Source organism: Streptopelia decaocto (genome assembly GCF_964273445.1).
Source record: "Streptopelia decaocto genome assembly, chromosome: Z".
Taxonomy (NCBI): domain Eukaryota; kingdom Metazoa; phylum Chordata; class Aves; order Columbiformes; family Columbidae; genus Streptopelia; species Streptopelia decaocto.
The window spans coordinates 71458029-71524961 of NC_138657.1; the positions used below are offsets into that span (position 1 = coordinate 71458029).

General features: G+C 54.0%; 6 protein-coding genes across 7 annotated transcripts in view; 2 read left to right on the plus strand and 4 right to left on the minus strand.

The window, feature by feature from the left end:
* Positions 1-11458: 11458 nt before the first annotated feature.
* On the minus strand, positions 11459-12505 carry LOC309451661 (avidin-like). The gene is made up of 3 exons (XM_082075583.1): positions 12255-12505; positions 11711-11831; positions 11459-11640 (listed from the first exon to the last, which is right to left on the minus strand). The coding sequence occupies exons 1-3, from the start codon at positions 12421-12423 to the stop codon at positions 11607-11609; spliced, it is 324 nt and encodes a 107-aa protein (XP_081931709.1). The 5' UTR covers positions 12424-12505; the 3' UTR covers positions 11459-11606.
* An 864-nt stretch (positions 12506-13369) lies between these two features.
* On the minus strand, positions 13370-14881 carry LOC309451658 (avidin-like). The gene is made up of 4 exons (XM_082075580.1): positions 14722-14881; positions 14381-14591; positions 13800-13920; positions 13370-13520 (listed from the first exon to the last, which is right to left on the minus strand). Exons 1-4 carry the CDS (start codon positions 14791-14793, stop codon positions 13475-13477), a joined length of 450 nt encoding a protein of 149 aa, XP_081931706.1. The 5' UTR covers positions 14794-14881; the 3' UTR covers positions 13370-13474.
* A 3140-nt stretch (positions 14882-18021) lies between these two features.
* On the minus strand, positions 18022-36420 carry GBA2 (glucosylceramidase beta 2). Of its 2 annotated transcripts, none has more exons than XM_082074320.1 (17): positions 36214-36420; positions 32174-32265; positions 31838-31953; positions 31524-31742; positions 29846-30085; positions 29170-29272; positions 27692-27845; positions 27285-27410; positions 26997-27181; positions 26545-26649; positions 25745-25852; positions 24604-24755; positions 24353-24459; positions 24064-24206; positions 23647-23762; positions 19833-20024; positions 18022-18937 (listed from the first exon to the last, which is right to left on the minus strand). In XM_082074320.1, the coding sequence occupies exons 1-17, from the start codon at positions 36396-36398 to the stop codon at positions 18716-18718; spliced, it is 2565 nt and encodes an 854-aa protein (XP_081930446.1). In that variant the 5' UTR covers positions 36399-36420; the 3' UTR covers positions 18022-18715. The 2 variants fall into 2 exon arrangements, with proteins under 2 accessions (XP_081930446.1, XP_081930447.1); XM_082074321.1 differs by lacking the exon at positions 36214-36420 and adding an exon at positions 35756-36096.
* Positions 36421-36913: 493 nt separating this feature from the next.
* RGP1 (RGP1 homolog, RAB6A GEF complex partner 1) lies at positions 36914-48572 on the plus strand. Its single transcript, XM_082074981.1, has 9 exons — positions 36914-37032; positions 37526-37666; positions 40601-40737; positions 41105-41188; positions 45182-45331; positions 45411-45557; positions 46768-46895; positions 47134-47311; positions 47499-48572. Exons 2-9 carry the CDS (start codon positions 37551-37553, stop codon positions 47720-47722), a joined length of 1164 nt encoding a protein of 387 aa, XP_081931107.1. The 5' UTR covers positions 36914-37032; positions 37526-37550; the 3' UTR covers positions 47723-48572.
* A 156-nt stretch (positions 48573-48728) lies between these two features.
* Positions 48729-51471, minus strand: MSMP (microseminoprotein, prostate associated). Its single transcript, XM_082074581.1, has 3 exons — positions 51271-51471; positions 50336-50444; positions 48729-49929 (listed from the first exon to the last, which is right to left on the minus strand). The coding sequence occupies exons 1-3, from the start codon at positions 51389-51391 to the stop codon at positions 49743-49745; spliced, it is 417 nt and encodes a 138-aa protein (XP_081930707.1). The 5' UTR covers positions 51392-51471; the 3' UTR covers positions 48729-49742.
* A 9667-nt stretch (positions 51472-61138) lies between these two features.
* NPR2 (natriuretic peptide receptor 2) overlaps positions 61139-66933 on the plus strand; it is an 11811-nt gene continuing 6016 nt past the window's right edge. Inside the window, exons 1-2 of the mRNA XM_082074828.1 lie at positions 61139-61906; positions 66887-66933. The exon at positions 66887-66933 is cut by the window's right edge and continues 153 nt beyond it. Of these exons, the coding sequence (XP_081930954.1) occupies positions 61159-61906; positions 66887-66933 (795 nt within the window). The 5' untranslated portion in view covers positions 61139-61158. The remainder of the gene's footprint in view (positions 61907-66886) is intronic.

Consider the following 66933-nt stretch of genomic DNA (forward strand, 5'->3'; position numbering starts at 1 on the left):
GATGACTCATATGACTGGAGTGTTGCTATGTGTGGCTACAAGCTCTTCAGAAAAGATAGGCAGGGTAGGAGAGGTGGAGGGGTGGCTTTATATGTTAGAGAGTCACTCGGCTCTGTTAAACTTGAGGTCAGCAGTGACAAGGTTGAGTGCCTGTGGACCAGAATCAGAGGGAAGTCCAACAAGGCTGACATCCTCGTGGGTGTCTGTTATAGACCGCCCAACCAGGACGATGAAGGAGATGAATTATTCTACAAGCAGCTGGCAGATGTCTCAAAATAGACGGCCCTTGTTCTTGTGGGTGACTTTAACCTGCCGGATATCTGCTGGGAGCTCAATACTGCACAGAAGCGGCAGTCTAGGAAGTTCCTAGAGTGTATAGAGGACAATTTCCTTTATCAGCTGGTAAATGAGCCTACCAGGGGCAAGACCCCGCTAGACCTACTGTTTACAAACAGAGAAGGGCTGGTGGGAGATGTAGTGGTTGGAGGCCGCCTAGGGCATAGCGACCATGAAATAATAGAATTTTCAATACTCAGAGATGCAGGGAGAACCATCAACAAAACCTCTACGCTGGACTTCCGTAGGGCAGACTTTGCCTATTCAGAAGTCTAGTTCAGAGCATACCCTGGGAAACAATGCTTAAAAACAAGGGGGCCCAGGAGGGTTGGACATGCTTCAAGAGGGAGGTTTTGAGTGCACAGGAACAGGATATACCAGTGTGCCGAAAGGCTAGCCGGCGGGGAAGACAACCGGCTTGGCTGAACAGGGAGATTCTGAATGAAATCAGAAATAAAAAGAGACTTTACCGACTGTGGAAAAAAGGGCTGGCTACTTAACGAAAAATTTATGGAAATAGCTAGATCATGCAGGAAAAAAATCAGGGAAACAAAAGTGCAATTTGAAGTTAATTTGGCCAGTTCTGTCAGGGATAATAAAAAGTCCTTCTTCAAATATGTTAATAACAAAAGGAGGGGCAAGGAAAACCTCCATTCTCTGTTGGACTTTGAGGGAAATACAGTTAACAAAGATGAGGAGAAAGCTGAGGTACTTAATACCTACTTTGCCTCAGTTTTTACCAGTAAGACAGGTGGCCCTCAGGACAACTCATCTCTGGAGGTGGTTGACAGAGATAGGAAGCCAAATAGGCCCCTTGTATTCCAGGAGGAAATAGTTGGTGATTTACTGAGCCATCTGGATCCTCACAAGTCTATGGGACCAGATGGGATCCATCCTAGGGTGATGAGGGAGCTAGCAGAAGAACTTGCCAAGCCGCTCTCCATCATTTTCCAACAGTCCTGGCTCACTGGGGCTCACTGGCCAATGTTACCCCAGTCCACAAAAAGGGCTGCAAAGCTGACCCTGGCAACTACAGGCCTGTCAGCCTGACCTCGGTGCCTGGCAGGGTTATGGAGCAGATCATCCTGAATGGAATCACACAGCACCTTCAGGATGGACAAGGGATCAGACCCAGCCAACATGGGTTTAGGAGGGGCAGGTCCTGTCTGACCAACCTGATCTCCTTTTATGATCAGGTGACTCACCTGGTGGATGAGGGGAAAGCCGTGGATGTGGTCTATCTGGACTTCAGCAATGCCTTTGACACTGTCTCCCATAATATACTCCTGCAAAAGCTGGTAGCCCATGGCTTGGACAAGTGCACTCTACGCTGGGTTAAGAACTGGCTGGAGGGCTGGGCCCAGAGAGTGCTGGTGAATGGGGCCGCATCCAGCTGGCGGCCAGTCACTAGTGGTGTTCCCCAGGGGTCAGTGTTGGGTCCAGTCCTGTTTAACATCTTTATTGACGATTTAGATGAGGGGATTGAGACCATCATCAGCAAATTTGCTGATGACACCAAGTTGGGAGGGAGTGTCGACCTGCTGGAAGGCAGAAGGGCTCTGCAGAGGGATCTGGACAGACTGGAAAAATGGGCTGATTCCAATGGGATGAAGTTCAACAAGGCCAAGTGCCGGGTGCTGCACTTTGGTCACAACAACCCCCTGCAGCGCTACAGGCTGGGCGCAGAGTGGCTGGAGAGCAGTCAGACAGAAAGGGACCTGGGGGTACTAATTGACAGGAAGCTCGACATGAGCCATCAGTGTGCCCTGGTGGCCAAGAAGGCCAACGGTATCCTGTCCTGTATCAAAAATAGCGTGGTCAGCAGGACAAGGGAAGTGATCCTTCCCCTGTACTCTGAATTGGTGAGTCCACACCTGGAGTATTATGTTCAGTTCTGGGCCCCTCAGTTCAGGAAAGACATTAAAGTGCTGGAGCAGGTCCAGAGAAGAGCAACACGACTGGTGAAGGGACTTGAACATAAGACCTATGGGGAGAGGCTGAGGAAGCTGGGCTTGTTTAGTCTGGAGAAGAGGAGGCTTAGAGGTGACCTTATCACTCTCTATAACTACCTGAAGGGAAGTTATAGCCAGGTGGGGACTGGTCTCTTCTCCCAGGCAGTTAGCAATAGGACAAGGGGGCATGGGCTTAAACTCTGCCAGGGGAAATTTAGGCTGGATATTAGAAAGAAATTCTTTACAGAGAGAGTGGTCAGGCATTGGAATGGCCTGCCCAGGGAGGTGGTGGACTCGCCGTTCCTGGAGGTTTTTAAACTGAGATTGCACATGGCATTAGTGCCATGATCTAGTAAACGGACTAGCATTGGACCAAGGGTTGGACTCAATGATCTCTGAGGTCTTTTCCAATCCAGTCGATTCTGTGTGATTCTGTGTGTGATTCTATGTGTGTATTGGGACCAATATAGTTTAATGTCTTCCTCAGTGGCATAGACAGTGGGATCAAGTTCAGTCCCAGCAAGTTTGTGGATGACACCGTAATGAGTGAAATGGTTACAAGCCTGAGGGAGGAGAAGCCATCCAGAGTGACCTGGGCAAGTTTGTAAAGTGCGATGTGAACTTCATGAGGTACAGCAAGACCAAGTGGAAGGTCCTGCACCTGAATCAGAGCAAACCCCCATATCGATACATGCTGGGGGATGAAGACATTGAGAGCAGCCCTGCTGAGAAGGACTTGGTGGTAATGGAGGATGAAAGATTGGACAGGAACCAGCAATGTGCACTCGCTGCCCAGAAGACCAATCGTATCTTGGGCTGCATGAAAAGGAGCATGGCCCGAAGGCGCAGAGAGGTAATTCTGCCCCTCTACTCCGCTCTGGTGAGACCCCACCTGGAATCCTGCGTCCAGTTCCAGAGCCCTCAGTACGGGACAGACATGGACCTGTTGGAGTGGGTCTGTAAATGACCACAAAAATGATCAGAGGGATAGAACAGCTCTGCTGTGAGGACAGACTGAGAGAGATGGGGTTGTTCAGCCTGGAGAAAATAAGGCTCCAGGGAGACCTTATTGCAGCTTTTCAATTTTTAAAGGAGGCTTATGAGAAGGATGGGGACAGACTTTTTAGAAGGGCCTGTTACGACAGGATAAGGGTAAATGGATTTAAACTAAAGGAGGGGAGATCAAACCAGAGATGGGAAAGAAATTGTTTATGGTGAGGGTGGTGAAATGCTGGCACAGGTTGCCCAGAGAAGTGGTAGACGCCCCATGGCTGGAAGTTTCAAGGCCAGGCTGGACAGGGTTTTGAGCAACCTGATGTAGTTGAAGTTGCCCATGCACATTGCAGGAAACTTGGACTAGGTGACCTTTTAAGGTCGCTTCCAACTCAAAATGTTCTATGATTCTATGTCATTACATAGTCTGATTTTGCAGTCGGTCCAAACTGACATACAGGGAGTACAAGACTCGGATTGTGGGAGGTATAATTACCTGTGGTTATCTTTATTTGAGGTTCCTCTTCAGGGGGCACCCAGCTTGAGCTGTTCTGCACTGTACCTTGTAAATAAAATATTTATTTAAGAAGAATTTCTGGAATCCATACCTGAGTGTTTGCCATGGGAAACCTGGGGAAGAGAAACTTCCTGAATAATGACTAAATATATTACAAAACCTCCTTGTGTAAATGTTCAACAACATTTAACAGACTAACACATATCTCTTTCTTATATATATATGTGCATATTTGTTAGCAAAAAAATGAAACATTTCCCTCAAATTACAACTGCAATACTGCATTATCTGTTTATAGGTACAGAAGCAAAAGGTGACCACACCACCACCCTGTGGAGAGATGGATCGACTTGTGTCACGGGGTGGAGTGTGCTGGTACAAAGCCCCTCAGGGCCACATGTCACAGATGAGTGATTTAGGGTTCTGCTTGGCACAGAGCAACGTTTCGATCACTTAAAGAAAATTGAAACATAACGGAGTTTGATGTCGAGGTTCACTCTATTGCTTACTGCATAGAGGAAATATGCCAAGCAGAATCTGGTGAGAGTTCTTTCACAGTGATTTCTATGGGAACAGGCAATGCAAAAAGGGTAGAGGGAGGCCCTCCCATTGAATCACAAAGTTCAGAATGGACCCCCTGGCTTTCTAAACTCCTTCTCAGAGAGGAGTCTAGGTGCAGCTGGATCCAGATTTAGCCCCAGACTTGATCAACAGTTCATATCTAACAGAAATAGAGGGTAAGGGAAAACACATAAGAAATTATATGTCTTTTCGGCCAAAGGATTACAAGCGCACCCCAATTCTTTATATCGCTTGGCTACGATTACAAAGTTTCATCATTCTGCATCTCAACCTGCTTAACTCCCCTCTAGGGGCCTGGTCTCACTTCACTTCAAAGTCTGGATCCTAGGTCTCTTGAAGCAAGCCCTGGGGCTCATCCAGTGATCTGTGAGTGGTAAAAGATAATCACCATACAGCTACACTTCTCTAGCAGAGAGAGCACAAAGTAGGCTTACCCCAGCTGTCATATTTATAGAATAAAGTGGTTGTCTCGTAGTCAAATCACATGCAGTGGGAAAGGCGCACAGGAGACTCCTTACACCCACAACTTATCGGTGTTCAGTGTGCTGTTCTGCTTTCTTGTGGGTTTCCTAAAAGGAGTCTTTGGCTGTGCTGCAGCTCAGGCCTTTGTGTCCTTTGGAGTCTGTACCAAACTGCAGCTGGTTTGGCTGCGGGGGGAGGCATCCACCACACCAGCTGGTGATCTCAAGACACAGCAAAATTGTGTTCTCACCTTCATTACAAGTGTTCTTACTTTGATCACATGGGCAGTGGGGAGAAATGAACTGGCCTTCCTCACCTGATGCTCACTACACAGGCCAGCGTTTTGTTCCTGACCAGGGGACAGGTGTCTTGAGCAAAGGCTCTAAGTGCCAGAGCATTGAACCTTATGGGACACCCTATCAAGATTTTAGTGGCTATTGTTATACTATGTTTGCTGTTCAACTTTTATTTCTATATTGAAGTTTGGAGAATGGCTGTTAAGGGAATAGACTACCTTAGCTTCTTGAATTACATGATATACTGCTTCTTACAGAACTTGTTTAGAAATTGACCATATAAATTTGCATAGCATAATGTAAGCTTGCTTATTATAAGTTCTGTAAGCTATGAACTTCTGAACTCCCTGCCTCATTATGCAAAAAAGGCCTCAGAAGATAAGGGGAGTACCATCCCTGGAGGTAGGTAAAGGAACAGAACAACATCTAAAAAGATGTGAAACAGTAGGAAATTTTGGTTATTGCTTAGAACTTATTTTTCTCCTGCTGCAGGGGCAAAACAACAGCTGAAACTCAGGACTTTGATTGACAGCCCTCCTGATGAAAACCAAGAGATCCTGCCAAGCACCTCTGTCATGGGAAACCTGATTAAGAGATTTGATTATGTGGGGAAATCAAACACTCTGGTTAAGAGATGGTGTGGATAGATGTGCATCATTGTTTTTTAATATTTGTATGGGATATCATCCATCCCAGGTTGATGTTACAGTGTTATTGAAAGAGTTGTTTCATCTGAATGAAAAAGGTAAGATAATCGAAATGCATGTGAAATTAACCCTACAGGCAGGGGAAAATTTGACTGCCTGGCCTCAGGTGTCCTAGTTAGGATTATAATAATCAAATAGAGAGAGATAATTGCTAAAATCTGATAAACACAATTAGAGCTTGTGAGGAGATACAAGTAAATTGAACTAAAGTACAGGAACGTATACAAAGGGCAGAGGAACATCTCAGTGACTGCCGGGGAAGCTTGTGACAGGCTTTGTTGATGTACGGGTGACATACGGGTGAATGACTCTCCAGAATTCTAATAATTCATTGGTAGCAACAGCATTTGTGGACCAAGCCACCTTTGCCATCCACAACCATTCTAAAGATCACCTCCCAGGGTGACAAAGAGAAAATCTGAAAACTATTGCATTACCTGGAGGTACTACACCTGTACAATATGTAGATGATTTGTTACCTGCCAGTCAGACAGGTGAAGACTCTTTGATGTGAAGGTTCCTGTTTGTCTGTGTACTGCTTTAGCAGAAAAAGGTCACCATGCATCTCTTCAGCTATGTCAGCAGGAAGCAAAAGTTTTAGGATTTATATAAAGAGTAGGACAAAGATTAGTAGACCCAGAATGAGTTCAGTCTATTGTAGAAATACCTCCACCGGTAACAAGGAAACAACTGCAAGAATTTTTAGGCACAGCAAGCTACTGCAGACCCTGGATACTAGAAGAGGTAAGTAAGCCATCAACAGAAGCTACTGAGGCAGAGGAATTGGAGCCTATACTGTGAGTCCAGAGAGAGAAAAGGCTTTCCAAGCTATAAAAGGAGTTTTACCTTCTGCTCTGGCATTAAGATTGCTGCATCACTCAAAACCGTCTGAGCTATTTGTGCATGAGAACAAAGGAGTAGCAAAGGAGTCCTTACTCAAAAGCTCGGTCCACACCGCCACCCTGTGGCTTGTTACTCAACTGAACGGGATCCATAGCAGCAGAAAAAAATTGCTGTATTAAGGTAATAGCAGCAACAGCGATTATCGTAAGAAGGAGAAGACCATTAGTTCTGGGTCAATTGTGGGATAATTACTGAGAGGGCAAATTATTGAAACTAAATATCAAGGATACACTTTTTGAGAATAAAGCTGTTTCCACATCTTCAGCATATAAGGCAGATGTGCAGAGGGGAAGAAATCTGCTCTGTATAATTTCACCCCCCACACACCTGGCCTGCATTCTTAATTGACGATGCCTGAGGAAGCTCAATTAAAGATATGGGGGGGCAGAGTTATATGAAGATATCGTGGTCGGGCCCTTGTTGTTCCAAGTCGCAAGTACAGTATGCAGATGGTATAGCTGCTCTCAGTTTTGAAGATAAGGTGTAGCTGCTGACAATTAAAAAGGATAAATTTTCATTTCTGTCCAAAATGCTAGTTACTGAGCCAGAAGTTTGTCTGATGGATGAATTTTCCTCATTATAATCTCATTATAATACCAAAATATAACTCCATCTCAAAGAATACCCATCTCCAGCCTACCTTCAAGCATGCCTAGTAAGGTTTTTACCTTAAAAATCAAAGCAAGGATTTCTAAACCAATCAATAACAAAAGTATGTATGAGCAGAGTCACTCAAGCCCCAACTAAACATTGAAAATAGTATAAAATGCCCTAACAATAAAGGAAGGGCAGGGGGGAAGACACCATCACTGAGAAATCAAGGGAACAGCATACTAGGACTTCTGGGACCAGTTAACAGGCTGAGCATATCTTCCCCGCCCTCAGGAGGACGCTCTTGGGTAAGATTTGTGCACTTAGTTATATCAAGTTAGGATGTCAAGCTCATATTTTGTAATCATACTAATAGTGCTTTATAGTCACCTTAGAATTTATATATATATATGGTACCAATAGTTATTTCTTCCAACTAACATCTTATTTGAACTAAAGTGTGGTTTTGTAGACATTGTATTTATCAACAGCATCTAAAAGAACTTGCACGTGTTGCTTTAATAAACTTCAGTATTTGTGGATCTAGTCGTGTGAATTTCTCATTGAATGTGCCCAGACCTATAGTATAATGTGCCCAGACCTATAGTATATATTATAATATTGTTGCATCTGTGCAGCGCATTTATTATGCTATTCATGCACCTGTGCAGTGCAAAGATTCAATAATCATGACTGGCCTTCACTACTTGTGAATCTAATCGTGCAAATTCAACATTAATGTGCCCAGACCTATAGTATATGCTATACTATTTGTGCATCTGTGTGCCAGACTGGCTGGTGAGGACATTAGACTTATAGTGCCTACTTGAGGTAATTTGCATCACTCAGAGTTTCAACCTAACCACTTTGCACAGGGCTTAAATTCTGTTAAATTACTTAACATAACAATTACCCAACAACCGTGTATGTCCCTTATGAAGTAGAACTAATTCTTAAACAACATGCTACACAAGCATTTTCCCCACAAAGATCACATCATTCTGAATTAACATTTTTAAATGCAGATTATATTACTTTAAAAAGATGTCATGTTTTGAAACCAGCAACTTCACTGCCTGTTTCTTCTGATGGTGAGCCGCATTGTGATTGTACTAAGGCACTGTTTTACTCAAGCCACCTGGGAAATCAACCTCTAGAGGCCTCAGATCTATTTTTTTTCACTGCTGGATCTTCATACTACGTAAATAGAAAAAGACCCATGGGGTATGTAGTGGTGAGAAGCTTAGAGGTACTTGAAGCAGAACCTCTACAACTGTCAGCGAGTGCCCAAAGGGCTGCATTACCTGCACTAGCAGAGCAGCCAGTTGGGTATGTAATCAGCAAGTAACTATTTATACTGATTCTCAATATGCCTTTGGCATGACTCATGCAACAGGTATGCTGTGGAAAGAGTGAGGCCTCCATATGTCACTGGAAAAAATGTTTCTAGTGAGACTGAAATCCGAGTGCTATTGGAAACCATACTGACCAGAAAACTTCTTCCATTTAATGGTGAGGCTGAAGGTGCACTGCCTGCCTTCATTCAAGTGCTGTGAGATGTCAAGGGTGAAGGGCTTTATGGGTTTCTGGATGCTCGACACAGCAATGTGGTACTCACCAGAGATGTTGCCCTGGCTGTTGACCACAGACATGCGCATCCTGGAGCCCAGCTTGTTCTCCCACCAGCTGGTCAGGTCACACTGCTGGCAAATGAGCAGATGTGTCCCTGGGGGCTGTCTGCATACAGTCCCTATCCCTGCCCCATGGGGATAAGAACAGCAGCAGGGCTAGGGATGTAGACAGGGCTGACTGGAGCTGCCCACTGACATGGCCCAGCCTGAGGGTCCCTGGCCTGTGACCCAGTGTCCCCTGGCTGAGAGCTGTGCCTGGGCTTCACCCTGGCCCTGCAAGAGTCCCTGTACCCAAACAGCATCTGGTTACTTCAGGGGACAGATGGAAGGACAAGGAGTCACCAGGGCAGGGTGATGCATGTGTGTGGGGATGGCTGGGGACCTGCAACAGCTCTAGTGATTTGACAGATGAAGGAAGCAAACCTGCCCCAGCAGCAACAAGAAAACCCAAAGGCATTGCAGGCTGGAGTGTGCAGCCCTGGTCACATGTACCAGGCAAGAGTAAAAGGCCAGTGAACATTGGGGCAGGATCAGGCCAGGGTGGGCTGTTGCTGTGGGGGAACATGACAGCTGCTAAGGATCAAGGATGAGGCCATTGGGAACTGAAACCAGGATGGGAGATGTCTAGGGCAGCTGATGAGTGTGGTTTGGGGCAGAAGTGGCAAAGACAACATCATTGTTGGCTTCCTGTAAACTACTGGTTTACTTTCTGTTTCTGTCCCCCTGTTTAGCAAGCAGGACACTTACATCACCTCCTGTCCCATCAGATACCATTTCAGGAGAAATGGTTTGCAGCTGTGGGCTTGATGAAAGGACAGAAACAAAGCCTTACTCCCCGGGGGTCCTGCAGGGTTGTGGGTGGTAACACATCCCCCCGTGGGGTCCTCCCACCAGGGCTCCCAGCTTTATCTTCCTACTCCCACAGGGATGCTGAGGCTTTAACCTCACAGACCATTTGGAGAAGCATTTTGGGCATCTGCTCATGCTGCTGGTGACAGCCACAGCAGGCGTTTGTGGAGGCTGAGTATGAGAATGACCACAGTGTGGTCAGAGCAGTGTTAAGGATGCCAGTGTACAACGGGGCTGAACTGAGGAGCTGTGTGTGGAAGGCAGGGATGAGGATGAGGGAGAGGATGAGGGTGCAGGAGTGAGGATGAGGGTGAAGGAGTGAGGATGAGCGTACAGGGGAGAGGATACAGGCATATCCTGCACAGACTGTGGTCTGTGCACTCTCCAGAAGCTGGGGAGTGAAATGAGCCCCAAAACCCAACAGGAAAAGTGGGAGAGGAGTAGAAGCTGAGGAAGGCTGAGGAAGGGTGGGCACACCGTGAAAGGAAGAGGGTGGTGGACAGGCTGTCACACTTTCTCATGTCACTTTGTGCTCACTGCCCCAAAGTTCCTGGTGCATTCCAGTGTCTTTCCCCAACAGTCCTGCCACCCCCAGGCAGCAACCTCCTTCAAGCCCTTCACACCTCTCCCTGCCTGCACAGCTTCTCCTCAGTGTGCACAGGAGCAGCTGAGTTAGGAGCTGCACATTATGGATTGGGAAATTCCTGAGTTAGAAACTTCGTGAGTTACTGAAGTGATGTTAGTGACTTCACATGGTAGATGGGTCTGCACAAAGGGCACTGGGCCCTTTTTTGACGTTTAGTTTCTTTCCTAATGAGCTGATAAGATAGAGGTTAATGTAAAGGCAATGTTGTCCTGTGAATTTGAGTGCCTGGAATGAACTTTATCCTGTTCCACCCTCCAACTGATGGGGTGAGTGCCAGTTAGTGGGAAACATATGCGTATGTACATAAATACAGAATGGATTCTTGCAGTATCTGGCCTTAGCCACCCAGTGTGCCCAGTAGCTGCCAGTGGACCCCAGGCCCCTCTTCTGGTCCTTCTAGTATCCAGCCTGGACTTTGGAGCACAACAACACTCCAAGCTCCCAACTTGTGACCATGGTCCCCTCTGTGAGATCTGCCACCCAGCTTTCCCCCATTTGTGCACCCAGGACTGAGCCCCCCGCCCAGAACAGTAGCTGGAAATCGAGTTAATGTGAAGACAAGGCAGACTGGGATGCAAAGATGCCAGATGAGGCCAAGTGAGTGTTCTGACTGCATGCAGCCTTTATCCTGATCCCCAGCCATGGGGCAACATACTGCTCCACAGCAGGGGTGCTGCCCAGGGACACCCACCACAGGATCCCTGCAGGTGCATGGGCAAGAAGGCACCTGTTGAGGCCTGAAGCCATGGTCAGAAAATTGAATTACCCAGCTGCTGTCCTCCCCTTGTCTTCCAGACCCTTCCTCCCAACCCCCAAAACACCACCCCACCCACCCCCAGCCACCACCTGCCCCTCACCTCTCCCTGCCATAGAGTGGCTTCTTACACCCCAGGGACACATGGTGTACAGCTCTCTGCCAGGCAGAAAATGTTTATTTGGCTGTATCTGCAGGGAATGCAAGCTTTGGGAAGGGGGTCCCCAACAACAGGATACTGGGAAGCACTGCGAGGAAGCCAGGCAGCACAAGGGTGTGTTTCCCAGCCATGATGCTGGGAGCAGCAAGGAGGCCAGCCGGGGACTCAGACAACACAGAGCCTCAGGTGGGACAGCAGGGTGCAGGGGGATCCTGTCCCTGTCCCCATCACTTGACACGGGTGAAGATAGAGGTGCCGACCCTGCAAGGAAAGCCCTATCAGTAGGAGGGAAGGCAGGGCTGTTGGATTGGAGGGCAGGTTCAGAGCTCACCTGGTGGCTTTCCAGATGTCCCTGCGGGATGGGACTTCTTCTCGCAGGAGCCACGTGGTCTCCAGTGTCTCCTTCCCACGGCGGTCCACAAAGCATTGGCCCACAAAGGCTGTGATGGAGTCTGGTAGGGTGCAAGGGGGCAGAGGGGCTCATAGGCAGTACCTCCAGACAGGGGAACCTGAGCCAGTTGATCCTGGCAGACTGACAGACAGACACCCCCTCCACATGCCCTGGGCAGACAGATGGATCTCCCTGCCACATTGCCCAGATTAGTTACTTCCATATCACCTGGAGACACAGATGGGCACTGCCCCTGCCATGTCCCTTAGACAGACAGATAGACACCCCTGCCAACTGTCGCAGACACAGACATCCCCTGCCACATCTCATGGGAGGAGTGAGTGTGTGTGGCTGGTCTGTGGCTGCAGCCAGGGTTTCTCTGGGTGCCTCAGGGGCTACAGGGAACAGCTGGAGGGAAAACCATTCCCAGCATGAGTAGGGAATTGCTGACTGACCCAGGATGCCATGCTGGATACTGCTGTACCTGCAAACTGCCAATGCACAGTGAAGCCGAAGGTGGGCTGTCCCTTGTCACCAGGGTGCTGCTGGGCTCCTTGCAGGGGCGACACCAGGATCTGCTTGTTGGTGGCTGCCACGGCAGTGTGGTAGGAGCCCGAGAAGGTCCCAGCTTCATCCAGGGCTGAGAGTGTCATGTTGGAGCCCAGCTCATTCCTCCACAGGCCCTGCAGGTCACACTGGAGACCGGGGGTTGTGCCAGTGCCACGGGCAGCGCCAAGCCAGGACCCCCACTGCAGCTTGTGGGGGTGGTGGGACATGTGTCCCACGTGTCTGGGAGCTGGCATGGTCCCTCTGCCCAGAAACTGGTATCAGTGGCATGGGAACTTGCTCTAACGTCACCTCTCCCTCCCACGGCAGGGCAGAGCAGGGCAGAGCTAGGGGTGAGAGGTGACCCCCATACATGAGGTAGGTGACTAACACTATCCCTGGGGACAGCACAGCCAGAGCTGGAAGCCCCCATGGTCACACACACCGCACCCTGGAGTGGCACAGCATGGCACAGTAAGGTACAGAGCAGCAGGAGCAGGCAGCCCTTCAGCTGTTCCTGCTGCATCCGAGGGATGGCATGGCACAGCATGGCACAGCAGGATCGGGCAGCCCCGGGTCGGGCGCTGCCCCCCGGCTGCCCTTACCTTCCTGACAGCAGCAGTATGGTGGTTGAGCAGGGCCAGGACGAGCAGGAGGCAGCAAAAGATACTCTTCATGGCGGCGGAAGGAGCAGTGGAGGCCGTGTGCAGTGCCTGAGCTCTGCATGCGCTGCTGCCCCGCGTCTGCTCAACCTCTTTTGTAGTGGAGGGGGCTGTAGCCAGGCAGCGACCGCCCATGCCGGGCTTCCTGCCAAGGGCCAGCCCGGTGGGACACAGGCCACTGGGCAGCACGCCAGACTGAGCAGGGCAAGGCAGGGGTCCTGAGACAGCACGGTGAGGTGGTGGGGGCTGTGATGGAGGAGCTTGGGTCATGGGGATGTCACAGCAGGGGGCACACACTGGGCCTTGGGGACAGTGACAGGATGGGCCATGGGATGCTGTGAGGGGACAGGGGAATGTGGGCACTGAGCCATGACATGACAGGAGCCAGGTGGATATTTGCAGAAAAGCTTTATTATTAGAAGCAGGTGGGGAAGCAGCAGATAGGGTCCACAATCCCAGCATTGCCACCAGCCTGGAAACCCCTGCACTGCCACCCTCACTCCCTCTGTGAGTGCAGGCGGGTGAAGATGTTGATGCCAACCCTGTGGGGACACAGAGGGAGGAGATATAAGCGTGGGAATTGCATCCTTGCACAGGGGAAATGCACTCTCCTGGTCCTGAAAACCCACCCAGCCCCGTCCCACCCCCCAGCAGTGTTTGCACGATGATAGGACCCCCAGTGGGGCCACGCACAGGCACCCTATTCTCAGTCACCCCCACACTGGCAGCAGCTCTGCTGAGTGTTCAGCACCGCAGGGTGGGAGAGACCCAACCCTGGGTATGTGCAGGGAACCCACATGCGGCAAGGACAGGAGGCTTACATGGTAGCTTTCCAGTCATCCTTGATGTTGTTCACACGTGATCTCAGGAGCCACATGGTCTTCAAAACCTCCTTCCCTGTCTCATCCACAAAGCACTGGCCCGTGAAGACGGTGACAGAATCTGTGGGAACGGGACAGGAGATGGATGTGAGCACAGCCAGGGCTGCAGGTCAGCACCAAGCTGTGACTCAGAGCAGGGTACAGCAGATCCGGGCTGTCCCTGCCCTCTGGAGACAGCAGTGATGGAGAAAGCAGGCAGGAGGGGTCAGAGGGCTGGGGGTCTCACATGGAGATGCGCAGACAGCAGAGAGCTTCAACCCCCAGTGCATCCTGTGTGCCCTGGGACTGGGAGGTGACACCAGCCACAGAGCTCCGGGGTCAAAGATGGAGAAGCATCAGGGATACCACAGGGTATGGGAGAGCACTGGGGATACTGCAGGGGAAGGCAGGGGATGATCACTGCAGGGGAGGGCAGAAAGCGTCAAGGACACCACAGGGAGGACAGGGCACCACTGGGAACAGAACTGGGAGGGCAGGGCAGCTCTGTGGACACAACAGGGAGGCTGGGAAAGGAGACGCACCTGAAAAGCTCCAGTTGACTGTGAAGCCAAAGGTGGGCTGGCTATTCTGGTTTGTGCGGTGCTGGGACCCTTGCAGTGGTGACACCTGGATCTTGTTTGTGGTGGCTGTCACAGCTGTGTGGTAGGAGCCATCGAAGTTACCTTGTCCATTCACAGGCCCGATGGTCATGTTGGAGCCCAGGTCATTCATCCAGCGCCCGGTCAGCACACACTGGAGCAGAGGGGATTCAGTGTTGGTGCCACAGCACAGTCTGGCCACAGTCAGGGCAGCAGGACTGGGGACCCCTGGAAGCCACAGCCCCCTGCCCACCCTGCTCCGTACATCCCAGCCCTGACATTACCTTTTTTGCAGTGAAGCCGTGAGCCACCAGGGCCAGGCTGAGCACCAGGAGGAAGGGAGTCGTTTGCACCATCTCTGCAGCAGGCAGACAGCTGTCGTACGCGGGGATGTGCTCCTTGTAGGGCTCTGCTGATGTGCCTGCTCCCTCGGCTTTTTATTGCTGCCAGGGCTGCGGGTGGCACCTCCAGCTAGGGCATTGTGCAACCTGGGTGTTTCCAAATTGGCAGTTCCCAAATGTATAAAAGGGTGGTTACTGACAGATTTTCCCAGAAGTTCCCGCTGAAACTGTACCTCCTTACTCACATTTCCCTGGCACCTCACTGGGAGGCCCTGGCTCCCGCAGGTCAGTGACTGCCAGGACTGATGCTCAGCCAGGGAAAATCCCTCTCAGGGGCTGTTGTCCTTTCTGCCGCGTGTTTGCCACCCCACTGCAGTGTCCGGGGTGCATAGGGGTCGCAAAGAGCCTTAACTCCAAGGCACCCCAGGCCTGGCCACAGCACATGGCCTCAACCTGTTCCTCCTCACATGGTATTCTCCTGCAAACCCACCCAGAACTGGGGTTCTTTCGTGTCTTTGCTGGATCCCACCCTGGTACTGAAGCAGCCACAGATAAAGCTACAAAGGACCCGGCCTCCTCTCCCCTGAGGCTGGAATGAAGGTTTGTTGATGTTTTTACAAGCTGGCTTTTGTCAGGAGGAATTTTTTTTTTTAAATTAAAAACAAACATTCCCTGAATATCTTGGATGTCACATTTTAATGCTGACAAAAATTCTATTTACACAGGGAGTCTTAAATACCTTTAAGTATGTATTTATATAATTCTGCTTACATTCTATTTGTTGCTCTGCAGGAAGGCTGAAGCAGCTCAGTTTGTACCAAAGTTTCTCCTCATTCCTCAAGGATTTTCAAAGCAGTCTCCTGAAATATGTGTGTTTTAATTCCCTCAGTCATCACAGCAAGAGCTGATGGAGCCCTATTCACCAGAAAATGTTCCTTTTCTTTAAATGGAGACAAGACAACCCTCTGCAATATCTCAGAAACACTTCCAAATTTTTGCTTCCCCTTTAATCTCACATTTGAGCTTCAGTTTCTCTCTAATAGCAAAATTCATCGCTGCTCGGGCTGGGGAGCTGCATTTCTGCTGCCCATATCTCAACACCCCCCCATCCTTTCTGCAGGAGCCCCACAGCCATCTTGCATTCCTGCCCACAGGAGCTCCCTGGCCAGAGCTGCTTGCGGGAAATTCCTGCCCCAGTGTTTGCTTCCCTCTGCTTCAGAAAATAACTGGATGACAGGGTACATTTCCCCACACAGCTGGCTGCTGTTTTCTTTAGCTGGGTTTTTTTTCTGACAGGTGCTGCCTGGAGTGTGGCTGTGGTTCATGGTAATGGGCACAGTCGGTCTGGGAAGGTTGCAGGGAGCAGGAGGGGAAGCCATCACCCCCTCACCATCATCCCCTCGCCATCACCACCTTGTCATCATCCCCTGTCCATCACCTTGGTTCATGGAGCTCCTGCAGTGGCCCAGTGGGCACAGGAATGGGCAAAACAAAGTCCTCAGGCTGTCACCACTGCTGATGGTCACCCAGAGCTCATTTAACACCATAGGTTTACTCTTGCATCACATAAACAATATCAGTACCATCTGTTCATAACCTTTCATAACCTTTCATAATCCTGTATTTACAACCTCTAGCCCAGCAGTGCATCTTGCAGGTCGAGCGATCATCTCTGTGCTCAAGGAGGTGGATTTGTTCACCAGTCTTAGCTGAGCCAAAAACAAAACAAGCCAAGAGCTGGGGTATCTCCCAGGGTTTGCACCTTCCAAAGGGCAGCCAGCGAAGCGGCTCAGGCCTGGCAATCATTACCACAGCTAAATGCTGCAGTGCCAGCCTGAGCCCTGGTGCAGCAGGAAATGCGCAGGGGGAGCGGGCAGGCAGGGAAGCTGCCCAAAGCAAAAAGTGCTGAAGAAGTTAAAAGTCATCAGGGCTGTGGTTTAAACCCATGTGTTCCAGGGGTCAAGAAAGGGTTAATGAATAATAAGAAAAAGGGTTACTGAGTGATTAAACCTGCTGCTCAAGCTGAGATTGAGTCAGCCTTGAAAAAACAGCACTACAGGCAAATGTTAAGGAAAATCATGTGTGTAACTAAGGGTTGTCCTCCCAGCCAGCAGCCATACACAAGTAGAAATTGCTGAAAGCAGCTACAAGTCTTAATGAGATGATAAAGTCAAAAGAGGAGGGAAGTGCAGAAATAGCCCTTGATACAGACTGAGCAGCCCAACCTTCAAAAGAAAGTCTGCCAGCAGGCTGTTACCGGGGGTTAAGGAGCGATGCTTACAGGTCACAGCACTAAAACCCAGCCCGAATAGAAGCTGTGCTGGCTTCGGCACGTGCTTTTTTTCCTTGCCAGCTGGATTGGGATGTCACCCTCCCTGGTGGCTGCCAACACAAGACAAATGTAGCTGGGCAGCCCAGGAGAGCTGCACTGGTGCCCCAGCATGCCAGTTCCCCTCCACCCTTGCCATGGTGACCCTAATGGATAGTGTCCCCGTTCCTCTCCATCACCTGTGGGCTCTGCCATGGGAGACACCACCAGCTGGTCCAGGGAGGCCGCATCCGGGACAACCTGCCTTTCCCGGATAATATTATTATTCCTCTACCCAGGCATATGAGGAACACTCCCCCAGGGAGTGAAGAAAAGGCCATTTATCACCTGTGGGCAGCACCCAGCCACCGCAGAGATGCCCTGTCTGCACCAGCTCCCAGAGCAGGCAAGAGCTGGTGTGGGTGACAGTCACGGTGGGGAGGACAGGCTGCTTGGGGGAGGGCTTTAGAGGAAAGAAGCTCTAAAGTGGACAGAAAGAGCTTGTAGTCAAATGTGGGGGCAAGACCATCTCCCACCTTCCCAAAGCCAGACAGATGCAGCCTTCAAAGGCTGCGTAGAGAAAGGTGCTGAGAAGGAAAAGGAAGTGAAGCACTCACTCCTGGGTAGAAGGTGACAATTAAGGGCTAACCCTGGGGCACTGCTGCTCCCCACAGAGACATTTTCAGGAGGCATGCTCAGTTCCTTATCTTCCTCTGCCTCACAGACAGGAGAGCAGAGAGCAAGGGGCAGGTCTTGCAAGCCGTTACATCTTGGGAGTGGCACATGTCGCTCCCCACAAGAGTGAGACTGCAATTAGGGCTTGCCCCTCCCTGCATTCTCAGCCCTCCATCCCACTCCAGGAAGACATGCAGGAACAGCAGTGGCTCCCCAGTCTGGCTTGCCCCCAGGGCAGAGAAATACAAACAAGGAGGTGAGACAGCTGGACAAATTTATTATAAACTTAAAATGATTCATCCCCTAAAACATGCTCCGCTGGAACGAGACCAGGACCGGCTGCTTGGGCTCAGATTGTCACAGGCTGGGGAGACAGTGCTCCCTGGGGATTGTATCTGCCATAGGCTCTCCTGGGGCTGGTGCCTTGGGGCAGAGCCAGTCTATTTGCAGTGTCAGGGAAAGGAGAGACAACTACAGCATCCACGTGTCTGGGTGCGCCGGTTCAATGTCCTCACACACTCAGACTTTTTTTTTTGTTCATTTTTTCTTTTTCTGCCCTGCAGGTTAGCTCCCACCTTATCCAGTCCACTGACTGCAGGAGAGAGGGCTCCTGTGCTCCTGGGCAAGGTACCAGCTCTGGTGGAGAATGGCTGAGGGTCCTGCAAACTGTCAGAGCCCTGAGCGATGGGGAAGGGGAGGCAACAGCTTCAGCAGTGCCTCCTTATCCCACCCCTCTCCTCTTCAAAGAGACATGACCCCGCACCTCTAATATCCCCTGTCATGCTCAGCATGGGTGGCCAGAAGCCCCCTGAGGTGCAGGACATGTAGTGGAGGTAGGGAAGGAAAACAGCAATATAAGTATTATCAAAGAAGGGGAGGGAAGAGTCCCTGCCCACCAGCTGAGGCCCCCCACAACCCCTAGGTGCAGCTGCTCCCTGCTCAGTGGCACCAGGCTCATGGGTGGATGGGGACCTGGGAGGGCTGTGCAGGTGCCCAGGTGGCTCTGCGCTCCAGGGCCAACTGCATGCTCCAGATGCTGAGGGGTCGCATGTAAGCCAGGGAGCGGTAGACTTTCTTCTCCCGATAGGCCTCTGGTGTCTGGAAAGCCATGCCCAGCTGTTCCCAAACTGTTCTGTAGCAGCCCTCAGCTGTGCGAAAGCCTTCCTCCACCAGCCCCTGCAGCAGAGAGAAGATGACCATTAGCCCATTGACCATGCAAGCACAAGGAGATAGAACCATATAATTATTTTGGTTGGAAGAGACACTTAAGATCATCGCGTCCAACCATTAACCTAATGCTGGGACTAAATCATGTCCTTAAGAAACTCAGCTACATGTCTTTTAAACACCTCCAGGGAGGGTGACTCAACCATTTCCCCGGACATCCTGTTTCCATGCTTGACAACCCTTTTTGTGAAGAAATTTTTCCTAGTGTCCAATGTAAACCTCCCCTGGTGCAACTTGAGGCTACTCCCTCTCATACTATCACTTGCTATTTGGGAAAAGAGACCAAGACCCTCCATGCTACAACCTCCATTCAGGTAACTGTAGACAGTGATAAGGTCTCCCCTCAGCCTCCTTTTCTCCAGGCTGAACAGACCCAGTTCCCTCAGCCGCTCCTCAGACCTGTGCTCCAGACCCTTCACCAGCTTCATTCCCTTCTCTGAACTCTCTCCAGCACCTCAATGTCTTTCTTGTATTGAGGGACCCAACACTGAAACCAGGATTCGAGGTGCGGCCCCATCAGTGCTGAGTACAGGGCGACGATCACTGCCCTGGTCCTGCTGGTCACACCAGTTCTGATACAAGCCAGGATGCTGTTGGGCTTTTTGGCCACCTGGGCACACTGCTGGCTCGTGTTCATCCAGCTGTCAATCAACACACCCAGGTCCTTTTTCCCCAGGCAGCTTTCCAGCCACTCTTCCCCAGCCTGTAGTGCTGCCTGAGGTTGTTGTGACTCAAGTGCAGGACCTGGCACTTGGCCTTGTTGAACCTCATACAATTGGCCTCAGTTAGTCCAGGTCCCTCTGTAGAGATGGCACATGCTGAGGGGTGCAGCATCACCACTCACCTCCTGGATCATGGTGGCAGCCAAGGCATAGACAACGCCAACCCACACCTCATTGGACTGCACGCTGGAGGTGTCAGGCACCCCATTGGGTCTCATGCCATTCACTGCTCCCATTGTGCCACCAGCAAAGCCCATGACATTCTTCTCAAAGACGGTCTTGAGTGCACTGACAACATGACTCTTGGGGAAAACCTGCATGGAGAAAGAGGGTTTGGGGCTCAGCATTTATGCAGACCCCTCACGCTGGGTCCCCAGGGAACAGGGTTAAGTTTTCCATTAGACAGAGGTCAGTGTTGCTGACTCGGTAAATAGCCATCTCAGGAAAGTAACAGGAGGAAGTGCAAGAGCCCCTTTCCCCGAAAAGACCAAAAGAAAAAAAAAAGGCAGTTGCTCAACAGAAGAGATGCTGAACTTCCTCCTAGGGAGGCTGATAGCTCATCCAACTAGTGTGTCAGAGCCTTTCACCTTTAGCCACTGGCCAAACTTCCTTCATCTCTTGTGAGTTTGTTTTGGAAGCCTGGCCAACCACAACATCCTCATCTTGGTGTATGTTCATCACTCCTCATTTCTCAGGCTAACAACTATTTGAGGCTCAGACTTTCTCCTGGTAAAACCACTGTGCTGTTCTCTCAGCCCATCTGCACCAAGGGGCATTGCAATGCCTGCCATAGGTGGGACACTGGCAAGAAGTAGCCAAAGGACAGTCCGAAATCAGCGAGGCTGGAGGTATCATCCTGCCAAAGAGGAAGATTATGGCAAAGCTGGTCTGATGACATCAGAGTGCATCTTGCAGCTGGCAAAGTCAATGTTGTGGATACCAGTAGGTTTGTTTGGGTAAATGCTGGGAATTTTTGAAAGAAAAAAAAATATTCAGCTTCAGCTCAGGAGAAAAAACAACAAGAGGGCTTAGTTTTGAGTGATTTCAAAAGCACTTTATAATCCTTCCAATTTTGTAATCGGATGCTGACGCAAGAGTTTGTGGCCTGGACCAAGGAGAGTTTAAGGTGAGAGAAGGGGCAGCATGGGGGTGAAGAGGTCGGACTGAGATGCACAAGACGCCTGATGGTTTTGTGTGTCTGGTAAGAGAGATTTGAAACTTTTACCCCAAGTGAAAGTGAAAGACTCATAGGTCAATAGTGCTCACTGAGTAAACAGCCATTTCAGATTCTCAGGAGGAAGTAAAAACCTTTCCCCTCTGATAAGGAGGAAAGAAAGTTGTTCTGCAAACTAAGCCCAAGAGCTCAAAACAGTTACAAGAACAGACTGAAGTATCATGCTGAGTAAACCCTTACGGTAAAAAGAAAAGAAAAAGTAATTCCACAAGCCAAGAAAAAAACAAACAAAAAAAAAATCCCAACCAACCCCACCTGAGCACGGAAACACCTGCCAGACAAACAGAGAGCAGTAGAGCAGCAGCGCAGTGAGCACTGCATTCAGATTAAAGCCTCTCTGCACAGCTGGAAGTAATTAAAGATCCACACTGCCTTAGTTAGCGGTAACAGAACTAGCAAGTGTCAGCACAGCAGGAGTCACGGCCACAGTGAGAAAAGCACAGCTCCAGACTCGCTGATGTTGTAAGGGGAGGGAGGGCTGGCTCCTCAACATCCCACACCCACCTAACGGCCATAACAAGAACTTTGCAGCGTGACCAAGATCAGGAGCCCTGTCACAGAGCAACGATGACACCTACTTGCAGGAAAGGGAAGAGCCAGGCAGCTCCGAGCTCCACAATGCAGCCCAGGGACCTGCCAGACCTTTCCTGCCAGCCTGGTGCCACCAGAGCCACGGGAAGCAGGAGATGTGATGACACCAGACTGGAGCTCACCAAGGCAGCATGGGCAGCCTGACCAGACAGCATTGGTCGGTTCAAAGGAAAGTCAGCAGATCGCTTTTATCTACACTGAAGCCAAGCATCCCGCACAGTCATTTTCCCAGTGTGGTTCTGGAGATCAGCCCCAGGTGCTGTTAGGGAGCAGGGGTCAGAAGAGGGGTGGTATGAAGCAGTCACCTCTGGCAGAAGATTTTGGGGCACAGTTTCTTCAGGACTGGCGTTACAGCTTTTCCTACTTTGTATTTCATTACTGATCTATGCACACAGCAGGAATCTGCTAATGAGGTTACAAACAGGAATTATGTCTGCCAGGCAAGGCATCAAAATACATGGAAAAAAACCCTTGATGGCTACAGTAACAGAAGAGAGAAGTTCATAAGCCCCATCTCCAGTGAGCTCAAACCCCTCCAGCCAGCAGAGTGCCACCTTCAGCAACAAAAGTCTGAGGCTATGGAAAGGCAGGACTGAACCAGGTTTAACATTTCCCCTCAAAAGGGATGTTTGGGAACTACTCCATGTTGTCTGTGCCAGATTCTGCCTGGAGACCCAGACACAGCCCTGGACCCCCAGCTCTAGGGACTCACACTGGGATAAATGCAGGAGGGCACAACCAAGCACTCCTTTCTTGTTAAATCATAGAATCATGGAATAGTTTGGGTTGTAAGGGACCTTCAAAGCTCATCCAGCCCAACCCCCTGCCATGAGCAGGGACATCTTCCACTACATCAGGTTGCTCAGAGCCCCGTCCAGCCTGATCTTGAACACTTCCAAGGATAGGGCATTGACCACCTCTCTGGGCAACCTGGGCCAGTGTTTCACCACTCTCATTATAAAAAAAATTCTTCCTCATGTCCAGCCTGAACATCCACTCCTTTAGTTTAAAACCATCACCCCTTGTCCTGTCTCAACAGTCCCTGCTAAAACGTCTCTCTCCATCTTTCTTATAGGCCCCTTTTAAGTGCTGAAGGGCCACAATAAGGTCTCCCTGGAGCCTTTTCTTCTCCAGAGTAAAGGGCATTGGGTAATGACATCCCACAACCTTCTGTTCCTCCAACCATATTCCATGTAGGACTCAGAACAATCTATATTATTGAAAATGCCTGCCAGGTTCAGACCTAAATGTCAACCAGATTGAACAGTGTCTTTATGAATTTTGATGGGATAAGGCACATGCATCTACACTACCTCTGTAGTTTGGTCTCAGAATGTAGAAAATTAGATATTTAGGCATTAAAGCATTCTAGTGGAAAATTATTTTAGCTATTAGCTATCCCACAGGTGCTCCCAGGACAGGTCACCTGAAGCTCCCCTCCGGTATCAACAGACAGTGAAATGGTACATCACCCTCACACAGCCAATCGTTCCTTCTTTCAGTCACCCAAAGTGTTTTTCTGCCCATCACCACCACAGAGAACTTGGTCTGACAACTGTCTGTGGGTCATAAATAATCCATACAATGCTCTCCACTACTCAGTTCTGTCCCAAGTATTGCATCCCCAGCAGCTGCTCTTACCGTCCCATCAGACATGAAGAGTCTTCAGCCAGTTGTCTTGCAGCTGAAGAGCAACAGACTTCAAGACCCCAAATAAGCCTTAGCTCCCCTGGATATTTATATAGGCATTTAAACTGGGCAGCAAATTACATGTAGAAAAAGTTCCATACACTTTTTTTCTCCTGTTTTTCAACCAATGGCACCTTGCTGAGAGTAAACCCCCGTAGGACCTTCCTTCAAGTGTGCCAGAGCTGACCATGGTTACACACCCCTGATGCATGGCCTCTTCATGAGCAGATTTTGGTTTAAGGGGGGTTGTACCAATGCGCATCCAGCAACATCAACTCAAGCATGCACCACTGCAGGGGAGCGGGCTGGAGCCCCTGCACCAGCCCCTAAAGCTCAACCCACACCATGTGCCAGCCCCGCTGCTCTCCTGCAGGCACAGGTCCCATCTCACCCACCCTGCAGCAGGCTGCTCCTTCTCTTACCTCAAACTCCCCCTGATCCAGATCACAGGCCCCAAGAAACCACTGCCCAGCACACTGGTCTGACATGATGCTGCTGGAGGTGTTGCTCCCACTACTGTCATAGTTGTAGTATTTACCTGGAAAAAAAAAGCAGGAAACGGTTTTAAATCCATAGTTTAGGACCCTGACTCATGTATGCTGCCTCTACACCCCATCCCGTGAGGCAGACACATGGTAGCTTTTTCCAGAAGGCTCTCCTCTCTTTGCTTTTCCAAACCACCATACCTTTTCTGTTCCCTCCCTGGTACTTGCTCCTTCCCCTCTGCTTGGAGGGATGGCATGTCCCCTCTTTCCCCCATCCCCTGTAATGCTCCGTGATCCCAGGAACAGCTGTCCCCCTCCCAGGGGACACACGGTTCCCCACCAGTGAGTACCCACCATTCCAGAGCAGCCTCTCAAATGCCTCCTTGCCCTTCCTCAGGATATCCGTGTATTTCCGCTGGACTTCTGCATCCCCAAGCACTTCTGCCATCTTGCACATCATGCAGACGGCTGCCAGCCACAGCCCACCACAGTACGCGCTGCCAGAGCAGGAGAGCAGTGTCAGAAACATGGGACACTCTCTGGGTTGCATGGAGCTCCCAGAAGATGTGGCCACCCCCAGCTCTGAGCTACCTTCCCACCCCGTGGTCCCCATATCCAACCCCCACCTGCCTCTCCTGCTCACCTTGCTCCATTTACCACCCATGCGTCATATGTCTGGTCTGCAAAGCCACCATTTTCGATAAGCCCATCATTATCCATATCAAATTTCAGCTCCGATTCCATCACAGCCTGTGGGAGGGGCAGGAGATGGTCACGCAGCCCCAGCTGCCCCTCACGCTCTGCTCAGAAGCATCCATCCTCTTGGGATGTCACACAGCTCCCAAGGGAGGTGAGAAGCAGGGAATGCCCCATGGTCTGATCTCCTCCCAGTACCTTGCAGACTGGCCACATGTCCCGCAAGTACAGGGAGTCGTGTGTCAGGTAGTAGTCACGGTACACCTGCAGTACAAACTTCAGGTTGAGGTCCTTCCAGTTGGCCGTGTCGTGCATCAGGTAGGCATTGACACGCTGCCACGGCTCGTCAGCTAAGCAAGGAGGGAGCACATGCAGCAGGGCAGCAAGGAACAAACATCCCTTCTACTACCCAGGAGCAAGGTCCCAATGGTCCTGTGATCAGACAGCACTTTGCACGTTGCAATAACACGTTGCACCCTGTGCCACCTCCCACTACTGCTTGGCTTCCCTCCATCTCCCTTGTACAAGGTCCATGTAGTGTGGTCTTCATTACCATTCCAAACCCTGGCCAAGCTTTTCACTCCCAGAAAACAGTGTATTCCATGCACCATACTCCTTCCCCACAGCTTGGGAATTAATTTCTCTGAGAATCATAGAATCATTTTGGTTGGAAGAGACCCTCAAGATCATCAAGTCCAACTGTTAACCTAACACTGGCACTAAACCATGGCCCCAGGAGCCTCATCTATACATCTTTTAAACACCCCCACAGATGGTGACTCAAACACTTCCCTGGGCAGCCTGTTCCAGTGCTCCACAACACTTTCTGTGAAAAAAATTTCTAATATCTAATCTGAACCTCCCTCGATGCAACTTGAGGACATTTTCCTTCATCCTATCACTTGTTACTGGGAGAAGAGACCAACACCCTTCATGCTACACCCTCCTTTCAGGTAGTTGTAGACAGCAGTAACATCTCCCCTCAGCCTCCTTTTCTCCAGGCTGAACAGACCCAGTTTCCTCAGCTGCTCCTCATCAGACTTGTGCTCCAGACCCCTCACCAGCTCCATTCCCTTCTCTGAACTCTCTCCAGCACCTCAATGTCTTTCTTGTAGTGAGGGGCCCAAAACTGAACATAGGATTTGAGGTGCAGTTTCACCAGTGCTGAGTACAGGGGGATGATCACTGCCCTGGTCCTGCTGGCCACACTGGTTCTGATACAAGCCAGGATGCTGTTGGGCTTTTTGGCCACCTGGGCACACTGCTGGGTCATGTTCAGAAAGTTGTGTGAGCCATGCACAACCTTCTACCTCACAGCAAGCCTACCCAGACCGCTCACCTGGGTCCCCAATGTCATGTGGCACCACGTTCTTTGTCTTCACCGGGGCTGTCTGACCATCCATTAAGTACTGCCGGGGCTGGACATCCTCATTCACCACTGTGACAGCTGGAGATGACACAGCACAAGGGACATGAGAAAGGCAGCAGGCACTGCAGCAGCAAGCTCTAGGCAAAGGCAGGGCCACCAGCACACCAGGCTAGGCTGTCCTTTGGGGTTCCTGCTGAAAGATCACAGCCCTCTGCAAAGGACTGAGGGGACACCAGGCTGCTCCTAGTCTCCTCTGAGCAAGGCACATGCAACTGCCACCACCCCCTTAAGCAAGGTGGTGGCAGCACCCAGGGCTGGACGGGAACCCCAGTAGGCTCAGCCCTCCCACAGCCCAGCAAAGAGCTGTGTTCTACCAGTGGTTGGGCCACCACCAAGCAGCCTCCAAGCCCACCCAAAGCATCGGGGTCTGCAAACAGCTCCATGGTTCTCCTTCACAAGGTGCATGGAGAGAGCTGGTAAGACCAGGAACTCCCTCAGGGCAGGCAGAGTCAGCTGTGCACCCCCAGTGCAGCAAGAAGTTACCCAGTGCTGGGCAGAGGGATGTTGAAAGGCAGCAGCGTTAGAGGTTTGCAAGTTCTGGGCCCAGCAGAGAAGCTGGAGGGGAACACTGGCTCTGTGGCACAGATTTCTATGGCAGATGCTGTCCCAAATTCTCCTCAGGCATCATTCTCCTCAGGCATCATTCTCCTCAGGCATCATTCTCCTCAGGCATCATCAGGCACCATGCCAGGTTCTCCTGGGTCACTTACCAATGTCATACTGCAGGCTGATCTGCAGCTTGGGCCACAGCATGATGAGAGCAAAGGAGGCATAGAAGTGGACATCATAGGTGTTATACATCCGGTACTCCTGGCCTGGAAGGACCGGGGAGATGGTGAGGGATGTGAGACCCATTACAGGGAAGGGAAAGGAGGGGCAGGTCCTCCCTCCCACAGGGCCCAGGAGGGTGGGATCTTTTCCAGCATGGGTAGGGGATCCCATTAGAAGTGCATTTTATTCTCTACATAGAACATGCAGGGGTCTGGAGAAGACCTCATGCCATATCCTACAGGGCTAGTCCTGCAAGGGGTTTTGCTGGGAACAGCACTGCTCGCTACCCATCAGAGTGTGAAAAGCATCCCCATGGCAGGTTAAAAACCACTTGGTGAAAGCAACGGGGAGGGGCTGAGTTGGAACCATCCATCACATCCCTACAAGTTACCTTCCAAATAAGCAAACCTTCCATACTCCTGCAGGACAGGGAGGAGGTTGGAGAGGCCAGACCCCGCTGGCCCCGGCAGGTCCTCAGTGCAGCAGTCTGGGGGCAACTCCATCCAGATGGTGCCCCCATCCGTCAGGAAGTACAGCTCATTGAAGAGGGCCGACTTGTACCAGGAAGGCAGCTGGCTGTGGGCAAGAGGGAGACTCAACCACAGTAGCCAAGGTGGAGATGCTCCTGCTCTGGACCAGCCCCAGGAGGTGACCAGGAAGGTGTTCCCATCTACCCTACCTGTTCTCCAGGATGGGCTTCTGCCACGCTTCAATCTTCCTCTCCCACTCCTCGTAGTGGGTCAGGGCGTGATGCGACAGGGCAGGAGCAGCATCGCCTCCACTGCCAAAAAAACGGGTGTACCGCCTGCCGAGAGGGGGTTTGGTGAGTACACTGTGGGCTCGGGCTGGGAAGCCCACCTAGTCACCGGAGAGGGGCTGGACGATAGTGACCACACAATAACATGTATGACAGTGCAGGGGTGTTGAAGAGCATGGCTGGGGAGAAGGTCCCCTCCCGTGAGCTGGCAGGGCCACAGCCGCAGGGAACAGGTGGCACAAGGCTCCCTAGGTGGCAATCAAGTCTGGGGGCAGGGAGAAGGGGACTTTGGGGACGTGAGCCAAGCCCACTGGAGACCACCCACCCACCTGAAGTGCAGCTTTTCCTTGGAGCCAAAATAGATACCAGGCATGTCCCAAGCCAGTGCCAGCTCTAGCGTTCTGTGCCCCTGGGCGGGCACTCTGCAGCTGGCACACACTGCAGCTGCTGTCACCTCCCCCTTCTCTGTTGGGCTGCTTTTACCTGTTAGGACAAAAAAAATATTCACAAGTGGCCAAGGAAGCCTATGGGGGGTTGGCTGATGCTCAAACAGGCCCTGAGGGGGATACAACTATTCGGGCATGCCCCAGCCCCCTTGCAACCTGGAGGGCACATCCCCAGGGTTTTGAGGGATGACGTTATTGCACATGAGTAACTACTTTTTGCAAGGAGGAAAAAACACCTGCCATGGGTGGAGGAGTTAAAGAAGTCATCAAAGCAGAGGAACAAATCAGGCAGGAAAAGCCACCAGGCATGAGTGGAAGAGACAAAGCACCCCATGACTTTGTAACTGCACTGCACTCAGAGACACTGTGTGTGACTTTGTAGTGACAGTCATCGTTTCCAGCTTCTTGCACGGTGCTTGAACTGTGCCTGTATGTAAGTAAAGCCCTGAGGCAGCTGGATAATTATATGCTAGTCCTGACATGTGGAACAGGTAAACTCATTAAAGCAACAACTTTAACAGAAGCCCAGATCCTGACTATGATAATGCCTGGCAAGCATGAAGGAAAACCACATCCCAGTAGCCTGGAGAACTCTGAGTGCATCCAGGCAGGAAACTTAGTTTTCCAGAAATATTTATGTAAACAATTTCATGATTTAAGCTTCAAGAAGTCTTGCGAAGGCCCAGTGCCAGCATCACTAGTTTGTCAGCATCATCCATGTTCAAAAGCTGGCAGAGACTTCAGGTAAATGGTCACCTTTAATCGCAGTAAGAGGTTAGCAGCAGGTGCTGGGAGATGCCACCCTGCTTCAAGGCTTCTGCCAAGGGAGTGAGCAGACAACTGAGGATGATGCAGAAGTATCAAAGGAATACCAGAGACCTTCAGGGAGCCGATGCAGTAACAAAAGAGCAGTAAGTGATAGCAGCATCTGACCCAAAGGACTGCAAAATGCTCACTAGAACAAATCTGACAGGGCCCAGCTCGCAGATCTGACAATGGAAACTCAGGGAAGCTGGCTGGGCATCACCCTGGCTACTCAGCAGAAATCTCAGCTCAGTGTGCAAGCCCACACGGACTAACTAGATATTGACACGTGCACCTAATATAGCAGAGAACAGCCTTAAAGTGGTGGCAACAGATTTTGGAGAACCCCAACGAGGGCAGCATGACAAGCAATGGGAAATTCAGACACTGGCTAAAGCTGAGAATGAACCACATCACTGAGAGCTTCCTGTGATGGCACCAATGTGGCCCGAGGGAAGGAAACCCACCCTTGTTCGTGTGCCCTGTGCCCAATCACCAGCACAGCCACCTGTTCCTCCTGCTCCCTCTGACCCATCCCAGAGGATGGAGGGACTCACCATCAGAAGAATCCAGCTGTCCGTCCTGCAGGAGATCCTGCCACACCTCTCTGCCCGACCCTGCTGGAGTGAACGCTGTGAGGTGGGTGACTCCCACACCAGCCTGGGGAAAGGAAAAGCATCATCAGGAGTTAGTACCTTTGATGAACAGATGCAGGGCCGCCACCTCCAACAGTACCAGGATCCCAGACTCATCCCCTGCATGCTACCCAGCAACGCTAACTCCAAATCTACTCATTTGCTGTCCTGCAAGCTTCATCCACTCTCTTCTGACACCCACCCCCAAAGAAGGTGGCCTTGTGGAAATTTTGAGGGTGATAAAATACTGTGACAGGTTGTCCAGAGAAGTGGTAGATGCCCCATCCCTGGAGACATTCAAGGCTGGATGGGGCTCTGAGCAACCTAAACTAGTGGAAGATGTCCCTGCTTATGACAGGGTCGGTTGGACTAGATGACCTTTGAAGGTCCCTTCCAAACCAAATTATGCTATGATTCTATGACTTTAAGTCATTCCCCCATGCCTGCCCCAGCGGTCAGGCAAGTGCTGAGGACCAGTGCTGACCCCAATCCGCCGCACACACATCCATACCAGCTGCCTGAAAGCAGCCACTGCACATTCAGCGGGTTTGTACAATCCCCCCCAGCAGAAACCACACCACCAGTGCCAGCTCTTTACCTTCTCCCGGGCAGAGATGGCAAAGGTGAAAGGGTTGACATGAGTGCAGTGGTGCAGCAGGACTCCAGAAACCCGCTCACCCTCCTTCTCGAAGGTAAAGGGCTCATTCCAGTGTCCTCCACTTCTGTCCTCCTTTGTTCCTGTGCCATTCTGCAGGCTGAACATGATGGAGACATCCACGTCCTCATCCCTTCCATTTTCCACCTCCCAGATGAACACTCCCACTGGCAGGCTGGAGTCCTGGCAGAGACACACAACACCATGTACAGGGCTGGTGCTCCACGGTTAGCCATCAGAACATCACTCCTGCTGCCGGGAAGACCATGCAGGATGCAGAAGCAACAGCACTGCAAACAACTTGGTCTCCAAGCCTGCTGCCAAGCTGGGGAGCATCAGCACAAGCAGAGGATTTTAGGGGGCAGGTAATAAAAATCTGATCACAAGCCCTGGGCTAGCAAATCCCTCACCAGGCAACGCACAGGTGGAAAGCAGCATTTACAGCTCAGAGGAGTGTCTAACCACTTATCTACTCAACAGGCTGACACAGGCCCACGTGCTTCACTGGGGTAAGAGGAAGGTCAGGCTTGCCAGCAGTGCAGTCTCCCGCCCTCGCTCGCCCGGGGCTGTGAGTAAGGAGGAGCAGTGTGCAGGAGCAGCCAGGTATCCCTCGCTGCTGTCCTAGAGCTTCCGCATTGCTGCTGGGGTTCCTCCTGCCTGGGAGCATTACTGAGCGGAAAGACCGGGAAATGTTGGGAAAGCCCATCTAATAGGCAGCTCTTCCCTTGGGGAGGGCAGACAGAAACCAGCTAGAACACTATCAGGAACACCCAGCCAACAAACCAATTCATAAGTCCAAGCTGAGGGTTTCCCAAGATGTTACCGCTGGATCCACCAAGCAGTAAGGTCACAGCTCTGGACCTGTCACTCTGGGTACAGAGGAGCTGAGATGGTCAGAGGACAAAACCAAAGGCAGAGAAGTAGTACAAAGAGCCAAAGCACAGGTCAGAGGGGAAAGAAGCAGCTGCCAGAGCCAAGCACAGGGAAAAAGGGATAACCCTTCCAGCACCAACCGCCCCAGGAGGTGCAAAACCTTCCAGGGTCCCACTTTTCCACACCTGGCAGCTGGCACTAGGAACACGGTTTTAGGACAGGAGAGACCAGGTTGGGAAAGAACAGTAGCTTCCGCATCCCTTGAGCCATGGACAGGCAAGCTGGAGAGGCTATGAGCAACCCAATCTAGTTGGAGATGTCCCTGCTTGTGGCAGGGGAGTTGGACTAGATGACCTTTCAAGGTCCCTTCCAACCCTAACTATTCTACGATTAACAAGGCAGTAAGCCTGGAAGTCTTCAGGCAATGTTAAGCTGGGCAGGAGGGACAAGGAAATCCTCTATTGGATGATCCCTGGACGCATGTCCAATGTTCAGGGGTCAAAAATCCACCAGTTTCGAGCCTCTACTACCTAAATGGGATGCACTGAGCTCAGACAGCTTGCCTGTCCTGGGGGCATCTCACAGTACAGCCTTGTCTCTGCCATGCGAGTTCTTTCCCCCTCCCATATAGGCAGCTCTGCCAAGTCCCTGCCAACCTGCTCCATAAGAGCCGTGCTGCTGCAGCATGGTGTGGCCTGGTGTTCCCATGGAACAGGCTGCAGGCAGTGTGGAGCCATCACCTCCTTACCTTGTAGTCATGGGGGATAACAGGAGAGATCTGGCGGCAAGTAAGCACCACGTTTTGCCCTGGGAGCTCGTAGACCATCCAGGCACGGGGGTACAGGGCATGGTAGAAGGCGTAGTGGCCACAGTAGCCCCAGTTCCATCCCTGCAGAGTGCTGGGTCTCTCCACGGACAGGACCTGCTGGTAAACCGTCTGCCCCTTGCAACGCAGGCACACCGTGAACTGGGGAGAGGAACACATGGAGGGAGTGAGAGGAGCCCAAGAGCAGAGGTTTCAGCACCGTTTGCACCACCCCTCGCAGACCCCGCGGCACCTACCTGGTCAGCAATGACTGTTTCGTAGTGATAAATGCCAGGGTTCAGCTGCCAGCGGCAGAACTCGCCCCGCCAGCCACGGGTGATGGTGCCTCCTCCGATCCCGCCCAGCGGGCACCCTGGCAAAGACACCTGAAATTAACACCCTTCCTCCTCTCTGTGGTGGAATCTGCCCCACAAACCCCCACATTCAGCTCCGGGGACCCCTCGGCACTGCCCGCACCCCAGAAGTCCCTTGACCCGCTCCCTACCTCCTGCACCTTGATGGGCCCATGTGAATCCCTTCCCACCCAGCACACTGGGCACTGCACCACCCCAGTGCCCAAACTGGAGTCTGACCATAGATCTGCTGCAGAGGAACAGCACACAAGAGGTCAATGAAGGCAGGTTTCTTCTCTATGTGGGTCTTCTTCAACCACCACCTGAAGTATCTGCAAGGGAAAGAGAGGCATGAATGAGACTTGGTGTCACTGTCCCTTTGGTGCCACTGGGCAGAATGTGACTAGCACATGTTGCAGCTGTTCCTCTTGTAGAGATGTACAATGGCAACCTGTGTCCCAGGTCGCATGGGGTGGCAGCCGCCGCCATCCCCCTGTAGTGCAGATTGTTCAGCGGGTAGAACAGTTCAGGGCTGCCTGCAAGAGCACAGCACAAAACCAGACCACTCCAATAGCCAGGTCATGCAGGGACAGAAAGCTCTCCCAGATGCCCACGGAGAAGTGGGAATACACACAAGGACCACCATGATCACCTCCACGCCTGGTAGGGCACATCCCCCTAAGGAAGGTCTGAGAGTGGAGGCACAAACCCATGGAAGCCATAATCAGCTCTTGGGATGTCAGCCTTACTTTTGCATGTCCCCATTGTCACGCACAGCAGTGCCACATCCATAGGGGCAGGTGGCACAGGGCAGCCTTGCCCTGAGAAGGTGATGCTAGCTATCTGCAGGATCCTGGGGACTCACCTCTGCTCACACACCAGAAGCACAACTGGGCAGTGCCCATCAGATAATTTCTCACCCAAAGGCCTGGGAATCAAGAGACACACAAACAGGAGTACACTTGCACCTGGGTGTGCCAGCACCACTCCGGGCAAGAGGAGCAGGGCTGGGCTCCGACTCGGTGCTCGTGAAGGACTGGCTTTTGCTAATGAACCGCCTCAAGTTAAATCTTCTATACGGAGACAATTAGCATACGGAAAACAACTTCCAGACCAGAAGAGGTTGCTGAACTTCCACCAGTGAATAGACAGGCAAGACCCAACTGGTAGCTCCGCGGCTCTCAGCGCCAGGAGCCCCCACAGTGGGCAACATTCCTGAGCCTACACCACCGATGTTTTATTGCTGAGAGAAGAAACCCACCCCAGCCAGGAGCCCACAGCCTGTCCCACTCTCATGGCTCGTGGGATGCAGAGCCCAGACGATGGGCAGTGGGTGACCAGTGATAGCGCTGAACATGTACCCCCAGGAGCAAGAGGGAGAGGCTCTTTCATGACACCCCCTGATCCTACGCACTCCTCCCCAGCAAAAAAAAAAAAAAACAAACACCACACTTGCCTTTTCAGCTGCATGGTCACTGGACATTCACCTTTATTCGCCAAATCCCTCTCAGGGCGACATTTTCCAAGTTGCAGACTCACAGGACCCGACGGCAGCCTGCTCTCGAATCCTATGTACTCACCCTCATGTTTGACTGTTTAAGGACATTTTGCCTGCAGAGGTCCAGGGCACCACAAGAACCAGCCTGTCCTGCATGACTGCCCTGAATCAGGGCCTGCTGCTATCTCTGAGCTACATCTGCTGCCACTGCTCTTCTCCCAGCTGAGACAGCCCTGGCTTTATGCTGCTGAGGCGAGGTTTTGTCAGCACGCTCCCTCTCTCTCAAGGAAATTATTATTATTTTTTTTTTTAACCCAGCATCAGGGAACCAGCTCAGCTGCTTCCCCAGCAGGTTTCTGGTGACGAGAATAAGGTACGCAGGCAGAGTGGCTGCAGCATGGCCCAGCGGGGCACCCCAGCACCTTGAGAAAGAGGTGACAGAGGGATTTCAAAAAGCAGTTTTTCCATGAGCACACAGCAGGAGAGCTTTGAGATTTATAGCAGCCACTTCCCGAGCTGTTTTGCCATCTCAGCAGCAAATTCTTCCCCTGCCAGCTTCCCCCAAAATCGCACAAGAAAAAGGTGTTGGATGCCCAACAGCTGGCTATTAATAGCTCTGCCAGGAGAAAGCCTTCATGTTCCGCAGCATTGAAAGCTCTGCCAGGGCCAGAGAGTATTTCTTTGCCTTCGAATTAGCAGTGGATTTAAAACCTGTCCAGACATCACCCAGTTGTTCTGGATCCATGCCATGGCACACCAGCCACCTCTCTGGAAACCCACCTGCACCTCTTCTCCCGCCACTCCAACGCCAGCACCCGCCCCAGGCCAAATGTTCACACGACCTTTTCTTTCCGGATTTACAGCTGTGGGTGTCCTCTCGCAGGAGTTAAACCAATGAGCCCTAATTAACAAAAACCATAAATCAGGGCTATCAACACCACCGGCCATGCCGACTCCAGCAGGGGCTGGTACAGCAGGAGAGGACACCCACCAGCCAGAGGGTTAACTCAGCAGAATGCCACGTCAACCCAGGATGTGGTGGCTCCCCTGCAGGTCCTAGACTTCCTAGGCTGGAGACATGCAGCAACCCCAAGGCACTTCCAGCCATCTCAGGAGGTACAAGCACCTGCACCAGGTGAGTCTGCACTTGATGCACCAAGCCATGCCAGCTTGAGAGCACCACTCGGAGGCCCAAAAGAGAAGGGCTGCTGCTCACCATGGGTCATCTGGGAGAGGGCACGCCAACCTACAGGGCTCCAGATGTTCAGATCCCTGCACCGTGCCATGGGACCAAGCTCCAGGCTCCTCTTGCAGCACCAGTACCCAGGTTTCATCCAGCTGGCTGCCTCCGCCAGGCAGACACACGGCTGCCCACCAATGCCAGGAGCATGCAGCCTCCCACGCAGCCTCACATCCCTGCATTAGCTGCCCTTTACCAGACAACACCATTGCCCTCGGGCTTAAATTCAAACCCAAGCAGGTATTTCTCGCCACTCTGGCCCTTCTTCTCCTCCACTCTCTAGGCTGGAGTCTCCTTAAAATGAAGCTTTGCCCTGCACAAGTATTTTGAGATCACAACCAAATTACTGCCTAAATTTGTACAAGGGGAAGATACAGTGGTTCGACTATTAGCTTCTTCCTGAAAAGTCCTTAGAGCCTTTTTCTAGGACCGATACAAGACACTTCCATGCTGAGACCCCAGTGAGAACACGTCAGGGGTGGCCTCCCCAAACTGGCATGGAGGCAATCACCGCTCTTCCCTACTCACCCCAACAGAACTTCACGCTTTCCCACGTGCTCAGTTCATCCCAACCTGCTGTGGCAGCTTTTCCAGCCACTTTTATCTCTGGCTCACAACCCACATTCTGCCTTCCCTGATGCCCAGGCTCACACTAAGGATGTCTCAGGTCAGACCAGCGTCCTTTGCACCCCTGAAGCAATCCGCTATCTCATCCTTCATCAGGTTTTGCAGGAAGCAGCTTTGCAAGCAGCAGCCTCTAAGGACAGGGAGCAGGGAAAAGGCTCAGAAGATGGAGGCAGGAGAGATAAAGCAACCATAAGGAAATAAATCACACTGTCATCAGTTTCAAAGTTCAAAATATACAAACACGACCAGCATGCAGGCAGCAGTCCTAAGGTTAAAATAACAAGCCTGTTTCTCATGCACATTTTTCCTGGTTACTTTCAGCTCAACCTAATGCAATTTCGGGAGAAGTGCCCATTCCTAAACCTGCCACAGCACACAGCATTTCAAAAATCCTCCCAATTAAACTCGAGTTTAATCTCCATCTGCCAAAAGTCGCCTTATGCAAGGGGCTGATCACCTGACAGCAGGAAGATGCAGCAATGCTGGGCACGAGCAGCACACCTCGGGGGTGGGAGAAGGGGGTCCATTCCCCACCATCACCCCTAGAGTCGATGTCCCAAGCCTTCCCAGCTACTGCTCGGTTTGGGGGAGTGTGAGCTTTGGGTGCTCCCTCTAAGCCAGGTTCAGACCCTCTGCACCAGTGCTCCCAGTGCTGGCGCCAGGCAGGCGGGTGGGTGCTGACAGCTCGGGGTTGGAGGTGAGCGGCTCCCTCCAGCCCGGGGCCTTCCGTGATCCGCCGTGCTCTGCCGTCCGTGCACCGGGCACCGCCGCTGCCTGCCCGGGACGAGACGCCCTCAGCACCGAGGGGCTTAACCACGGCGAGGTGCTCCCACACCCTATCCCCGGGACACCCCCTTGTCCCCCCCACCTCCCGGGGTGTTCCCGGTCCCCGTTTCCCCCATCCCCACCCCGTACCGCAAGGCGAGGCCGACGTGCCGCAGGACCTCACGGAGCGACAGGTCGCCGGCACCGTAGGGCTGCCACGGTTCCTCGAAGCGATGCGCCAGGCAGACGCGCCAGCCGAACGCCGCCACGCCGCGGCCCTGCGCCGCCCCCTCGTACCGCCGCACCAGCGGCCCCGCCGCCGCCTCCGCCGCCATCGCCGCCCCCCACTCCGCTCGCGCCCTCTTCACCGCGCGCGCTGCCACGCCACGCCCCGCCACGCCACGCCACGCCCCGCCCGCGCCCCCGGGGCACCGGCGCCCGGCGCGCCGCCGAGCGCGTCCGGAAACCCGGACCCGCCCCGCCGCCGGCTCGACCTGCGATCCCAACGGCGCACGACGGAGCGGCGCCCGAGAGCTCCCGAGAGGCGCCCGAGCGTTGCCGAGCAGAACCCGAGAGTTCCCGAGCGCTGCCCGAGAGCTCCCGAGTGAACCCCGAGCGCTGGCGAGCCCTGCCCAAGCTGTGCCCGAGAGTTCCCGAGCGATTCTCGAGAGTTGCCGAAAGATCCCCGAGCGCTGCCGAATGACGGCCGAGAGTTGCCGAGGGAGCGCCGAGCGCTGCCGAGCGTGTCCCGAGTGTTGCCGAGCGACGCCGAGAGTTGCCGAGCGACTCCCGAAAGTTGCCGAGCGACTCCCGAAAGTTGCCGAGCGACTCCCGAAAGTTGCCGAGCGACTCCCGAAAGTTGCCGAGCGAGGCCTGCAACCCCGCCGAGCAGGTCGGGAGAGCCGTGAAGCGGCTGAGAGGAAGCCGGGCCCCGTGGCGCGGGGCGGCGAGTGGGGTCTGTGCGGGGCGGTGAGTGGGGCCGGGGCGGCTTGGGGCGGGGGATGCGTGGACTTGCGGTCCTGTGTCCCCGGCCCTTCTGGTGAGCTTTTACTTCTGTGTGTTTGCGGCCGGGGCCTCCCCTGGCCCCTCGGGTTATGGGCGGCAGGACGGTCCCTCACCCCTCGGGGTATATCCTGACCCCTTCACGAGTGTGTGGGGCTGAGTGAGGTGCGAGGGCGTTTGTATGTGTATGGTCAGGGATGTGTGCGTGTGCAAGGCCAGGGCTGTCCCTGACCCACATACATGTCTGTGTGCTGTATCCAGAGCCAGGTCTTTGCCTGACCCCAACCCATGTGTGTGCAAGGCCAGGGCTGTCCCTGACCCCATACATGTCTGTGTGCTGTGTCCAGAGCCAGGTCTCCCTCTGACCTCCCCATGTGTGTGTGGCCTGCTGCTGCCATTCCCCCCGTTACATCACACAGCCCTCTCTCCATGCCTGCTGTTTGGTGGGTTTTTTTGGCAGGTTGTGCAGCCGGGCTGTCCAAGCCATGATCGAAGTGTTGGCCAAGCTGGGCCGTGGGCCTGTCTTTCTGGCAGGGGAGGTGCTGGAGTGCGTGATCACTTTCACCAACCCATTGTCGGCCTCCTCTACCTCCGCCAGCAGGTATGGCAGCCCGCACTGGTGGGCTCTTCTGTTCGTAAAGCCTCACATTGGCAGAGCAGTCTGGGTTCCTTCAGAGGGAACAGCCCTCCCTCCCTCCTCAGCGGCTAGGTGAAGTCATGTCTGGGTTGTGGGGCAATGGTGCCAGCTCAGACATTGGTGACTCCCCCGTCCAGGGTACTCCCTTAAGGGTGCTTTGTGCCATCATTGTTTCAGGGCTGAAGCTGAGGTAATTATTCTGGTTGTCTACCCTCAAGAAAGAAGCTAGTAAAAAAGTATGCAGTTTAAGGTGCTTTTAACTGCCTCTCAGGTGAGCCCTCTGTGACAGGATTACTGGCAGAAAGTAAAGCCAAAGTGGGTGTCGAAGTGGGATGTCTAGTTACACGTGGGTGGCAGCCTCACAGGGTAACATCCAGACAGCCCTATTTCCTGCATTTGTGGAAGGAGCTCTCTCTCTCCAGTCGTGTGCAGTGTGATCCTTGCCTCCAGAACTGGCAGGCAAAGGGGCCAGCTCTCCCTAGAGCCAGAAAGAGGCAGCATTTTCTGTGGCCCAGCCTTTGAGCACTGCCTGTCCCTTTACCATAAGTGTGCCCAAAACAGGTGTTGAGGAAACGTGAGAAGATGGGAACTTCCTACATTGGCTCACAGTGGGTGACTCCACATCATAAGTTGTCACCCAAAGCTTCCATCTCCGCTGAGTGTGTGGCCTTGCCTGATTCTCCAGAGGATGCAGAGTGCTTCCTCATCTTGAGCCCTTCCTGGGACGTGTCCATTTCCAGCCCTGTCAGGTTCAGCATCTTTTCATCACCAGTATGCATTCCACACGTGATTGTTTTGGTGAACCCACTTCCAGTGCCTGCAGTCTCAGCAGCAGCAAAACAGTCATTTGGTATTACCACCGTAGGGCTTCTTTGTTTATTGCCTTCCTTAACTTTCATCTTTTCTTCCTGGTTCCACTTTCTGCTGAATTCAGCTTTCAAATTCAGCTATGCGTAAGCATCTACCTTTTTTTTTTTTAACTCTATCAGAGTAAAGTCTTGTGTGGCGACAGTGCTATTTCTCCCAGTTCTGAAATGTGTGGGGCTGCAAAGGAGCAGTTTTTGGAGGTTCACAGCACAGCTACAGGAGCTTCATTTGGGAACTTCAGGCATGTTGTGGTCCGTAGAAAACCGCCGCTTGAAAAGAGGAAAACTTTGTAAAATAATAAAGCAGGTAACCAAACTGACAAAACCTGGCCACGTAGTACGAGTGGCAACAACAAGTAGATCAGCTGTTTGGAAACTGAAGCTGTGAGTTGCGTAAAGGCAGGAGCCAGATCAAAGCACAGTCACTGCAAAGGCAGATGGACCTGTCAGGAACTAGAAGCTTTTGGGGGCAGCAAAAGCTGCAGTGCAGGTGGAGGAACTGAGAGGCGCACATTTCCAGCGCGGGGACAGAACTGAAGGACAGTAAGTAAACGACAGAAAGTGAATTTGATTGTGGTGTACAAAGTGTACAAGAAACTAAATTCTTCTGCCCAAAGGCTTTAGCTTATGGGCTCCAGGAGTTGTAGAGAGAAGTGAGAGAGAAGGGAAGTGACCTCAGCACCAGTGCAGGATCCTTCTGCGCCCTGCCAGCTGGACAAGCTAGGTCTGCCGGTAGGATGTCATATGCAAATTTTGTTTGGGCATCTGGTTAAAAAAAAAAAAGGAAGACAATCCAGTGGCATATTATTGGGCAATACTGAAAATAAAAAATAAAAAAAAATCGTGTTTGAAGATACTATAATCCTGCTAAGCTTATATGAAATCAGAAAACGTCTCTTAAGCAAGACCATTTCTCTGTTTTCATATAGCGCATGCCTTAGAACAGAAGACCTTACAGCAGCCCTTATGGAAAAGCCATGCTGGTACTTTTGAAGACAGAGAATTATTATTCTGGTGTTAGATGTAATTGGGTAGAGTAACCAGCACGTGTTTGGCTAAAGGCAGCCAACGCGTACAAAAGATCAAATACCGCGCTATTAGTCAGCTGAAATAAATGCAGCACGCCTTTTTCTCTGGTTCATGTAGACGTTTAACTGCTCTGATGTGTCACATCAAGAGATACCTGTGTGCCACAAAAAATCCCTCTTACCTCTTAAAACTCTGGTGTCAGTTGCTTACTAATCAGACCATGATGTTAGAAAACACCAGAGGAAAAGTACACTGGCTAAATTAATGAAGCTGCTATTGAAACAAAAAAATAGATGAGGGCTTTGGAAACTGAAAGGTGATGAAGTGGAGAGGCCGTAGAGTTGTGCTCTGCATGTCACTTCTGGCTTGGGATCTGTCTTTTTGTGGCAAAATGTCCTCTGCCAGGCCTGCTCCATGCGTGACAATGAGAGGTGTCGTCTCAGGAGTGCAGTCTGGCCAGTCCCAAACCATGCATCTGGAGAAAGGTGACCAAGGGACTAAGACTCTGGATTGGATCTCAGGATACTGGACCTCAGTGTGTTTCCTGGAAGATCCCTGCGGGGTTCTGCACAGGCAGAGGGGTGGCTGCTGACCTGTGCTGCTTTGCTATCTCCTGCCACATGTGTACAGTGGGCTTCTCAGGACAGGGGTGTTTTCTTGCTTTGTGTCTGTGCTGTGCCCAAGGTGTTGTGGCTCAGACTGCAAATATTGCTGCTAAACAAGAGCACACAGGCCACAGAGCCAGGCCTTGGGTGAAACTGCTGTCAGCAGTCGATTGAAAGTGGCTTCAGGTCAACACCCCAGCCTGAGCTTGCTCTGAAGGTTTGCTCAGAGGGCAGGGCTTTGAGAGTGGCTTCAGTGACAGTGAAGCAAAGCCCTTCTTCCTTCTAGACAAGCAGTCCCACATGGAGCTGAGCAGCAAGAGCTGCTCTTCTCCCAATTTGTACTTGATGTGGTCCAGGTTTAAAGCATAGACATGAGTGTTGCCCTTCTTTGCCCTCAGTGAGATGCTGGCATGGGCCAGCGCCCAGATCCACTGCCAGTTCCACACCAGCGAGAACCGGGTAGCACTCCCTCCTTCTGATGGCATCAAGCACGATGTGCAAGCAGAGAATGAGACAGTCTTCGTCCCCAACAGAGGTGAGTACCACCCTGCGTAGGGGTAGTGGGAGCACAGCAAGCAGGAATCAAGCAGACAACAATGTATGTCTTGAAGGCAGCACACATAGGAATGAGCAGGAGTTCCGTGTTGCTTTCTTCGTGTTATTCCTGGTTGATGACTGCTGCAGAACCGTGTTAATACTGGGATCAAAGTGGCACTAGCTTGAAGCAAAACTTGACGGTTGTCTGTCTAGATTCTCTGGTAATGCCTTATCATCTGATGAGGCCATGTGATGTGTTTTCCTTTGCCCTCTCCCCCCTGTTCCTCCCTGTGAGGCTAAGGCCTGGCTGGCCTAGGCATGATCCAAGACTGGGCAGCATTCACATGGTTCTTCTTCTCTTCCAGGAGAGCGGGGTCAGTGTATCCTGTCCACACCACCAAAAATTCTCTTCTGTGACTTGCGACTGGATCCCGGAGAGTCAAAGTCATGTGAGTCCTGTCTTCTCTTCCCCCGCTCAGAGAGCTCACTTCTGGGAAGCCCTGCTCTCAAGCTGGCTTTGCAGACCTGAGCGCTGCTACAGGGAGACCCTGGTGCTCGTGGAAGGCAAGGTGCTTTGGTGGGAGCATGAGTGCTAAGGAGCTGCTGCATTGTCCAGAGTCTGTTCCCCAGCCTGTGAGGGCTGCGCACTGCAGTGTGGCACTCAGTCCTGTCCCTGACCCATGTCCTTTGCCACAGGTCCATTGTGTAGCTGCAAGGCGTAAAATGTTTTGAAACACCCATCTGCAGCTGAAGGAATGGTTACACACACCTGAGTTTCCCCGTGTTTATTTCTTTGACCACACTGCAGTATTCTTGGGATTTGGGCTGAGATCCTCTGAAGGTCTGTGCTTCCTCTTCAAGTTGTGGCTGTCCCAGAGATCCCAGAGTCTTCTCCCTGTTCTGGGGTTCCTGCTGTAAAAGAGAGCACTTCTCATCTTCTCTGCTCAAACCTCTCCGCGTCCCCAAAGCCCTCAATGGTATCCTTCCAGTGGTTCCCCTTTAAGCTCTTCTTCATCACTACTTTATCTTTTGCTGTTGAGAAAAATTTTCATCCTTTTCACAAGGCATTTGCAGCAACTCATTTTCCTTATTCCAGGCAGCTTCTTCTATTGGGGACTTCTGCTGGAGTAGGCAGCTGTGAAAATACAAGTATGTGCTGTTGTCTCTCGGTTGGTGGCTGTGTGCCCCAGCCTGTCAGTTCATGTTGGATCACCTTTGCATTCCAGCGGCACATCGTCCAGCAGCAGCATCATATCAGCTGTTGCAGGCTGCACACGGACAGCTTCCTTGGGTTGTTCTAGGGGTCTGCTGGGAATGGTTCATGGAAACCTCTCAAGTAACACAGCAAAGGGAGCAGAGAGGCAGTGCCTACGGTGGAGTGAGTTCTACTGGAGCATTTTGCTCTGGGGAGGTGAGAGCAGAGCTGCGAGTGAGACCAAGGAGCCATGGGATGTGATGTGCTGGTTTTGAAGCTGGGATCTCCTGCTTTTCTAGGCTTGGAGGGAAAGTCAGACCAACCTGGCTTGGCTAGGTGGTTAGCAGCATGGGGCTGTGCTATCTGGGGCTATGTTTCCTAAAGGTCCTGACGGGACGAGAGGAAATGCCTGGAAAAAAAGGAGGCTAAAAGGACACCTCCTCGCTCTCTACACCTGCCTGAAAGGAGGTTGTAACACGGAGGGTATTGGTCTCTTCTCCCAAGTAACAAGTGACAGGATGAGAACAAATGGCCTCAAGTTGTACCAGGGGAGGTTTAGGTTGGATATTAGGAGAAATTTTTTCACAGAAAGGGTTGTCAGGCACTAGAACAGGCTGCCCAGGGAAGTGGTTGAGTCACTGTCCCTGAAGGTATTTAAAAGACGTAGATGATGTTCTTAGGGACGTGGTTTAGTGCCAGAGTTAGGTTCATGGTTGGACTCGATGAGCTTGAGGGTGTCTTCCAACCAAAGTGATTCTATTTGAGCATGTTTAGTTACTTACTTACTGTTCTACATATGAGGGAAAGGAGCTGGCCCTGCCACATTGGAGCCAAGGTCCTTGTGCTTTCTGAAAGTGACCGTGTCAGAGATGAGGAGGAGGTATAAGTCTCAGCTCACCTGGATTCTCCTGCACTCTTCACTGCTGGCAGGTGTGGGGCTGGAGCATCCATTCCCGGGGAGCAGGGGGAATTCACTTTTCCTGGTGCATCCCCAGCTGGCTCAGCAGTCTCTGGGAGAGCAGATCAGTGACGAGAGCCCAACCTCCAGGTGGCTGGGATGGATCGAGAGGATTTCCTTGTCCTCTGGCTTTGCAGGCAGAAGCTGTTCAGCCCTCAGCTAAACTAGCAATAGTCTGTCATTCCCACGGACACAAGCTCTTCTATGCTTTGAGGTCCCTTGGCTTTATGTCATGTCCTTTTCCTTTTGTTGTGAGATGCACATGTCCATAGCATGTGTCATGTGCAGTGCTGCTGTGTCTGGCACTGGCCTTTTTAGCACTGAAAGCCCAGTGTCACAGCCACTACTCTGCGGGGCTGTTCACACCAATACCATTGGCCTGCAGTGCTGCTCCTCTCACACGAGGCAGCAGCTGGCACTCTTGCAGATCATTCCTGGGGGCTCCTGCCAGCTCCGTGGAGGCAGAGTTAAGGCTGTGTGGGTGTGTATCCTAATTCTTCATTTCCTGTTTTTCAGAAGTTTTGAGTTTTGCTGCACAGTTTGGAAAGTTTAAAAAAAAAAAAAATCTTAATTCTGCTTCAGCAAAGTACTATGTTATTAAGCCGTAGCCAGAGCTGGCACATATAGCCGAGGTTGTGTGAGGCTGTCTCTTGATAAAAGGCCTTGTTTTCAGTTGCTGACCAGCTTATTCCCTGATATCTTCCCCTTGTTATGGTGCCTATATGCTGAAGTTGACTCACCCTCCCATCCCTTTGACACACTGCCAAGACTGAGCTCTTTAAATTTGTCACCATAAAACATTTTCTCAAGCCCTCAAGTCATTTATGTGGCTGTTTCTCTCTCCTCTCCGGTTTTGTAATACTTTTAAATATTCGGTAGATCACAGGGAGGGAAGGAAATGGAAGCAGCCTGGACACGAGCTGGGAGCCCAGCCAGAGGGTACAGCGGGTGGCTAAGGAAGACATCCGTAGTGCCAGGAATGTGCCTCCTCCTGGGATATGCACGGAAGCTGGGACTTCCCGAGTCTCTGCATTCCTGTGCCAGGTAGCAAACCACCCATCCTCCCCAGACAGTGATGGTCTCTGCTCATATTATCCTCACTGAGCATGAAGGTCTTTGTGAGCACTCTTGTTAAGCCTGGTACAGGGGGTTAGAGCAGTCCGCTTCCTTCCTTGGAAAAAGCCAATTTTCCTCCCTGTCAGGACAGTCCTCAGCTTTATCTGCACACAATCCAGCGGAACAGCCTTGTGTTTTAAGGTGTAACAGCCTGTGGATGCTACAGACTAGCATGTTTTTTTTTCTTCCTGCCAGTTCTGTGATTTTAAATCTACAAGTTATATTTAAAATGTAACCCTAGCTTTTAATCTAAGCCTCAATGTTTAGGATGTGCCAGAGGTGGGGAAGGATCTGTGGTTTCACAGCAGGATGCTGCCCTTCCTCTGGCAGGGTGTATCTGCGTCACGGTGGGCTAGCCAGAGAGGTGGAGACTTTCCACAGTTTGCTGTTTGCGCCTTTCTTATTATACAGCATGCGGTTTGGGAAGGCTGCAGAAGTGTTCACACTGCGTCGAGAAGCGTTGAGGTTTGTGTGGTGGCCAAGGGGCTTTGAAAGGGCTGAATGTGGTGTAAAGCCAAGCCCTGGCATCTCAGAGGTCTCGGAGTCAGAGGCATTGTGGTCTAAGTCATCAGTCTGTCAAGGGAGATACGCCACAGGTTGTTGTGAAGGTCTCTGAAGTGTTTTTTGGCCATTTAGACATGGTGCTTCAGAGGAAAACACAGGAAGAAACTAATTTTTGTTGCTGAGTTTGGGGTTTGTGTAAAGTGAATATCAAAAGAGGCATGAGGTATTGATCAGTACCTCTGCCACGTGGGTCAGAGCCCTGAGGAAACCACAGCATGTGACTAATTTGTGAAAGCGGTGTCCCAAGGAAGTGCGCAGAGGCAAATTCAGGTTGAACTCGTGATGAGTAAGTTTAGCTCTCGTATGTTTGTGTTCCTGGATTTTACATCTTTCACATTCTTTCATGGCAAAGTTTGTGTGTGTGGTTGTATGTTCTGGAAGTAATGTCTGGATGACGGTGCATGTGATGTGAGAAGGAGTGCGCTGGGCAGGGAGGCTGGGGATGTGCTTGGCCTGCTGTGGTAAAGAGGGTACAGCAGAAAGCACTTGGCAGTGTCCCTAGCTCAGCTCTGCTGCTGGTCCTAACCCTCGGAGCAGGTAGCCTGCGAGTGACAGCTCCAGGAGCTTCCTTTTGCCTTCGGAATGTGATCTTTTCTGCACTCCTTGCAGATTCATACTGTGAAACACTGCCCATAGATGGCCCTCCCTCTTTCCGGGGACAGTCGGTGAAGTACGTGTACAAGCTGACCATAGGCTGCCAGCGCGTCAACTCCCCCATCAAGCTCCTGCGTGTTCCTTTCCGTGTCCTTGTGTTGCATGGTAAGGCCACACACTGCCCTCCCTGCAGACACCAGCCTGGCTGAACCCTGCTTTACTGATGCTCTTGCCTTCTTCCCAGGGCTCAAGGATTACCAGTTCCCACAGGATGAGGTTGTTGCACCTTCAAATCCTTTCCTGGAGGAGGAGGAGGGCTTGAAGAAAGACTCTCGCCTGGCTGACCTGGCAACAGAACTGCTCATGGTGGCCACCTCTCGACGCAGCCTGCGTATGTCATATCCCCTGCCTGAACGTACTGTCCTAACCTGGGTGTGAAGCACACACAGTTCAGGGCTCGCTGCAAAAATCTCTCCCTGACAAAGCAAAAGCTCTGACTGAGGCTGTGGAGCAGGTCCATCAGGGTGCACTTGGGTCAGAGTTTCCCATGGGCTCCTCCCTGCTGGTCTCAGGCTCTTCCTAATTCAGCCGGGGAGACCTTGTCCCAAGCATATCACCATCAGCACATGGTTTGCTCTTGCTCCCTGCAGGCATTTCCCAAGGGGAATACCAACCCCAGGGACTCCCCTTCACACCCCAGCAGCAGGCATGGGGTCTTGTCTGCTGGGCTCTGTGCGTAACTTAGGGTATTGTATGGAGCAGAGCCTCAACCTGCCACATTGCTTTCACAGTATCACAGTATGTTTGGGATTGGAAGGGACCTCAAAAGATCATTTAGTCCAATCCCCCTGCTGGAGCAGGAACGCCTAGGTGAGGTCGCACAGGAACATGTCCAGGCGGGTTTTGAATGTCTGCAGAGAAGGAGACTCCACAACCTCCCTGGGCAGCCTGTTCCAGTGTCCATCACCCTTACTGAGAAGAAGTTTTTTCTCAAATTTAAGTGTAACCTCTTGTGTTCCAGCTTGATCCCATTACCCCTTGTCCTATCATTGTTTGCCACCAAGAAGAGCCTGGCTCCATCCTTGTGGCACTCACCCTTTATATATTTACAAACATTAATAAGGTCACCCCTCAGTCTTCTCTTCTCCAAACTAAAGAGACCCAGCTCCCTCAGCCTTTCTTCATAAGGGAGATGCTTCACTCCCTTAATCATCTTTGTTGCCCTACGCTGGACCCTCTCCAGCAGACCCTCTTCCCTGTCCTTCTTGAACTGAGGGGCCCAGAACTGGACACAATATTCCAGATGTGGTCTCACCAGGGTGGAGTAGAGGGGACGAAGAACCTCTCTTGATCTACTAACCACCCCCCTTGTAATACACCCCAGGATGCCATTGGCCTTCCTGGCCACAAGGGCCCAGTGCTGGCTCATGGTCATCCTGCTGTCCACCAGGACTCCCAGGTCCCTTTCCCCTACACTGCTCTCTAATATGTAATTTCCCAACCTATACTGGAACCTGGGGTTGTTCCTGCCCAGATGCAGGACTCTACACTTTCCCTTGTTAAATTTCATTTAAATTTACCCCCTCCTTCTTGCTCCACAGACCTGTATAACATCAGCAACACTCGTGGGAAGGTGGGGACATTCTGCATCTTTAAGACGGTGTATAAGATCGGAGAGGATGTCATTGGGACCTTTAACTTCTCAGAAGGAGACATCCCATGTCTGCAAGTCAGTGCTGACTTTGGGCATCACTGTGGAGAGAGGTTTCAAGTGGGGGAGTCGGAAATGGGATTGAGGTGGCACTGGGCTGCTGTGGGGTTTCTAACGGGACCCATTTAAGGTCCCCTTGGGGTGTGAGGTGGGAAAGGACTCTGGTTCTGAGCTCGTTTAGAAAATGAAGGCCCTGGAGCTTTCGGCCAGGGCTGTGTGAGTGTGTGAGATGAACACCTTGCCAATCATCCTGCAGTTCTCAGTGAGCCTGCAGACAGAGGAGAGCATCCAGGAGGAGTTCCAGCGCCGGCGGGGACAGCCTGTCTCCTTCAGCACGCACGCCCGCCATCAGGAGGCCTGCCTGCACACCGCCCAGAGCAGCTTCAGCCTGCCCATCCCGCTCAGCTCGACCCCGGGATTCACCACCAACATAGGTTAGTGGCCACCAGAGAAGGGACCTACCCCTCCTTGTCTCCTTCTGCGATGTCCCCAGCCCTGCCCTTGCTCAAAGCTGTGTCCTGTTGCAGGGAGCTTGTCCCCTTGCCAGGACAGACAGCGCTGAGACAGCTGCTGTCCCTGTCTCTTGTGGGACAGGGCTGCTGACCCCTCTCTTGCCCACAGTGTCCCTGAAGTGGAGGCTGCACTTCGAGTTTGTGACCTCCGGGGAGTCCTCAGGGACTTGCTTGGTTCGTGGGAGCCAGTCAGAGGCTGTCACCTGGGCTGGGGTGGAGCAGATCGGAGTGGACACTTTCAGCTGGGACTTGCCCATCAAAGTCCTTCCCACCAACCCCATCCTGGCCTCCTACGTATCTCAATTCTCCAGCACTAACTCCATCACCATCTGACGTGGGGAGAGGTGGTCAGGTCCTATGATGCTGCAGGCAAGTGTTGCTGGCAGGAATGGCAGCAGGACTGTCACTGGCGTGCTGCATGCCTGCTCCCTGATGTCCCCTTGGGTTCATCTGCAGTGCCCAGGTGGGCACCACGTGAGTCTGTGCCACCTGCGGGAGGAGGATCCCTGCCCTTGCTGTAGCATCCTGTGCTGCAGCTCTTGGCTGGGAGCTGGCCCCTTCCTGCCTCGGTGAAGGCGTGAGTCCCAGCACTCACCAAAAGCAAATCTGCCACATGAGGAATGGCCCAACGTGCCTTCACCCCATGAAGGGCTTCTAGGAAGGAAGGACCCAGCCCAGGGAAAGGAGGGGGTAGTTCTAGTGAAGCCCCGTTATTAGCCTTGAGTGAAGACTGTGCCCTCTGAGGCCCCACAAGCAGAGGTAAGGCATGCTGGCCATCTGGGCCAGCTGGGAGCCAGCTCTCCTGCCCTGGCACGCGTCCTGCCCCTTGTGAGGTGTGTCTCATGTCCACAGCCCGGCACACCAGTTCCCCTCACCTAGGACAGGCAGGTCCTGGCAGACCCACCCTGTGCCACCGCTATGTGCTGGTGTCCTGGATGTCACCACATTGATGTGGCAACACAATTGTGATGATCCAAACTGAGAAGCACCGAGCACCTCGGCTGTTTTGTGGCTGTGCTCCTGGGTGTGAAGGCATCCTGCTGGTCTTGGGATCCTTGGGGAGCTGGGGTGAATGCGTGCTCTGCGTTCAAGAGCTAGGGTGGAGGTCTCGTTGCTAAACAGCTAACTCTCCATTTCTACCAAACCTTTCAAAGAGTTTTCCTCTTTGCATAGAAATCTAATAAACATCTGAATGTGAAAAATTCAGCCTTCTGAGAGCCTTATTCCTACACCATTCCTGGAGGTGGACACAGCCCATGCTCCCCAACAGTCACAGCCTGGAGACTTCCTCTTTGTTTAATACCTTTATTGCAAGAACAGAAACATCTACACAAGGCTCAGCACAACACAGACATGGCACTAGCTGGGACAGTCTGCCAGGGTGGCCGGCTCCACCCTGGCACACACGGATTGCTTCAGCTCCTTGAACCCAAACAGGGCACCCAGCTCCCCGCCTCACTCCCCTGCAGCTGGGATGGAGCCTCCCCTGGGGACACCTGCCAGTAGTTCCCCTCACTCTGCGCCTGCCTGGGCTGGCTCTGTTGCAGTGTTGCCCAGGGCTGGTCTGCAATGCCGGGGATCCCCTCCAGCCCCGGGAGCTGTGGGAGCAGGGGCAATAGTGGTTCCAGAGGTTGGTTGTGCCCCTCGCACTCCAAGGCAGAGAAGGGGCTGGCCAGGGTGTGCAGGTCCTGAATGAAGGGCCGTGGAGCTCCCCAGTGAGCTCCCAACAGCTGCTGTGGAGGGGGACGGGGATCTCGGAGGGAGGAGGGAGCCACTTAGCTGAGGGTGGATGTGGAAGTTACAAGACGGTGGTGAAACGCTTGCACAGGTTGCCTAGGGAGGTGGTCAATGCCCCATCCGTGGGGACATCCAAGGCCAGGCTGGATGGGGCTCTGAGCAGCCTGATCTAGTTGAAGATGTCCCTGCTCATTGCAGGGGTGTTGGACTAGATGTCCTTTGAAGGTCCCTTCCAACTCACACTATTCTATGAATCTATGATTTTAAGACTGCCGCAATGCAGGCTAATTTGGTCTTGTACCCCTTTCTTTAGTAGCTGGAGGTTTCCTGCCCACCTGGGAGGAGATCGCACAGGATCCACCTTCCCATAGTACTCAGGGCATCTCACAGGGAGGGGGCCCAGATTTGGTTCAGGAAGCTGAAGGCAGAAGCAAAGCCGTATCATAGCAGCGCTAGGGTGTAAATGTTAACTCAGTACCATGGTGTGTAGATAGTGGTTTCCTTCGAAGGTGGCAGCAGTGTCACCTCTACAGGATGGGGCAGGTCTGGAGCATGCAGGAGGTGTGCTCTGGAGGAGGGAAGATGATGCTGGGGGACACAGGGTGCTGCCGAACCTCTATCTGCTCAGCCCAGCACCCAGCACCTTGTTCAGTGGCTCAGGGGTGCCGGCTGAGCCCCACTCATGCTCCATGCTCTTCACGCAGGGCAGGCTGGGGTTGGCCTTCTGCACCACCGAGATCTGGCAGGTCTGTGAGTCGTAGTGAGCCTCACACCAGTCGGGGAAGTCAATGGGGTGCTGGGTGCTGCAGGAGAAAGCATGGTGCCATCAGCCCCACCTGGGGCAAGCCAGGGGGCTGCTGGCAGGGCCAGGTGGCTTCCCCTGCTGCCAGCAGCCCTGGCCAGGGTGTCTCTCAGGTCAGCTTGGGCAAGCTGGGCTGCAGCTCCTGTCATCTTGAGACACTCCTGGCCCCCGCTTTTGTCTCCCTGACTCACCCCACCATCTTCAACACCCCAGTGGGTTTCTGCCCACCTCTACCCCTTGTCCCCCAGGGCCTGGTGCCCTTTAGCACCCAGGGCTCTTCTATTTGCTTGGCTGCATTTGCAGCCACCAGACCCACACGATGTCCCCACTGTGAGTGCAGAGGTGCCACGGCAGGGCAGCACCGCCAGCCATAGCCCACCCGCAGTGCCCCTCAGCCCCTCACTCACGTCTCGCAGCAGCCCACGCCGATGGGGTGCAGGCAGGTGCAGAGCAGGCAGTTGGTGCTCAGCCACGACTCCCCAAGGGAGAACTGCTTCCCCTCGTACTCACAGGGAGCTGCAAAGGAAACAGCAGTGATGAGCACTCATGGGGTCTGTGCCGGGCATATGGGAGCCTCCTTGGCACCCCGGTGCCCTGAAAGAGGGGGTAGAGGGCAATGTCACAACCTTCTACCCCTCCCATGGTACAGGAGATAGAATCCTAGAATCATTTTGGTTGGAAAAGACCTTTAAGATCATCGAGTCCAACCATTAACGTAACACTGTCGCTAAACCATGTTCCTAAGAACCACATCTATGCATCTTTTGAACACCTCCAGGGATAGTGGTCGAACCGCTTCTCTGAGTAGCCTGTTCCAGTGCCTGACAAGGTACTTGCTGGCCTCTCACAACCCTGCAGGTATGGGATGCTCAGACGTCTGCCAAGGGCGTTGTTCCCATCCATCCTCTCCTGGTCATGCCCTGCAGTTCTCCCCAAGGCCCTGGGAGCTTGGGGCAGGGACAAGTGGTTCTTTCTTCCCAGAAGAGGGCATATCCAGCACCCCTTGGGCTTTGAGCATCTCTGCAGCCCTGGCAGAAGGCAGCAGAGGAAAGACGGGCAGCCCTCCTCCCTTTGCTGCTAGTCCTGCACTCTCGGCCGCAGCCAGGCCCCTGCCAGGAGCTCTTCATGGCCCAGCGAGCTGTTTCTCAGCCAGAGCCCTGGGGAGCTGTTCTGTGGTTTATAGACTGCTCCTTCCACTCATCACTGGCCCGCAATCACGCTCCTGCACTCAGCACAGTCCCTTTTGTGCTTCACAGGCGTGCAAGGCAGAGCTTTGCCACCCCAGGGAAAGCTGAGGTCTCCTCTTCCCATCTGTGTTGTATCATCTCACCTCCCTGCTTACCTTTTGCTTGGAAGTAGCATTTGGCCTGGGAGCCTGGCAGCTGCAGGAGGAGGGAGAGCAGCAGGCAAAGGCTGCCCCAGGCACATCCCATCTTCTGTGATCGCATGGCCATGGCCGGCATTGAGCTGGTCTTCTTCACCGTCCTGCCGAGGTTGCCTTGCTTCTCTATTGCCTTTGCTCCTTTCCCTTCTCTCTCTCTCTTTCTCTCTCTCTCTGGCTTTTTAATGCTCTTCCCCTGATCCCAACAAGAGATATTTATAAAGTTCAGCTTTACGACCCTGGCCACCAGCTGTGCCCCACTGGAAAAGTTGTAAAACTCATTTCCTGATTTGAAAGGCATGAAAACAAGAGGTAGGATCAAGATTTTTAACAAGCTGTGAAAAGCTGATTCATGCCCTCCAGAAATGTCTCCAGTTGGAAGCCCCTGTGGGTGCGAGGCTCTGCAGTGAGGGGAGATCCAAGGGACCCCAGTGGAGTTGCCCTCGGCAGGCTAGTGAGCACACAAGTGGTGAGTGTGGGAAGCCCTGGACTCCAACCAGTAGAGCTCCACGCTTCTCTCTGGTCACACTGAGCCATGTCTGATCCCCCATTGCAGTCAAGGTCTTGGGAGCATCCCCTTGCACAGGGACCAGCGTGGCACAGACATCCATTTAACAACAAGTGCAGGATGCAATGGCAGCATCCTCAATGGGAATGGAGACGCTCACACCCAGCTCTCGGGTACCACAGTGCAGCAGTTTCACCCCAGCCTGGGCTGTAGCCATGCCAGGCTTGTGGCCACACACGGGCTTGGGGTGATAGCGGGATTTTCTGGCTAACAGCAATTGTCATTGATGCACAGGGGGTGAGGAAAGCTCTGTGCAAGGCACGACCCGTGGTTCATCTGAGCAGCACCCATGAAAACAGGGCTGCGCCTGCGCAGCACCAATGCAATGCCCCTTTCAGACCCTGGAGATCAGCCCCTGCAGAAACAGGGAACGGGAGGGCTGAAATCAGGAAGCCAACGTGCATTTGGGCAACAAGTTGCCTGAGAGGGAAACGAAGGGCTTGGCTGGCAGTAAGCCATGATGGGAGGACGTCACACAACCTGGGGACATGCCCACAGTGCGCTCAGACCCTTACCCAGAGGGGCGGCCTCTGGGTTGAAGTGATAAGGCTATTATCAACCTGCAGAGCGAGGGGATGGGTGAGATGGAAGAGGTCGGAGGCCTGGGAGCCACACAGCCCTGGGGAGCTAAAAGCAAAGGGCTGAATTGCCAAGAGAAATTTGCAGCCCCTGTCAGAGGAGCTGCCAGCAGCAGGAAACGGGGCTCCAGGGATGGTCCGGTGGTGGCTCAGCCAGGCAGCAGCGGTAGCGGTAACGGTAGCACACATGGGTCATCTGCCCTTGCGTTAAGCTCCCTGCTTTCTGAGAGTTTGGGATAGGTTTACACCCTGACGCGTGAGGCTTAATATCCCTTCCAGAATTTGTGTTGGCCTCCGCTATAATAGCTGGATATTTTTGTTATCCCCATAAATGCCCAATCCCTCCTTGAATCCTGCTAAATTTTGGCCTGAGCATTTTCCTGTGGCAGACTAATTAAGCATGGAGTGAAAAAAAGAAAAAAAAAGCTTCCTTTTATCCGCTTTGAGTTCATCACCTTCAGATTTGAAGCTGTAGTCCCTTTGTGCTGCTGCTCCAGGACCCTTCGCCATCCCGTTGCGTCCTTGTCCCTCAACTTGTGCTCTCATCTCCCAGGGAGCAGCCCCAGCCTTGCAATGCCTCTCACCCTGATATAATTACCCCAGCCCTCTCATAGTACCATGGATGATGCTGTGCCACCCTTTGTAGGGTGGCTGGATGACAGCAAGGGCAGGATGGGTTGGAAAAGGCTGATAATAAATCAGAGAAGCTCGGGGCACCCATGAATAACCTGCTGACCACAGTGCTGTGAGCTGGGATGGCGAAGTGTATCAGTGACAAATGAAACTTGCCCTTTGGTGCAGAATTGTTACTATATAAGGAAGATAAAAGCATTCATCGTCAGAGCAGTAAATGAATATTCCTATTGTGTGTTTGGAAAAAGAAGTCTGGCACGCTAGCAACCACAATGAAATAATCCATCATCGTTTCATCACCAAGTACAGCAAATGTTAAACAAAAGCGGTGGGTTTCATTTGGAAGCCTGCACGATTTGGCCAGGCTTCCGGAAGTATGCAAAAAATCTGGGGTGAGAGCATCTCTCAGACGTGTGGAGGGGCACTGCCCCTGCTCCGCTGGGGACACAGGGAGGCATCCCTGGGATTTCTGTAGCTCGGCTGTTCCAGTTTCCCCAGGAGAGGGATAAGACTACTAGCCCACTCACAGCATTTAGGTATTTGATCAAAACAGTTCACTGGGTAAATGCAGAGGAAGAGGAAAGGGGGTCAGGACAACCCTCAGCGCATTGCAAAGGGACCCAAGTACCACAGCAACCTCTACACTGCAACTGTGCTTCAGTGGATGGTGCTGCTGGTCCCTGCAGCCTTATGGTCCCGCTCTTCCCCCTCTTGGCTGCTCTGCTTCTCCTATTTTGCATCCCCAGGCACCCACCTGGCCTCACCACACACCCTCATGGGGGTCCAGAGCATTTCCATCTGGCTCATACAGGAGGCGGCTTGTAGCTTGGAAAGCCACAGCTGGAGATGGAGTCAATGCTTGAGAGTTTCCGTTTGGGCACCCACAGGATGCTGTGGCTGGAGGAGCTGACACCCTCTCCCCTCTCCAGCTAGGCTGCATTAGCGGGTGCATACCTGGGAGGCTTTGCCTCAGGGGGTGCAAGGCAGCATCCAGTTTCAGTGCTCACATCTCAGAGGGACAACTGAGAGGCAGGGAAGAGCCACGGAGGGGATGTAGGGGCTGGAAGAAGTGCCTTGCTCCAAGTTCAGTCACTTGGATTTATCGGGTGGAGGCCAACAGCAAGGATTGCATCCAGACATGCCAGTGAAGAGCAGTCACCACCCCTGAGCATCCCAGGACCCCACAGAATGTCACATCTGAGTCTCAGCATCCCTATGGCAGGACCCAGCTGCTCCTGCCTGGACTGGCTATTGGATTGTAGCTGTGTCCAAGGAGAGTTGGGTGCTGCACCCCATGGAGGGTACCCAGCAAAGGTTGGGTGCTCCCTCTGCAGAGCAGCTCTTCAGGCTCCCGGTGCCAGAGGATGGGACCCTGTGGATGGGCAAGGATGAGCTCCCAAGCTGGTGGGTGCTGGAATGGGGTGACAACAGCCCACCCCAGCCCCTCAGAGATGCAGGGGGTAATAAAGGATGCTGGACACATTGCCATCAGCAGGATCCAAGAGTGTTATAAAACCTGAATCTCCTGAGCCTTCAGCTGGGACTGCAGCTGCAGAGCAGGAAGCAAACAGGATCCCGACTGGCATTGTGAGAGCAAACACCATAAATCCAAGGAAGTGCTGCGATTGCTGTTTTAGGCACTGGGGAGCTTGGCTCCTGCTCCCCACAAGTGATTTATTTTCTCTCTAAACAGAAAAAAAAAAAAAAAAAAAAAGAAAATACACTCAATCCGAACTTATCACTGGGCTGAGCTGCCTCAGCACTGCCCCGGGCCCTGGGGTGGCTGTGAGGTGTGGTCATGTCTCCTCACCCAGCACTTTGGTGATGGTGCAGGCGCGGTGCGGTCAGATGCCCGCTCTGCGCTATGTCCACTCACCTGAACGCTCAGTGCACACCGGAGCAGCTGGACCTCAGGAAGAGCTGAGCTGCGGGGTCAGAGAGAGCTGCGCAACCAGGAGCCGAGGAAGAGGACAGGAGGGGACAAAGGACTACCCAGAGAATGACAGCTGGCTCGCTCTGGTCTTCCTCTTGCAGCTGGTAAACCAGCTGGGATAGCTCCTGGGGGCTGGAACTACAGATGGGATTAGAGCTGACCCCACCAGGACTAAAGCATGAGGCTGTTGCTCCAGAAAGGGGACAAAGCAGAGGGGACATAATAAAAACCCTAATGTCATCTTATTCTGTAGGCTGACTGCCTGCTGGATGGAGCTGGGTGCCACTGGAGGAGCATGGGCTGGGAGCTGTGCTGGCATGCCCTGTGTGTCCCATGGGTGTCCCTGGTCTCAGCACTCGTACTCTGACCATCCCCACAGGGGACAGCCATTTCCACCCCACGGGCTGGGCACCATGTTTTGCAGGAGCTCTACAAGCTTAAATTGGATGGTGTCTATGGGTCCCCAGCCGTGGGATGGCGTCTGTCATGGGATAGGGTTTGTGGGTCCCCTGCTTTGGGATGGGATCTGCTGTGAGATGGTGTCCTTGGGTCCCCTGCTCATGGGACAAGCTCTACCCAACCCAGGCTGGGTTCCTCCTCCCCACAGCTGGTGGCAGGCAGGGCTCCGTGGTCTGGGCAGCCCCACACCATGCCTCCCTTGGGCTCTCTTGCCCTCCCTCACACAGTCTCATCCTCCCTTGCTGACCTCCATGGTCCATCTCCATCATACTTCAGCACTCTCCCAAGCCATTTATGCCCTCTGTGCCCACTCTGCGCCAGGCCAGGTTTTGGCACCAGGGGATTATTCACCCATACCTGCTGCATGCAGCCCTGGCAGGGTGCTGGCACCCGCCCTGGCACCCCTGTACCACAGGTACCCCATCACCCTGGGTGTACTGCTGCCCGTGGCTTTGCCCCAGCTCCCCTCGAGGGAAACGTGCCGGGAGGACAAGGGGTGTTTAGGAAAACAGGCCTTGGCACTTGCTGGCCATCCCGGGAAAATAAAAACATCCGGGCGGGCAGCCATGCAGCAAGTGCGAGAGGCCGGCACTCCATAAATCCCCTGGAGCAGGTGCTTTGTAGTCGGCACAAGGAAATGAGCACATTATTCAGCTCGGCTTAAACCCCAAAATGTTTCCTGTCCTGTGAGTCAGAAATAACCCTGGGAGATCATTCCTGGGCCATGCAGGAGCCACACCAGCCAAAAAAGCGCCATATGCCTGTTGGGCCTGGGGACCTGTTGGGGAGATCAGGGGTCTGGGCACCCCACGATGGAAGAGAATTTGCCATTGCAATGCCATGTCACCAGCACTGACCCCAGCATGTAACTGCTCCAGGATGTGCTGGGGAGTTGCTGGGGACTTCCAGATCTGTCCTGGGCACCACAGTACAATGGGATGCTGGGGAAGGGAGGGCCTCAGGAGACACTGGGTCTTTCTGGATCCTGAGTGGATCCCACAGGTCTCCTCTGGACTCTCTCTGGGATCAAAAAGAGGGATCCCCTGCCCCAGCAGTAAACCTTCTGTACATCCCACATCACGCTGCTGCATCATAGGCTGTTGGATGAGACCCATGGGGCCACCCCGGGTTGCTGCCCCACTTTGGGGGCACCCTACAGGAAAAAGCCACAAGTAGCTAGTAGGTTCATGGTAGAAGAGACCACCTAGGTGTGCAGTCAGGACCCCTCATACCTGGCCTAGGGGTCCTGGAGCAGATGGATGAGAAAGAAATGCAGCGGGTGCCCTCAGCTCAGCACAGGCAGCACCCACCTGAGGGGGGATGTGGAAAACATGTCCTGCAAGGACACTTGTAGGATCCCACCGTGGTTCTGGGACACAGAGGGGCACAGACACTGGAAGCTGTCTCCATAGTCACACTGGGACAGCCCCTGCCCTGAACCAGAGCAACACAGCTGCTGCTGTGCCCCAGGAGGGGCACCCATTCCCTGGGTAGTCCTTTATCCCTTCCTGTCCCCTTCCTCAGCACACACATTTTTCCAGTTAAAATATTCACCCTACTCCATTTTTTCTGTTGCTGGCACACAAACTCCAAGCTCAAACAAGGAGCCCTTCAGGTTCCCCATACAGCAGGAGCACAGGAAGCCCATGCATGCACAGTTTGCCCTGTGTGCCTGTACTTGTCTCCATGTGCTTCATGCCCACCTGGCCAAAGCTGCCCTGATCCTCTGGAGATGTTTCTCTCCCACTTGGGATGGGGCGGCTTTTGGAGGTGCTGGGCTCCTGCATCACTGGGGATGCCGCAGTGCCATACATGCCCCAGGCAGAGTGGTACCCACATGACTCCTTCACCTGGCCCTGGCACAACCGTTCATGCCACAGGCGCCTGCTTGTGGTCCCTGCCACGCTCTTTACAGCCACCTCCTGGGGCTGACAGGTTTCTGGCCCTGCTCTCCGTACAGAGGTGAAAGCACTTGGCACAGCCCTGCAGCCTGCTAGCTCGTGTTGCTTCTCTCCAGGAGGTGGAAAAGTATTTTTTAGCAATTAAACAATCATCACCTTTCGGGACATGGACCTCAGTTTCACCTGATGGGAACCTGGAAAAAAGCCCCTTGGTGCCCACTGTGCTCTGGTGCATTGAAAAGATGCCCATGGACTACAGTGGGCCACCACAGAGTTGCAAGGGACAGACACAAACGATCAGGGACAACCATGGACCACTGCAGTCCACCATAGACCATCACAGACCTCTATGGACTGCCATAGACGACCACAGTCTGCCATGGACCATCACAGACCACCACAGTTCACCTCAGACAATCGTGGCCCTCCATGGACCACCACAGTGCACCATAGAACATCATGGACCACAGAGAGAACTATGTGCTGCCATAGACTACCATGGACCACCATAATCCACCATAGACCATCATAGACCTCTGTGTATTGCTACACCGTGGACCACCACAATCCACCACACACTATCATGGACCTCTGTGGACTCCCATGGACCTCCATGGACTTCTGCAGACCACCACAGACCTCCACAGACCACCGCAGATCAGCACAGACCACCAGCACCATGGTGCTGGGCACAGCCCCGTGGAAAGAAAACTTGTCAGCTTCAAGACTTGGGACGCGAAGAGCAGAAAGATTAAAACTCGGCATGAAACCAGGGGATGGGGAAGGCGAGATGGAGTTGCAGAAATCCTAAAGCAGGGTGAGTCCCAGACCCATGTGCCCCAGGGAGCAGGTTGAGGGACATCAAGCATACTAATCCCCATGAGACCCCATCCCCACCTCAGCTCCTCTCCCACATGTGCTCTTGTGGGAGGTGCCTGTGTCACACAAGGAACACGGAGTTGTGGCAGCTCCCCCATGTGCCCTCCGGCTGCCCGGTGTCCCAGCAGCAGACACAGCCGGTAGGTTGTAGCTGTGTCCCCAGCTGACGGGGTGTCTGGGCAGTGGTGGCTGGGCCCCCTCTGCTGGCATTGCACACGCAAACACGGGGTGCCCCAGGACCCACAGGCTACTCCCCACAGGGCCCAATAGCACCCACAATTCCGCCCCAGACTTCCCTCATGCTCCCTTCACCTCCCTCTGCTTTTTTTTTTTTTTAATACATCTATTTTTTTTTTCTAATTTGGCGGGTTTGTTGCCTCCACAGGCTGCATCCCACCCGCAGCAGATCCCGCAAGAGCATCACCACCTCCCAGACAAGGGACTCACTGCCCACTCCCTGCCCAGCACAGACAGGGAGAGGACACAGGTTGGAGAAGGCTTTTCACACCCACAGTGCTGGCAGCCCCATTGACCCCCACTGCACCTTGACCTGTGCAACCAAATGAGCCCAAGGCTTGGAGATGTCACTGTGGGTCAGGACACAAGCCCTGGGGCTGGGCTGCCCGGTGTGGGGGCACACAGGGGGCACAGGACTAGGCACCATCAGCGCCCTGTGAATGTCCAGCAGCAGGGGTGGTTTCATGGAGGCTGTGGTCCCCAATGGGACTGTCACCATGCCAAGCCTCACGCCCCCTGGGGAAGCTTATCCAGACCTTCCCAGAGTCTCTTTATTTGCCTCCTTTTGCTGCCGATTGGATTTCACTGTCCTGCAACAGCGCTGCCCTTCGGTTCAGACACCGCTACAAGCCCCGTGCCGCCATCGTAATGGGGTATTTTTAGCCAGCAACCCAATCCACCTGGCTCGGGTGAGTTGAGCTCTGCGACCCCACAGTGATAGGAAGGACGTGTCGCTCATGGTGAAGACAACCGCAACAGCACCAGCAGGGACAGAGCGGGGCCATGATTCCTGGCAATTCCAGCTGCAGAGTGACCTGTCCCAGGGCACCCTGGGGTGTCAAGTCCACAGTTCTGCTCTGCTGTCCTGCCCCAAATCCCAGGAGGGGACAGGGATCCCCTGCCCACTGCTCAGTGCAGCATCCCTCACACATCTGAACCCCCGGGACTTTGGGGGGGCAGCAGAACCAGCAACAGCCACCGGGTCCCTGTGTAGCCACTGGGCTCCCCCTGCGCTCCCCTTAGTGTCCCACACACACATGTCCCCACCCCAGTGCTGAACGGGGGGGCAGGGGCTGGCAACACACACACCCCCGCACACAGCCCCCGCCCCGCCCGACGAGAGCAGGCAGCAGGCTGGGAATGCGAGGAATGCACCGCAGGCACGCTGCCCCCGCCGAGCCCCCCCTGTCCCACCGAGGGCCCCCTTGGACATAACAGGGCACTTCTGTGTCCCTTCGGGCTGGGGCAACACCCCCCACAGCAGCTGAGGCTGGCATCTTCTCGCATCCTTTCCCAAATCCCCCAGGGAGGACCATCAGCCCCACTCTGCCCAGGTTATCCCCAGCCCCACGACGTCCCGGGGGGTTGCACAGGGCTCCCTGCTCCATACCCGGCCCTTCCCTCCAGAGTGCTCCCCTGTGCTCCCGGGTCCTCTGCCCTCCTGGAAGCCACCCCATGCTCCTACCCCACCACCCCACAGGCCTGTGCCCCACAGCACAGGGGCTGGAGCCTAAAAACCCACAGTGGTGAGACGCCTGCTACCTCCAGCCCCTCCACATCCCCTCCCCTCAGGACTGCCACCTCCCTCCCCTCTGGCCCACCCCAGCCAGGCCATGTGACAAGGCAGGGATGGGCAGCAGGGACACCAGATCCCTGTGGCACAGCCCCTCACTGGCACTCTCCACTGCTGGGCAGACAGCCTGGGTGTCAGGGACATCTGGATCCCCAGGACATCCCACCTCCTAGAGGCTGACTCTCCAATCACCCCCCTGAACCCCAAATCCCCAGGGACCTCCCCAACAACATCCTCCACCCCCAGTGGGGAGACCAAGACCCAGGGCAGTGGATATCCCCAAGAAGACACCCAGATACCAGGCACTCCCTCCACAGAGCCCAAGTCCCCCTGTAAATCACAGTCCAAGACCTTCCCAAAACCCACACAGAGGATGTCTCCTCTGTCAGCTGGCTGCACCCCACAGCCATGTGCCTCACCTGCTGGGGACACACCTTCCCTGGGCACCCCTTTGCCAAGGCCCCATCACACCCATCCCCTGTATTCCATTGTCCAGGGCCTTCCCCAGCCTCTGGTGGGGACACTTAGGACGGGGCGCGCGCTCAAATCCCCAGTCAGTGAGTCCTCCTAGAATTTCTATGTCTCCTCCCAACCGCTCCTCACTGCATCCCCTAGAACAGAGGTAAAATCCACATGCCCTGGCACTGGGAACACCCAAAATCCAAGTGCTTCTTCCGCAACCTGTGTCCCCCAGAACCCAGACACCCATTCCCCACTCCCAGACAACTGTGGGCTGCAGGACTTGGAGAGTCCCACCCCTTAATCCCCAAGCGGGGATCCCAGAGCTGCTCCCGCAGCCCTCCGCTGGGACGCCCAAAAGGCGAGCAACCCCCTCACACTCCCACCAGGGCCACCCAGAACCAGAGCACTGCTCCTCATCCCGCTAGCCCCCTCTCTGGGGATACCGCCCCCCGCGCCCGCCGGTGCCGCCCATCCCCGTGCGGTCCGGCCGGGAGGCAGCGGCGGCAGAGGGCGCTGGCCGGCCCGGGGCGGTGCCGCCAGGGGGAGGGCGCAGGCGGCCGGGGCGGGGGCGCGGCGGGGCGCAGGAGCCGCGGGCGGTGGCCGGGGCGGAGGAGCCAGCGCGGCCCATGGCTCCGCGGCTGCCGCTGCTGGGGCTGCTGCTGCTGCCGGCGGCGCTGCTGGTGCCGGCGGCGGCGGCGGCAGCGGCGGGAGGGGGGCGGCGGGCGGTGACCCCCGACGGGGCGGTCGCCAACTTGACGGTGGCGGTGGTACTGCCGGAGCGCAACGTGAGCTACGCGTGGGCTTGGCCACGCGTGGGGCCGGCGCTGAGCTTGGCGCTGGAAGCGCTGGAGCGGGGCGAACCGCCACTTTTGCCGCGGCCCTTCTCGGTGCGCGTCGAGTTCATGAGCTCGGAGCTGGAGGGCGCTTGCTCCGAGTACGTGGCACCGCTCAACGCCGTGGACCTGAAGCTCTACCACGACCCCGACGTCCTTTTCGGGCCGGGCTGCGTTTACCCAGCCGCTTCCGTGGGGCGCTTCGCCTCGCACTGGCGGCTGCCGCTCATCACCGGCGGGGCAGTGGCAGCCGGTTTCAGCCGCAAACGGGAGCATTACAGCACGACGGTGCGTACCGGGCCCTCGGCCCCTAAACTGGGTGCCTTCGTCTCCCACCTCCATGCCCATTTCAACTGGAGCAGCCGCGCCGTACTTCTCTATGTGGACCGCAAGACCGACGACCGACCCTATTACTTCACCGTCGAGGGTGTCTACCAGGAGCTGCAGGACGGCAGCAACCTCACCGTGCGCCACCACATCTATTCCCCCGACGAGGGCGGCCCCGACACGGCCGTGCACTTCATCAAGGCCAACGGGCGCGGTGCGTGGGGCTGCGCGGCGTGGGGGGAGGGGGAGGGCGTGGGGGGACCCTGCACAGGGCAGGGCTGAGCTCCCGGGGAAGGGGGGGGCGGTGGAGGGGCTCCCCGCGGGGGAACCGCGCAGGGCTCAGGGAGAGGAGGAGAGAAAATCCTCCGTGGGGTTCAGCGAGGGGCTGCGGATGAGGTGGCATCCGTGTGGGGCACAGTGAAGGGACAGGGGTGCACTGCGGCCTCTGTGAGGACAAGCAGGGAGACAGAGGATCAATGGGACATGCACAGGGTACAGCAAGGGGCTGGGGGTGCAGTGGTACATGCTTAGGGTGCAATAGGGGGACAGGGGTGCTGTGAAGCACACGTAGCACACAGAAAAGGGTTGAAGGTGCAGAGGGACCGATATGGGGCACAGCAAGGGGCCGAGGATGCAGTGGGGCTCATGTCGAGTACAGCAATGAGCTAGGGGTGCAGTGGTCTCCGTGTGGTATGCAGTGAGGGGACAGGGACACAGCAGGACATGTGTAGGATAAAGTGAGGGGCAGGGAGCACAATGGGACCCATGTGGGGCACAGCAAGGAGTGAGGGGGGCCATGGGACCTATCTGGGACACAGCAAGGGGCTAGGGGGCCACGGAGATCCGTGTGGGGCACAGCAAGGGGACAAGAACACCGTGGTATCCGTGTCGGGCAGAGCAACAGGCCAAGGAGACAGTGGCACCTTTGTGCAGCACTGTGAGGGTCTGAGGACAGGGTAGAACCTGTGTGGGGTACAGTGATGGGCCAAGGACACAGTGGGACCCATGTGGGACACAGCAAGGGACCTAGGGCACAATGGGACCCATGTGAGGTGCAGCAGAGGGTGGGCAGAGTGAGACCTGTATGGGGCATGGCAAGGGGCCAGCAGCACAGTCAGACCTGTGTGGGGCACAGGGAGGGGCTGGGGGCTCAGTGGGACCTGAGGAGCTGTGTGGGGCACAGAGAGGGGTGGGAGAGCAGAGAGACCTGCATGGGGAGGTGTGTGCACAGGGGACAAGGCAGGACCAAGGACCCCTGGACCACCCCCATTGCCAGTGCGGGGGTCCAAGGCAGGGCTGGGGGACCATGGGATCTCCTTCCCTCCCCGCCAGTCCAGTCACCCTGTGCTGGGGGAGAGCTGGAGCAGAACCTCACCTTGGTGGGATTCATGGTGTGAGGGGCACTGGGGCCACCCTACTCTCTGCGTTAGCAGGATCAGGACATCCCCAGGGACAGGTGGGACTCAGCCGCCTCCTTGGAGGCTGCGGGGACAGTGTGGACGTGGCTGTCTGAAAGGCAGTGCCGGCCGTGGTTATGTGCCCAGAGCAGCCTGATGTCAACATGCCAAGACAGCGGTGCCATGCTTGCGCAGAGCCCCCCAGCCTGACACCTGGGTGCCCGGACTGTGCTTGTCCCCACTGCACCCTGGGGATGGAGCTGGGGACATCTCCACCCTGCTGATGGACGGATAAATCAATTTGATGCCTTGTAAGCACCCCAGGAGAGCAGCTATATCGGGAGCGGGAGGAAATGGAGGGGCTTACAGAGGCAGCTGGAGAGCAAGGGCAGCCTGATGCTCTTCCATTATTGATGAGCGGGGTGTATTGATCCCGGAGCCAGCAGCTCCGTGATGCTTCTTAATGGATGCTGAGATGCTGTGTCATTAAGAAGGACATTGAGCCGGGACAAGTGGAGCCAGATGGGCCAGTGGGAGACATGGCTGAGGCTGCGTAGGACCAGGCTGGGGGCATGTGGCTGGGGTGCTTTGGGGTGCTGGATTGGGTTGTCCCAGGACTGGGTCCATGGGGCTGGGTCCATAGGGCTGGTCATCCCATGGACGGGGCAGCTTGTGCCTGCCCTTCTTGTTTGCTTGGCTGAGGGGCTGGGATGGAAGTTCCCCGTGTGCGCTGTTGCCAGGCGTGGGCTGTGGAGCTTTGTTTGGGACGGGGGCAAAGGACCATGCAGGGAAAAAGGCTAAAATCAGTGATTGCCATCAATGTTTCCGGCTTGGTGCCATAAATCACCCCGATGGGAATTGATCTCTCCTGGTGCAAGGCAGGGAGTCATGGCTGCTACAGGAGGAGGCCAGGAACGGGCAGAGACCTGGGAGCCCTCTGAGCCAGAAATGTGGGGTTGTCTGGGCTCCTCTGGCCACAGCCTAGAGATGGGGCCAGGGTGTGGGGCTGAGTGCCAACCCCCACAGAGGTGGGTGCTCAGGGCTGTGATGCCGATGTTCCATATTTTCCTAAGCTGCGGGGGGTGTGGGGCAGAGAGTGAGGACTCTGCAAGGATGTCCCAGGGATGTCCACCCCTGCATGGCATGGCATGCAGAGGGAAGCAGAAGCTTTGGGCACAGCTAAATCCATGTCCATGCCCTGCGATGACACCCATGTTATCCCTCTTGGCATCACCTTCCTTCTCCCAGGTGGTGGTCAGGAGTCTGGTGAACCTTCCCTGGGAAAAGCTACTGCTCTGCCCCACTGTGTGCCCCCAAAGCTGCCGATCCCAGACATTTTCTGCTCTAAAGAGTGGGCACAGGGTCATGTGTGTGCATCACCCTGTACAATGTATGTCCACCTTGCACTTACCATTGCCCCTCTTGCTGGTGTCTGGGCGACGTGCAGGGGCCCATGTCTCTCCTGCCACTTGCAAAAGCACTGATATAATTAGAGCTGTGGTTGAGGGAATTACCAGAGCATCTGCCTGCGAAGCCCAGGTCCCCTGCCTGGGGAGATGGCCAGGTGCTCCCGCCAGAAGGGATGTGCATTTGGTCCTCATCCTCACGATCCCCCTGGGCATGGGATGGCTGCTTGGCTGGGGGACTCCACACTGCAGTGGTGGGGCTGGCCGAAACTGGGATTTGTGGTGATGTGCTGCCCAAAACCGTGATTTTCCCTCACTTTAAGATTTTCTTCCATCATGCAGGAGTCAAGCAGTATTCTGCCACCCCGACTGTGTGCTTGGGCTCTGCCCATCCCCTGGGGCTATAAACTTTGCCTCCTGCTTCAGAGGCAACCCCTAAATAAATGCCTGGGGCTGCATACACCCCAGCCTTGCAGAACCATATTCCCCTTGTCCTCAGTCATGCTGAGGCTGCCTTTGGCTATTTGCCGGTCCCCGGGGGGTGCATGAGGGGGTGTGTGAGCAGGCGGGGATGCTGCTGGCCGGGCAGGAGGCTGCCAGCTGGAGGCAGCTGCCAGCGTCACGGAGAGTGTTGACCCTTCCCTTCTGCACGGCTCCTCCATCCTGTCCCCAGGGAGCCATCCAGGCGCCATCAATCCCCTTGCTCGGTGGCCTTTGACCAGGCAGGCTTTTGCCGCCGCCACCATGGGGGCCGCCTGCCCGGGGTGTCCCACCATCTGCCACCAGCTGTTGTGGTTCCCCAGCTTGCGCGGTGTCATGGGCTGCCTTTTCCTGGTGCCTGCGATGGGATGGGGTTGGTCAGTCCCATGCTGTGTCCCCGCGGGGGGACCCTCAGTGTCTGCATGCCAGGGAGATGCTGGGTTACCCATCCCAGCAGAGCGATTTGGGGAGTGGGAGAGAGCACCTTTCTGGATGCAGGACCAGCAAAGTGGGGAAGCCGAGGGTGTTTTTTGAGGCATTGCAGCACTCAGAGGGAAACCATTTCAGACTCTGAAATGAGCTTTTGCTCCTGCATAGCCCAAGCTGCTGCGCTTTCCTTCTCCCCCTTGCCCAGGAGCAGCTCTCCATATTGCTGTCAGTTTCCCATGTCCAGGGTGGCTATACTGGGTTTCTTCTCCCACCCATGGGCTCTCTCACTGCCCCTGCAAGTGATCTCTTGCCACCCCTCCTGTCTGCACGGCCAGGTGCCCACCATCAGCAGGGACCTCATCCTAGGACGCAGGGACCCCATCCTGCGGCGCAGGGACCCCATCCCAGGGCACGGGGCTTCCATGCTGGCCCCAGCCCTCCCTGTGCTCTGGATCGTGCTGGGGCGCTGGGCCCCATGCAGCAGGGCTGTGTGCCGGGGCCAGGGGCCAGCGCCCGAGCGTGACATTCCTCCAGCGCCCGCCGCCGCCGCCTCCTCCATTGCGTTGCTCAATCCTGGGTTTCCAGCCAGGCTGGCTGGAGCAGGGGCCCTGGTTTTCCGGGGGGAGGGAGGAGGCAGTGGCAGGATCCTCAGCAAGGGCTAGGAGGGCCCCTGCTCGGGGGGGTTTCAGACACTCTTGGGTGCCTGTCCCCACAGCCTGTGGTGCTCTGTGCCAGCTCCGCACTGTCCCCATGTGGAACCTGGGTGGGCATCCCATGGGGGGCTTGCTGAGCCTCCAGCAGCAGGTGGGGGCTCAAGGGGTGGTTAGCCGGGGCCCGGGCACCCCCTTGCCGTATGGGTCACACCAGCGAGATGCTCTGTTTCCAATTAGCGCCGTCAGCCGCTGAAGGTGCTGGAATCCGGGAACCTGCACATTCCTGCCGCGCGGCCAGCCAGCCACGAACCCAAACATGGGTTTGTCCCGTGTTCCAGCCTGGGTTCCCCAGGGTCCTCCAGCACACGGCCCGGACACCTCTCCCAGTCCCTCAGTCCCCTGGCTGGGTCTGGTGAGGAGCAGACAAGGAGCTGATGCTGGGGGTGGCATCCCCGGGGAGTGGCTTTTGCTGGAGCAGTGTGTGAGGGGTCTGCGCATGGGGTGTCTGCCTCATATCTTGGAGCAAGGGTTCCCCTTTTCTCCTTTCCCCCTTCAGCCCAAGGTGGCTGATGGGGCAAGAGTGGGTCAGCGAGGGTGGTGGGGATGAGTTATCTCTGTGGCCATGGGGCACGTGGCATGAGAAGGCAATGAGCCAAGCGCTGCCCCATCTGACTGCGCCATCCTCTGCTTGCCACAGCCACTGAGTGTGCCCCTGGGATTGCTCTGCCTCATCATCCCAATGGAAAGGATCCCACCCCACGGCTGAGGGGGGTCCCCTGTGTGGGGTGGGGTGGCATTGCTCCACTAATGCCATGCATCTCACCGACAGTGGTATATCTCTGCGGGCCACCGGAGATGTTGCGGCAGATCATGCAG

What these genes read in the sequence shown, in the direction of transcription:
- GBA2 (XM_082074320.1), bottom strand. Translation starts at nt 36,398, where the DNA reads ATGGCGGCGGAGGCGGCGGCGGGGCCGCTGGTGCGGCGGTACGAGGGG. An exon ending in TCCTCTGCAGCAGATCTATG is followed by an intron (nt 31,954 to 32,173) that starts GTCAGACTCCAG and finishes TGTCTTTGCCAG; the next exon opens with GGTGCCCGCTGGGCGGGATC. An exon ending in TGGGTGGTAAATGGAGCAAG is followed by an intron (nt 24,207 to 24,352) that starts GTGAGCAGGAGA and finishes CTGCTCTGGCAG; the next exon opens with CGCGTACTGTGGTGGGCTGT.
- MSMP (XM_082074581.1), bottom strand. Translation starts at nt 51,391, where the DNA reads ATGCCGGCCATGGCCATGCGATCACAGAAGATGGGATGTGCCTGGGGC. An exon ending in ATGCTACTTCCAAGCAAAAG is followed by an intron (nt 50,445 to 51,270) that starts GTAAGCAGGGAG and finishes TTTCCTTTGCAG; the next exon opens with CTCCCTGTGAGTACGAGGGG. An exon ending in GGCGTGGGCTGCTGCGAGAC is followed by an intron (nt 49,930 to 50,335) that starts GTGAGTGAGGGG and finishes TTTCTCCTGCAG; the next exon opens with CACCCAGCACCCCATTGACT.
- LOC309451661 (XM_082075583.1), bottom strand. Translation starts at nt 12,423, where the DNA reads ATGACACTCTCAGCCCTGGATGAAGCTGGGACCTTCTCGGGCTCCTAC. An exon ending in TGTGCATTGGCAGTTTGCAG is followed by an intron (nt 11,832 to 12,254) that starts GTACAGCAGTAT and finishes GCACCCTACCAG; the next exon opens with ACTCCATCACAGCCTTTGTG. An exon ending in GACATCTGGAAAGCCACCAG is followed by an intron (nt 11,641 to 11,710) that starts GTGAGCTCTGAA and finishes CTTTCCTTGCAG; the next exon opens with GGTCGGCACCTCTATCTTCA.
- RGP1 (XM_082074981.1), top strand. Translation starts at nt 37,551, where the DNA reads ATGATCGAAGTGTTGGCCAAGCTGGGCCGTGGGCCTGTCTTTCTGGCA. An exon ending in AGTCTTCGTCCCCAACAGAG is followed by an intron (nt 40,738 to 41,104) that starts GTGAGTACCACC and finishes CTTCTCTTCCAG; the next exon opens with GAGAGCGGGGTCAGTGTATC. An exon ending in CACCTCTCGACGCAGCCTGC is followed by an intron (nt 45,558 to 46,767) that starts GTATGTCATATC and finishes CTTGCTCCACAG; the next exon opens with ACCTGTATAACATCAGCAAC.
- LOC309451658 (XM_082075580.1), bottom strand. Translation starts at nt 14,793, where the DNA reads ATGGTGCAAACGACTCCCTTCCTCCTGGTGCTCAGCCTGGCCCTGGTG. An exon ending in ACGGCTTCACTGCAAAAAAG is followed by an intron (nt 14,592 to 14,721) that starts GTAATGTCAGGG and finishes CCTCTGCTCCAG; the next exon opens with TGTGTGCTGACCGGGCGCTG. An exon ending in GATGACTGGAAAGCTACCAT is followed by an intron (nt 13,521 to 13,799) that starts GTAAGCCTCCTG and finishes GTGTCCCCACAG; the next exon opens with GGTTGGCATCAACATCTTCA.